General features: G+C 44.5%; 1 protein-coding gene across 3 annotated transcripts; it reads left to right on the forward strand.

Moving 5' to 3' along the window:
* Window positions 1–5,569: 5,569 nt before the first annotated feature.
* Window positions 5,570–51,486, forward strand: N4BP1 (NEDD4 binding protein 1). 3 transcript variants are annotated; one of them, XM_057711198.1, is made up of 7 exons: window positions 5,570–6,005; window positions 34,591–36,278; window positions 42,895–43,025; window positions 44,587–44,683; window positions 47,107–47,214; window positions 48,804–48,911; window positions 50,706–51,486. In XM_057711198.1, the coding sequence occupies exons 1-7, from the start codon at window positions 5,808–5,810 to the stop codon at window positions 51,061–51,063; spliced, it is 2,688 nt and encodes an 895-aa protein (XP_057567181.1). In that variant the 5' UTR covers window positions 5,570–5,807; the 3' UTR covers window positions 51,064–51,486. The 3 variants fall into 3 exon arrangements, with proteins under 3 accessions (XP_057567181.1, XP_057567182.1, XP_057567184.1); XM_057711199.1 differs by lacking the exon at window positions 47,107–47,214; XM_057711201.1 differs by lacking the exons at window positions 42,895–43,025; window positions 44,587–44,683; window positions 47,107–47,214.
* Window positions 51,487–71,603: the final 20,117 nt, after the last annotated feature.

Genomic DNA, 71,603 nt, shown 5'->3' on the forward strand with positions numbered 1-71,603 from the left:
GGACCTCAAATCAAAGGGAACTCAGGAAGCTTTCATTATACTCCATGCTTGTGTGTGTTTGTGTCCCACAGGGAGTATGCAAGAGGGAGGAGGAGAAGGAATCTGAATTCCCATTAGCTCGGCCCCAGGGACAGGGCTTTCCCTGAGCTTGTTGTGTAGATCAGTGGTTCTCATTGGGGGTAGCGGTGGGGGTTAGTCTCCCCACTTTCCCAGGGGATATTAGGGAATATCTGGAGACATTTTTGTCTCCAGAAGGTGCTACTGGCATCCAGTGAGTGAGGCCAGGGATGCTGCCAAACATATTATAATTCACAGGACAGGCCCCCACAACAAAGAAGTAGCTGCCCCAAATGTCGACCGTGCCATTGATGAGAAACCCTGCTGTAAAGAGTAATGGGAAAATATTGTGAATTAGGAGCATTTGGGAGCTGGCAGGCAGGCAATCTTTGTAGTAACATTTGGTCCAGAAATTGTGTTCTCACTTAAGATGACTGAGTTTTATAAATAACATCTCTCAATATTGTAGCAGTTGTAGCAGGCTGAATTAATGTTAGAGAAGTTTCAATAGCATGGATAATAAAAATGCAAAGGAGTTATAAAGGGAGAAAAATACATGATGAGAAGCAGCAGAAGCAGAAAGGTTTTTCTGCAGCAAAGAAAAAACAAGCCCCTTGCACTTTAATGTCCAGATTCTACCACCAAAATCCCTCTCAAATTCCCCCTCTGTCTCCACTCCACTGTCCTTCGTCCAAGCCACCATCATCTCCCTCCTGGACCAATATCTCCTAAGTGCTCTTCCCAGGTTCACCCTGCCCCCTTTCGCCCCTAGGCTTCTGCCCCCAGGGAAGGGGAAAAGATCTTGGAGCATAAAATAAATGGTGTGCACTTGCTGTTTAAAAACATGGGAAGACTTCCCACTGCACTTAAAATGAAACACAAAATCTGTAACTGGCCCACCAGGTTCTGGAGGATCCAACCCTATTTTGCCCGCAGGTGCCCCCCTGCCTCAGCACACTCTAGCCATGAAAGGTTGCTCTCCATTCCTGGAATACTTCTAGCTCAATCCAGTCTCAGATCACTGTTCCCATGGAGCTAAAGTTCTGATGACATCTGGAGATGGGCATGCACCAATCATACCACACAAGTGCATGTAAAACTGGCCATAGTGCTGTGAGTGAGAGGGCCACAGTGCCCCCCGAGCCTGGGACCAGGGGACCTGACTCATCAGAGAAACCAGCGAATGTTTTGTTTTGTTTTGTTTTGTTTTAATATCTTTATTGGAGTATAATTGCTTTACAGTGTTGTGATAGTTTCTGCTGTACAACAAAGTGAATCAGCTATATGTATACATATATCCACATATCTCCTCCCTCTTGAGCCTCCCTCCCACCCTCCCTATCCCACCCCTCTAGGTCTTCACAAGGGACTGAGCTTATCTCCCTGTGTATGCAGCAACTTCACACTAGCTGTCTATTTCACATTTGATAGTGTATATGTGTCAATGCTACTCTCACTATGTCCCAGCCTCCCCATCACCCCCGTGATCTCTGGTCTGTTCTCTACATCTGCGTCTTTATTCCTGCTCTGCCACTAGGTTCATCAGTATCATTTTTCTAGATTCCATATATATGAGTTCACATATGGTATTTGTTTCTCTCTTTCTGGCTTACTTCGTTCTGTATGACAGACCCTAGGTCCATCCACCTCACTACAAATAACTCAATTTCATTCTTTTTCATGGCTGAGTAATATTCCGTTGTATATATGTACCACACCTTCTTTATCCATTCATCTGGGGATGGACATTTAGGTTGTTTCCATGTCCTGGCTATTGTAAATAGTGCTCACATGAAAAGATGCTCAACATCATTAATCATTAGAGAAATGCAAATCAAAACCACAATGAGGTAGCACCTCACGCTGGTCAGAAAGGCCATCATCAAAAAGTCTAGGAACAATAAATGCTGGAGACGGTGTGGGAAAAAGGCAACCCTCTTGCACTGTTGGTGGGACTGTAAATTGGTACAGCCACTATGGAGAACTGTATGGAGATTCCTTAAAAAATTAAATATAGAACTACCATATGACCCAACAATGCCACTACTGGGCATGTACCCTGAGAAAACCATAATCCAAAAAGATATGTGTACCACAATCTTTATTGCAGCAAATGAATTCTTGAGCAAGTCACTTGGGAACGGACATCTGATGGGTGTGCAGGAGTTCACTCAGTGAAAAGAAAGCTGGGGGGAAGCTTGTGCAAATACCCTCAGGCAGTGTAAGCTAGGCCAGGTGGAAGGAGAAGAAGAAAGCAGCAGACAGATCTTGCAAGTGCTGCAGACCAAGGTAGAGAGTTTGAATTTTATTCTGAGCATAATGCAAAGCTCTTGTAAGGTCTTAAGCAAGAGATTAAGTGATGAAATTTGTAATTTGAGAAGATTACTCTGGCCACAGAGTAATTTCTCCCAATCTTATAGCAGGTATAGCTCCTGAAATTTACAGAGGCCAGGAAGAATGTGGAGGAGACCTCACAGTTGTCAAAGGGAGAGATGATGGTGACTTGGACTAGTGACAAGGGAGATACGAGACACTGAACAGTTTGCCAATGTATTAAAATTTCTGTGTGGCACAGTTGTTTTCCTGTTCCTTACTCTAAAGCCCTAGATGTTATTATAGCAAAAACAAAGAACACAGGAAAACACTCCATCTTAAGTCTATTTATCAGACTGGTTGGTAAGCCATGCAATATGACAGGTTCAAGTCTGTTTTTGAGAGTATCCCAAGGCAAGGAGTGTCCAAGCATTAGGGCTTAGTCATTAGAACATATTATTTCCTCTTGCTTTTGCACAAGGGCAAAAGGGGTTGGTTGCATTTATAACACCCAGTACAGAGTCAGACTGCCTGGATTCAAATGCCTATTCCTACCACTTCACTTACCAGCTCTGTGGAACATTCCAGACCCTCTCTATGCTTTTATCTTTAAAATAGGAATGATAAAAATAGCAACTACTGCTGGAGTTTTAGGGAGCCAATAAATACTCTTTATGCCCCTCCTGTGTTCAGGACTGAAAAATGAAAGCAGGTGTCAGACAGGTAGAGTGTCAAAGCTTTAGTGTTGACAGACCTGGAGAGGAGGATGTGGTTGAGGTGAGAATACATCACCCAGTCACTGACACAGTGGACAACCTCAGACAGCAGATAATAACACACCCTCTCTGGGGGAAGGGTGGCCCAACCTAGCCGGCACTGATCCTTCTCAGAAAGTCAGCTGTCGGTGGGGTCAGAGAAGTTCTTCTCCTGCCCTGGGGAAGAGTGGTTGAGGGGCACTGCATGTGTTCTTCCACAGTCATAGGAATCCTGCCCCCTCTCCACCCCCCATGAAAATATGACAAGGGGAAATAAGTGATTCCCTCAACACCCTCTCATGAGTTGTTAGGGAGATTAGAGAAAATGAGCAGGTACAGTATCCAGAATACAGACTCCATGAGTCTCATCCCTGGTGCCAATTGTCCTAGGTGGTGAGGCCAGCCAGGTAGGCAAGGCTGGCCAGCTGATAGAAGTGATGGTTCAGAAACTACAGGAAGCAAGGGAGTTTCTTAAAAGGGGATTTCTCTCTCTCCCTCCCTCTCCTTGTTCCCTACACTCAGGAAACCTTGAGAGTTCCCTAAAGGGAAATGCTGACGAGACGTGAATTGGCAAGTGTTCTAAACGGGGGGGGGGGGGGGGGGACTCCAAAGCTGTATTTCTGGTGATACACCAACCCAGTGACTTCTGAACATAGTCTAAAGGCCCAGTTTTCTTCTACAGTTGTGTGTATGTGCTATTTGTGTTGTTTTAGGGTGCGTTTCTGAGGGGAAGGGGAAGGGGAAGGGGAAGGAGCCTCTTCTCAGCCTTAATAATTAAGCGATTAAGACACACCAGCAGGGAAGTCACTGGGAGCAAACAGGAACCACCCTGGGGAAAGCCCTGTCCAATCACTGAACAATAGCAACTCCATTTAAGGTGAGTGCACCGAGAAGACAGGAAATAACATATTGTGTTGACTCCAGCTCTGGATGCAGTCTATCTTTGAGGCCATGCTCTCCACCTGACCTGCCTCAGCTGATCTCAGGTCATCCACCTGATGGAGGAGAGAAAGGCTGCTGGCTGTGTGGACACCCAGGGAAAAGCCCAGGGGAGCAGGAAGTTGTCAGTCTGTGGGCCTAATAGTTCTCTTCCCTGTGCTGAGTCATCTTTCGTTGGGGCACCAGGGAACCACACCTGTCTGAATTTCTGAGGCATATGGAAAACCCCAGCAGCCCGGATCCTTGAGAGGTTTTACCTTGGGTAATCCCTCTTACCAAGACCATTCCCCCTTGGCCTTTCCAACTGCAACATCTTTAGATCCCCTTCTTTCTCCTCAAGGGGGAATCTATACAGAGGGAGGGGGCTCCCAGGCCCATAAGTTCAGTATGGTTGCATAATCCACACAAAGCTTTTCTGTGAAAATGGAGCCTTAAATATATTGCTAATTTAACAATAAGAATAGATAATATTTAGTGAGCATTTACCCTTTCCAGGTACTATCTTAATTTTCACAATAATAGTGAGTACTATCTGTACACATGCACAGATGAGAAATTATGACTTAGACAAGTTAAGTAATATGCCCATGGTCCCTAACTATCTATTATACCCACAACATTTAGCACAGGAAAAGGAAACTACCTTAACTTCCACAATCTGTTTTCATGGACTCAGAGAAAGTAAGATCTGGAAAAGACTTTGGAGATAACTGGGGGCAACCCTTGAATTTACAGACAGGAAATTTTCTTAGATAATTTATATAATTCTTATCTAAATGTAGTACAGATAAGAAATTTTCCTATCTGAAAATCTACAGGTCTGCTTGGAGAGGGCTTAGGGTGTACTTGCCCAAGTCCCCCATTAAAATCAGGGAGAAGCCCCTAATCCTCCACTTCTTGTACCTCTCCTGTAGCACATCCTCCTCCTCCCCTCCCAGAAAAAAACCCTCTCTTGACTTTTACTTAACCGTTTCTTTGCTGTTCAATTCTCCATATACATTATTCACATTTTCTTTTCTTCCTGTTACCATTTTTACTGAAAGAACAAAGGCAAGGAAACGGGAGGGAGAGACAGAGACAGACAGAGAGAGGTGGGGAGGGGGGAGAGAGAGAGGGAGGAAGAGAAAAAAAACATCTATCAATTAATGAGAAGCTGGATAACTCAATTTGCTAGAGCCCTAGACTGGGCTTCAAGATGTCAGAAAGCAAGCCAAATGCCTTGTGTGACACTGAGTCAGTCCCGCCTGCTGGCTCGGAGCCTCAACTTCCCCATCTGTAAAACCTGAAATTCATCATCCACTAGGCCATCTGAAGGCACCGTCGCCTCACCAAAGGCCCCCCAGGCCCCTCTCCAGAGCCATCGTTGTGCCCTCAACAAACATGGCGACCGCGCGTGACGTAACTTCCGTCGCCTCCGCCCAACCCCCCCCCTTCCCCTCACCGTTCCAGGGGGCGGCGACTCTCAATGACGGCGGCGGGAGGGGCGCATGCGCGGCGGCGGGGCCCGGCCCGCGGCGGCGGCGGCGGCGGCGGCGACGAAGGGGCTCACTCCCCGCAGTTGCCCAGCTGCGGCGGCCGCGGCGGGATGGTGTAACCGGACCTCCGCCAAGCGGCGGGACGCGGGCTGGGGCAAAGCGCCCGGGAGGGCCGACGCCTCCTGACGGGCTCGGGTGCAGCGGCAGCACGCTGAGGGGGCGTCGCCGCCGCCGGCCCCCGGCGCCGCCGCGGGAGGCCGCGCCCGCCATGGCGGCCCGGGCGGTGCTGGACGAGTTCACGGCGCCCGCCGAGAAGGCGGCGCTGCTGGAGCGGAGCCGCGGCCGCATCGAAGGCCTGTTCGGCGTGAACCTGGCCGTGCTCGGCGCGCTCGGGACCGAGGAACCGCTGCCCGCGCGCATCTGGCTGCAGCTCCGCGGGGCGCAGGAGGCGGTGCACAGCGCCAAGGTGAGTGCGGCCGCCGCCCGGGCGCGATCGCCTGCCCCGGCCCGGCCCCCGCGCGCGCGCGGCCTCGGGTCGGCCGGGGTCCCTGAGCGCCCCCACCCCCTTCTTCCCCGCTCTTCCTGCGCGGACGCAGCCGAGCGCGGTGGTGAGAGCGCAGGCTCCGGAGCCTCCGCTCTAGAGCCATGTGACCTTGGGCTAGCGGTTTCATCCCGGGCGCCTCAGTTTCCCCGTTTGTAAAGTGGCACTGACGAAAGCACCTGACTCGGAGGCCTGTCGCGAGGGTCGAGTAGGTGATGTGCGCAGAGCTTGGAGCGAACGCGCTGAGAGTGTGGCCTGTTGTTATCTTGCCCCGGAGCCCTCGGGCTGGTGCGCAGGGCCCGATGGCTGGGCCCGCAGCCTCCTGGCCCACCAGCTCAGCCACTTACCTCTTCCCAGGTCTCCGCCACAGGGATTCTGAACCTTCTGGGGATGGCAGCCCCCTCTGAAAATCTGACAAAACCATCATAGCAGTACAATACTCGGAGAATATCAAGAAGAGATAGGAATTTTCATAATAGTGTTAAAAATAGCATTATTCCGTGTATTGATTTTGTGGACCACTAACATTAGTTAATAGCTCCTCAGACGTTATGTTCAATACTTCAGAGGGATTATCGAATGCAGCCCTTGAAAAATCCAGTGAGGTCGATTTTGTCTTCCTGTCTTTAACAGCTGGGGAAACTGAAACTTTCTAAGAGGTGACTCACCTTCTCTCTAAATCAGCATTTCAGACTTATACCTACTTCAGACACTTTCAGCTACTCCCTTCCCTCCCCAGGGTTTTCTCATCGAGTAAGTGGGAGAACCAGGATTCAGACCGAGGGAGTTTGTTTCCAGACACCTTGTTCTTGATACCTGTCTCCCAGATGATGAGCACGGGGTGGGGTGGGGGTGTCCTTTTTGGCATCCTACTTAAGAAGTTTCACAGTGCCCTAGAAGGATCTGATTAGCTGTAACTCTTGAGTTTCTTAGATTTAAAAAGAAGAAAAAAGAAAAAGCCTGGATGCTTGCTTTTACCGTGTTTAGAGGAGATAGGACTCTTAATTGTATGATTCTTCTCCACAACTTAACTTAAAGCACTGCAGATGTTGAATCAAGTTTGCTTTCCTATTCTTGATTTTTTTAAACCAGTTTTTGATTTGGTTTTTACCAGTTGTGAGACAACTGGTCTAACTCCTTCCCAGTCGCCTGCGTGTTTTCTCCCCAGCTACCCAATTTCTTCCCACTCCCCAGGGCCAAAAAGTTTGATATGAGTAAGTATATTATGGCTTCTGAAATCTCTTACGTGCGTTCATTCCTTTCTTTTCCATTACTTTTGCAGCAATAATGAGCTTCTTTCTTGGTATGCGCCTTCTCCCTTATATCATTGCCTTCCCTCCCTCCCCAGTACAACTTGCATTAGACTGATCCTCCCACAAAAAGTCATTCTCCTGCCCTGGGACCTATGAGGGCCTCCTATTGCCTATCTCATTCACTGTAAACTTTTCTGATTTACAAAACGCTTATTAATCCAACCCCACTTTATTTTCCCAATTCTCTGCCTCGGCAGCTCTCAGCTTAGATCTCCACTGTAGTCTGACTAGTCTCACTGCTTTTCTTGTGTGCTCTGCCTGCTCCCAGTTCAGCTGTACTCAAGACTCACTACAAGTATGGAAGGTGCTTCTTTTGCTCTACAGAAAAACCCTGCCAAACCTTCCCAACTCCAGTCCCCTTGCCTGTCCCTACCGTGCAGTTCAGCATAAGCTAATTGGAAAAGGTGTGTCTTACTGTATCTTGGTAGTATGTGTCACCTGCCCATTTATCTTTGTGATATGTGTTACTCATAATCCAACCCTCCCACTTGTAAGAAATCCTTTTTATTCCCCTGGAGATTCATGGATAAGAGTTGAATGCCATACTCAAGGGCTTTTTGTTCTTGTTAATTCGTTTTGGAGTTTGTTTTGCATTCTTTTGAGGAAGAGAAAACCATTAACTTGATTTTTAAAAGTTAAGAACAGGGAGGGAATTCCCTGGTGGTCCAGTGTTTAGGACTCCGTGCTTCCACTGTAGGGGCACGGGTTCAACCCCTGGTCAGGGAACTAAGATCCCGCATGTCGTGCAGTGCGGCCAAAAAAAAATTGAAAACAAGAAAACAAACTTCAACATCTACAATAAAGTTAAGCTGTGGAGGAGAAGAAAGTTTGGGGGAAGGAAGATTTAGAGTAAAGACTTTTTTCAGCCAGCTGATAGAGTCTCTGATTAGTGAGCAGCTTTCCAGGTCCCATCTAGTGGTTCATGTTGTTTTCTTGCTTTAAAAATGTTAATTCACTACCCTTTAGCAAATGCTTGAGTAAAGGGGAATATGGAGGTTTAGTTAGTTAGGGCTCCATTAGCTGGAGAGAGTGAGATGGGGCTACTGGTAGAAAGTGATAATGTCCTGGGAAGTTTTTTTTTAAACGACACATGCTCTAGGAGTGACTACTTTGTCAAAGGGGAAATTTGTTGGAGGAAGCAGCAACAAATTTGAGCTGGGCTTTGAAGAGCCAGGAGGAGCCCAGGTAGAGGTGGTTGCAAGCAAGGGCCTAGAAGCCAGAAAAACATGGAGTGTCTGGGTAGGAAGCGTCAAGGTGCCCTGTGAGAGATGAAGCCCCCAGGGACCCAAATGCCAGGGTAAGGCCATTGAGCCTTATCAGTAGCAAGTCAGTGAGGATTTGGGGAGAGGAAGCATTGCCTGAAACTGTATTTGAAGGCAGGGAGACCGAACTGTGGAAGGAACATTTTTTCCAATCTAGAACTGGACATGCGTGGGGTGACAAGGTTTTCACTGGGACTTAGCAACTAAGTGGTTGTAGGGATTGAGGGAGAGGCTTGAAGCTCTGGTGTCAGGAAGGATGGTGGATACGTTGTTTGACCTGTAGGTTGGTGGGACCAGGTGGCTGATACTTGAAAGAAAACTTCTGTGTCAGGAAGTGCACTAGCTGTTGCCTCTTGACCTCAAGGAACCGACAGCCTAGGAGGGGAGACAAAGTTGGAAACAACATTTAAGAGTTGAGGGACTTCCCTGGTGGTCCAGTGGGTAAGACTCCTCACGCTCCCAATGCAGGGGGCCCAAGTTTGATACCTGGTCAGGGAACTAGATCCTGCATGTGTGCTGCAACTAAGAGTCTGCATGCCTCAACCGAAATCCCACATATTGCAACTAAGACCTGGCGCAGCCAAAATAAGTAAATAAAAATTAAAAAAAAAAAAAGTTGACGTATGTGCAAGGTGTTACAGTAATATAGGAGAGGAAGGATTGCTTGCCCAATGGGGTGCTGGAGGGTAAGTGAGAGTTTTCCAGAGGGAAGAGCATGTGCAAAATCACAGGGGTATGAAGTAGTCCCATTTTTTCATGGATTCTGTAAGTGGAAGAGAAGAATGGGGGAAGGTGCCATCTCACAAAGTATGTGGGACCTGCTAAAGAACATGGATTTTACCAAGCAGGCAGTGGAGAGTCATGGTAGGGTTGTAAGAACACGAGTGATGCTGTCAGATTTACATTTCTAAGAAATGCCTCCATTGTCAATGTTTATACCTCTAGGCTTGTGCTACTTAGTATGGTCCATTGCTGGTTAGTGATGATATAAGTACAGAAATTGGGGATAAGTGTTTTGCAACTTTTAAAGCAACGCGACATTACTACAAGGGCTAGAGAAGCAATGTCCAAAAGTGAGAGGGAAACCAGAAGCAGGCATTTTCCATAGGGGCCTAGTAGGAGGGGACTGAAGTCCAAGGTGGCAGACATCATGGAAACAGAGGAGGCTGAGGGTTGAATTTCAGAGAGGAAGTGGAGGCACTGACTGTGAGCTGCCTCATTCATAAAGAAATTGAAGATGCAAAGCAGGGGTGGGATCCTTGGAGCCTGGCATTGGTGGGGAGAGATGAAGCTGAAGAGATCTCAGCCCTGGGGAGTTCGAAGAGTTAGAGCCTTCCTTTAGATCAAAGAGCCACTGGGACCAGGTGGGGAGACTGCATAGGGAAGTGGCTGGTTGGTAGGAAGGAACTGGTGAACCAAGGTGCTCGTGCCCCATGGGAGAGGGCAGATGCCCATGCTCAGTATTAGCTGGTTACACAGTATGGGCCTAGTGATGTCTGACCTTCTCACCTAAGGGAAGCCAGAAGTCTTCATTTCATCTGTTTTGTTTTGTTTTGTTTTAAGAGGCAACTGATTTATGTTTTGAAAACCATGCGTGGGGACTTCCCTGGTGGTCTGGTGGTTAAGAATCCACCTTCCAATGCAGGGTACTCGGGTTTGATCCCTGGTTGGGGAACTAAGATCCCACATACTGAGGGGCAGCTAAGCCTGCGTGCCACAACTACTGAGCCCACACACTCTGGAGCCCGTGTGCTCTGGCGCCCATTGCGTCACAACAGAGAGAAGCCCATGTACAGCAACTAAGATCTGACGCAGCCAAATAAATAAATAATTTTTTTAAAAAATGCGTGCTGTGAATTATATCTCAATAAAAGTTTTGCACTAATACATTCTTTTTAAAGTTCACATTCTGAAAAAAGAAAAATAGAAAGCAACCACACATGCCAAACAAAACATATCAGTAGACCAAATTCAGCTTTTGGACTACCTTTTTAGGACCTCTGCTTTAAATAGTAGGAGACAAGATGAGTGAAGATACACTTTTTTTTTCCAATTGGCGAAGAGGTCAATTGAAGGCCTTAATGGCCTATAGTACTGTCTTAGTAAAGTAAGATGCCAGTTTATGCCCAGAGAGCAAGGGTGAGAACTTGAAGACAGTACAGTGTGTCAGCAGAGATGCATTGGAGCTGTTGAAAGTGCATTGGAAAAGAATACAAAAGGACTGTGGACTTGAAATAAGCGCCAGGGAAGGTTAGGTGGTTTAAATTTATAGTATCACTAGATCCAGAAATTCTCAAGTAGGTGATGATTTCCCCCACTCAGGATGTTGGTGAGGCCAGCACATAAAGACTAAAGGAATCTCAGGTGCAATTGAGCAAGGCAGAATGGGGCCCAGGAAATGTTTCTGAATGGTCAGCCTTTTTTGGGCTAGGACAGTCCAAAAATATGCCAGACTTACCTTCTACTATCAGTGAACTAATAGCTTGAGAGGTTCAGACTGGAGAGGAGGCAGGTGAAGGCAGAAAGGGCATAGTAAACTGTAAGAATGAAGGAAGGGACAGGACCATAGACCATGTCCCTTCCTAGACTCAGGGAATCATGCAGGCAGAGACAAGTTCAATAAGTGTTGGAGAATTCTAGAGGTGGTAGTTAAGAGAGGCATTTCAAAGATCAGAATCTTGGATGTGGGGGAGTTCTGAGGATGATTCTGAGAACCAAAGGGTGGTGCCTCAGTGATCATGGGTGAAGTGGAAGCATTCCTTTTAGCCTCAGAAGTGAGGGGCTAAAAGATGGACGTGTGAGGCATCTAGAGATAATGCAGTGCTGAGGCCACTGAGGTCCATAGCAGGGGATCGGGGGCTAGAGTTAGTTGCTGAGCTAGGAGCCTGTCCTCGAGGTTAACAAACAAAAGAGGAGTAATTGGAAGTAAACAACAAGGCTACTTGTTGGTTTTGCCATGAACCTTTAGGGTACTGAATGTGCTACCTACGGCTACCCATCAGTTGGTGTTATTTCAGGTATTCATGACAGTGAATAGCCACCATGAAGCATAGCCAGTGACCTACCAAGAACACCAATGTAGAGCACTTACAAAGAGGGTAATTTGGATGACTCATCAATCTTAAACATTGAAATTATAATATACCTGAGAAACTGTGGTAAGTCAGACTAACATCCAGTCTGCTTTTAATTTGGGAGGAAAGGAAGACAGTCTTATGAAGATGATTGTCCTTTACCAGAGTTTTTGCTTGTGTATTTGTGGAGTAAGAGAGGAGGAAGAAAAGGGTAAAGAAAATGCAATTCCAGTAGAAGTGGCCTGTTACTTCACTGACTTCAGAGGGTTAAAATGGACCCTATATTGTTTCATTTCCTTTTCTGTTAGAAGAACGTGGTACCTGGTTTCATGAATGAATTCTTGAACAGTAGGTTTGTTCATGGAGGAAATAATTCATAGATGTAATACTGGGTAGTGACAGAGTTTTTTCTTTTGATTTTACCAGAAAGGAGGTTGGAGGCCTTTTGCATTTCTTCCTAGAATGATACTTTTTAACTCACTATGGTTGTGAAAATCATCTTCTTAAGAAACAGTGGTTTGTTCAGTCTCTTTTTATGGCTAATATTTTGGGGTTATACCAGAATGTTGAAATAAGGGATACTCACGCTGATTGTACTGGGGTCAGAGTGATTGCTCATGACTGTAGTTTCCTCTTCCCTATTTATTTACCAGCTAGTATTGTAGGGCTTTAATTAAATCAGGAACAATATCTTGTTCTGTGTTGACTTTTTGCTAAATTAATGTAATTGTATGAAGTTAGAAGTCTTGCATTTCAAAAACAAAATTATACAGTAATTAATTAAAGAACTGTTTTTAAAAAATAAGTTATATGGAAACAACATAGAAAATCCTTTTGTTTAAAGAAGCATGCCTTTTAATTGTTAATTTAAGAAGTTCTTTGAACTTAGAGAAAGTTTTGTTCAGTCTTAGTTCTGACAGAATTACTTACATTAATTGATGAATAAAAGCTGTGTGGATTCACATCTGAATTTTCTGTATAAACTTTGGTTGTGATTATGGCACCTTTTCATCAAAAATCCCTATCTACCTGTCATTTGGAATCTTTATCCATTCTTGAACCTATATGTTTAGTTCACAGTATGTTTCATTATTAACCCTAGTATTTTTTAAATGAAGATAATAAAATCATTACTTTGTTATAAGAGGTTAATGCAGATGATATCTCTAACAGGCTGATAGATTAGGATTTGGCTGTGGTGATAGAAACCTGTACAAAATGGTTTAGTTTTCTTTTACTCAGTAAGAAGTGTAAAGATAAACAACAGTTCAAGCCTGAGTAGCGGTTAGGAGCTGTTACGGTGAAGGTCTCTGCAGTTCTTTTGGCCTTTCCCTCATGGTCACAGAATACCTACTACAGCTCCAGCCATCCGGTTTTTATTTCAAGAATGAAGGAAGAAGCCGCAACACCTTTCTACAACACCCCAGCAGACTTTTCCTTATCTCTTGTTGACCAAAACTATGTCATATGGCCAATACTTGTAGGAAAGGGAGCTAGGAAATGTTCAGTTTTAACTAGATACATTGCTGCCCTGAACAAACTCTGGGTTCTGTTGTTAAAGAAGCAGAACATGGAGAAAAAAAAAAAAAAAAAAAAGCAGCAGCAGCAGAACATGAATATTGGTAGACAATAGGAAGGACTGCCATATCATATCATCTACTTCTTAAAATATGCCTTGAATCTCCACCATTTTTTTTAGTTTTGTTTTTGAAGACAGGAATTTTTTAAATGAGCACCTTCATTTCCTTTCTTTCTTTCTTTTTTCTAAAATTAAAATATACTTCCTAAAGATACAAAGTGAGCACATCGAACATTTATTTAAGTCATTTTGTCAGGGAATAAGCTGAATAGGAAAACTGATTCAAGGAACAGTAGAGGAAATGAATATAGGTACTGAAAAAGAAAGTTGAAATAAGACTGCTAGATTGGATATAAAACTTGTTCATGTCCTATAGGATAATGAAACCATAATTTTGGTGGTTATGACAAATCATCTGTGTCTTTACTGGACAAAAATCTGCAAGTTGATGTGTAATTTCACCGATTCTGGGCCTTTTTCAAAATAAATAGTACGTCAAACAAAAAATACATTCTCCTAGAGCATACATACATGGGCAGACTTTTTCTGTAAAGAGCCAGATAATAAATATTTTTAGACTTTGTGAACCGTACAGAATCTCTGTCTCATATTCTTCTTTGTTTTTGCTTTTTAACAACCCTTTAAAAGGTAAAAACAATTCTTAGGGTCCGTACAAAAATAGTTTGGAGGCTGGATTTACAGTGTCCAGTATGTAGCCACTACCACATGTGGCTGTTTAATTAAAATTCAGTGAAATTAAATATTCATTTCCTCAGTTGTATTTCAAGTGCTCAATGGCTGTCTATAGCTGTTGGATACCAATTTGGACAATGCAGATATAGAACATATGCCATTTCAGAAAGTTCTGTTGGACAGTGCTGCCCTAGCTAATTAAGTCATCCTTGGTTGGGCCTGCTAGACAGTATGACATTGAGAGAGCATGCAGCTATTCTTTTACCTTACTTCCAGAGTTTCTGTAATTTGTGTTAATTGTGCCCCTTGTCATCATAAATAACCTCAAGGATTACTCTTGATCACACACACACACGCACATGCATACAGACTAGCCTAATTGTATGTAGAGTATGGCAGGAAGTATTAGCAACTACTAAGACTAGAGAATTATCCTCTCTGGAAATTTCATAAGGAACCTTAGGTTGCCTTTTCAATAGCTGGGTGGTTTTCATTTGTTTTTGTTTTTAATTGCCTCTTTTGGCTCTTTTGTTTTAAAGCTAGGAAACAAACCTCCAAAAAAATCAAGAAAATCATCTTTACATATTTCACCTGTAGCATTTATACATTTGGATGAATTCTTCTCAAGATTCCCAAAACATGCTAAAATTTCTGGCCTGCCAGGAAGAGACTTCCTTTATACTCCTCTATGCCACAGAGTAGGTACCAGAGCAGTATCCTGAGTTGGTTCCATACATGAACTACAGTCCTTGTTTTTTAATAGTAACCTTGCCATACCTGATTAAATGAGATTTATTCTTAAATATGACATTCTGGTCATGGCTTGGGTTGTACAATGAATTTGTCTAATTTTGTCCTAGCAAAAAGGAAGACAGATTCTTAATCATCCTATGCAAGTAACTACATTGCCATGAAAAGTAAGGAGACTCAGTAAAAGTAGACCAACCTTCCCTTTTGATTTGACACAGTTAATAAGTGTTCATGGTTTAATAAATTCAGAGTAGCCCAAAGAAATTAATAGTTTTAGCATCCTTATAAGGTTAAAAACAAATCTTTGTGAGTGATTGCCTGAGGACCTTTGTGAAACATCAAAAATAGTTTAGGTGTAAAAGACATTCCGAGTGGTATACTATATAGTAATAGAAAAGAACAAATTACTGCAGTAACATAGATGAATCTCAAAAATATTATGCCAAGTGAAAAAAGCATTACACATAAGAGTGCACACTAATTCTGTATGTGTGACATACTAGGCAAGGCAATACTTAATTGTGTAATTTCGATGGGGAAAAAATCAGAATAATTAGAACAGAACAACTGGAAAAAGACATTAAATACAGACTGGGTGTTAGATGATACTAAGGAATTATTGTTCGTTTTGTTGGGTGCAATAATGACGTGGTTATGTTAAAAAGAAAATATGTGTAATGTGTGTGTTTAAACTATGCTTGGCATCTCTCACTTGGAAATTAGCCATGTTTGCAGAGAGTGTCCATTAGTTAACCATTTACTGTTAATCCAACCAAGGTCTTAAAGTTAACTAAGGATATTGGAAATTATGCTTAAGCTGACAACTGCTGAGTAACATATAACTTCTGATATCAAAAAATGTATGTCATATTTCAATTTAGTTAAACGTATACATTTTTATTTTTTGTAATCAGTCTCTCCATGAAAGAAAATTCTTAAGTTAAAAAAATCTTATGCATGTGTCATACTCTGCACTGATAAAATCAGAGAAAGGACATCTGTTTTAAAACTAGCATTAATATTATCAAATCAGATTGATTTGTCTAAGGATTTTTTTTGGTTTTTGGCCGTGCCTCAAGGACTGTGGAATCTTAGTTCCCTGACCAGGGGACCAGGGATTGGGACCAGGGATTGAACCCAGGCCACAGCAGTGAAAGCACCAAGTCTTAACCACTGGATTGCCAGGAAATTCCCTAAGAATTTTTTTTTTTTTTTAATATGTATTTATTTATTGGCTGCGTTGGGTCTTCGTTGCTGCACATGGGCTTTCTCTAGTTGTGGCGAGCAGGGGCTACTCTTTGTTGTGGTGCGTGGGCTTCCCACTGCGGTGGCCTCTCTTGTGGAGCCTGACCTCTAAGCACGAGGGCTTCAGTAATTGCGGCACGTGGGCTCAGTAGTTGTGGTGCACAGGCTTAGTTGCTCTGGGGCATGTGGGATCTTCCCGGCCCAGGGATTGAACCCATGTCTCGTGCACTGGCAGGCAGATTCTTAACCACTGCGCCACCAGGGAAGCCCCCTAAGAATTATTTTTATTACATGAATTTGGATTCTAAATACAAATGCCTTTGGAGTTTCAGCTTGTGCATTTTGGGTTGTTTTTGTTTTGTCCTTAAAAAGCTAACACATTATAAGTTGTTGGATGTTTAGTTTTCTTTATTTTCTAGGAGTTTAGGAATATAGACTTATGTAAAAACTTGTTCTCTATAAATCAATTCAAACAGAAGTTCTTTAAGAAGCTTTATTATCTACTTTATTAATAACCCCTGGAGATAGGAATATATTTCACAGTCACACCATGAAGAAATACAGATTTTTTCTCATTTGTAGACACAAGAACACAGAGAGAGCTTTCAGCTTTGGTTCCCTAATCTTAGTCACAGGTCGAAAATAATCCAAAAACACAAAACGGGTCCAGATTTCCTAAGAGCTATTCTTCTGTCAGTAGTCCTGAGACATGTTCTTGCGTAAACAGAAGAACAGAGAAGACTAAAACCAGATTTTCCTGTAGTCTCTCGTGCCACAGAAAGTGGATCCCTGTTATCTGCTGACAGATTGGCTCATGGTCAGACTGTAAAATCAGATTCCTGCAGACTAGATTCATATGTGAGACTGACCTGTAGTCTGTAGCCACTTGATTCCTCAGCCAGTATGGAAAGGGGCATGTGGCCAAGAACTGTTAAGTGAAAACACAAAATCAGAAGGGAAAAGAACAATAGGGCAATAGTACTAGTAAAATTCACTTCCTGTTTGGGATTCACTCTGGGAGCCAAAATGCTTGGGCTCCCAGAGCCAATGAGAAGCCCTTCTTGGGGCACTCAGTTTGCCCACTTGGACATCTCCATGGGTATTACAAGGCTGCCAAAGTGAAATTTTAAAAGTTATAATCATGACTTTCAGACAGTCAGGTATCTCATAAATGAGGGAACCAGCAGGAACATAAAATTGGTTCAAAGAGCTTTTGAGAATCTGAGTAGTTGAGGCTCTGAGTATCTGCACTAAAAAAAAAAGAATGGTGGAATAAAATTGCTTGTAGTTAAAAACTGACTAGTATCTTACAAAGCAGTGAAATTATAATTGGTGATATTTTCTACCAGATGGAGATAATTGGCATGTCTGCTGGACAAAAATCTACATTTTGACATGTAGTATCACAGTCCAGGCCCTAATCAATAATAAATGGTATGTAAGACAAAGGTAAATTTCCCAGAGAAGTAAATCATCTTTGGGTGGGCGAAAGAAAGTGTTCCATTGTGATGGAGAGGCCATCCTTTTGCCTTATTTAGAAGTATTTGTTAATTTTTATTAGTGTTATGCAAACTATTAAAATGAACAACACCCTTCCCAACTTTGTTGTCATTTGCCCACACTCTCTCTTAAACAGTTACCCACATCATTGATACTACTAGGCTGGATATCAGCCTTTGTTCCCAAACTTCCTTATTCTTGTTTTGACATGTATTTGTTAGACATTTATTGACTCAGATTTTCTCAACAGTGGCACTCTTGACATTTTGGTCAGCTAATACTTTGGTTGTAGGGGGCTGTACTGTACACTGTAGGATGTTTAGCAGCATCTCTGGCCTTTACCTCCAAGATGCCAGGAGCACCCCTTCAGTTGTGACAGCCAGAACTGTGTGCTGACATTGCTAGTGCCCCCAGGAAGAGCAGAATCACCCCTGGTTAAAACCAAGGTCAGTACCTACACTGTCTAGCAGAGTTATGATAACTGCTGTTGTTTAAATAATAAGATACTGTTGTGTGTGGAAAACAGATTAACACTCCCCACCCCATTTTTGCCAGTTCTTGAAGGAAAGGTTAAATTAGGCTCCAAAAAATAAAAGGACATGCTGAAGTCCAAACCACCAAGGACTTTGAGTATAATTCTGAGGATCTTGAGCATTAATCCTTTGCAGTGAGGAACTTTAGAAAGTGTTTGAGTAAGGAAGTGAAGGGTGTGTTTTCAGGCATAGCTTTGATATTATTACAAGGCAGTGGAGCGAGACAAAACTGGCAACAGAAAGAAGAGGTTAGTGTTGGTTGTAGTGTTCATATGCGACTAGATTTGTGAAGGATCACAAGTGATGGAGAAGGAAAGAAAGCTTTGAATCTAGACATCTGTGTTTCATAGAAAGGAACTTGGACCAAAGATGAAGTGGAGGGGAGCTGTGAGCTCTGATTCAGACCTGTCAAGTTTGAGGCACTTGTGGGATAGGTAGAAATGCCCAGGGGATGGTCTGCAGCCTAACAGTATTGAAGGTTAGAGATGGACATTTATCACCAGAGTTATCATCAGAGAAGTAAAAGTTATGGTTGGAACTTGAAGAGCCTATTAGAGCATAATTGCGGGAGAGAACCAAGACAGAACCTTACAGAATATCTGCATTTAAGGTACAGTAGGAAAAGGCAGCAAAGGATTTGGCGGAGATAGAAAGATAGACGGTAAAGACAGCTAGTGGTATCTCAGATGTGTGGAGAGGAAAGAATTGGGCAGGAAGTCGGTCAGCCGTCGATATTGTGCTACCTACCAAGTAGAGAGCCCAGGGAGGAGAGTACAGAGAAAAGGGCCTTTGAATTTGGAATTAGTTGTCATGCAGGGAAGTGATTTCATTTTGAATGGGGACAGAGTCCAGATTTCAAGGGGTTGACAGGGAAAGGGGTTTAGGCTACTTTTTCAAAAAGTGTGAAGGTGAAAAGACTGAGTGGTTTCATGCATAGGCAGTTGGGCTGAAGGAAGTGTTCTGTAGGATCAGGGAGACCCACACGTTTGTAGATAGCAGGGCAGGGGTGGGTGGGTAAAGGGGGAGTGATGGATCAAGGTCTGGGAAAATGGCATGGCTTTGAAGCAGACTGAAGGAGGAAAGAATTTGTGAAAGGTAGAATTTTTACATGAAAATGAGAGGCAGTCAAAGGAATTCATAGATGTTGACCTCCAGGCTCATGAAGTAACATCTTTTGCTAAGAGTGAGAAGAGTGACAGAAATGAATTCGGGGACCTGAAGACATTATTTGTGTAAGAGTGAAGATTAAATTGCTCAAGAGAGCTGAAAGTTTTGGACACTGTAGAATTTCAGAGATTTACGGATGTAAGGGAGGTGAGGTCTAGGGTAGAGTGCGGCACCTGGTCCTGTCTCCAGAAGTACACTCAAAATGAGCATGCAGGGAAGTCCCCATGGAGCAATTATGGTGCTCCTCCTGGGGGGAACTTGGTAGGCATTTTGGAAGTAAGATTGAGGAGAAAGATGGAACAGAAGGCAAATGTTGGGAATGCATTGGAAAAATGGCTAAAATGGTTATTTTAATTTTATAGCAATATTATTAATGTAGATGGCCAGATAGAGACGTTATCATAACAAGTGAAAATGAACCTGATACAGATCTGTAGGTAATGATATTAAGTTTGTTTTCTATGAAGCACTATGGTGCTTCTACTTTATATACATTCTGTAGGACTTGTGTCAGTGTCTAAAAGTCAAATTAATCCCCCTACTTTCTTTTCTCTTAGAGATAACATACAATACCATTTATGCAAGAGTATCCTAAGTTTTAAGAAATCTTTAGAATTCTGAAACGTGCAGTCAAAGTAGAGAAGTACTGGTCCGAACGATTTTAGAAATGTATCTGTAACGTATTAAGAGCTTCCTTGCCTGGGTAGTTTCTTCTTCCTGATTGATTTGTGGTCGACTTGAGTATCTTCTGTTATATTGTGCCAGGGTGCAGTTCTGTTCCTGGCAGCTGCCAGAGTGTGTCAGTTCTACATTCATGATAGATGATCTCAAGTTGCTATGTTTTTTAATGATTATGTCTTCTGTATTTTTGCACCTGTGCTGTCAATTATCATTTGCTGTTGCATGCTCTGCAGGTAGCACCCTATGCTGTTCCTTTTATACTTTCACTCAGCTGCTTTAAACCATACGTGATCTGGGAGATAAGCTGATAAAGTTCCTCAAGTATGTGCCCATGATAAGAGATGGTAGATGATAAACAGTGGTGCCAAGAACCCTTTTCCCCAGGTCAGACCTGCAGACTCTTGAATAGCCACTTTGATCCTTTCTGGTTTTAGCTATGTTCTGAATTGCAGAGGTTGCCAGGACCTTCTCTCTGATTCGTGAATTGTTATGATATAGTTGAGAAGAGCTGAATTTATAGAAAGTAGAATAATAGAAATTCGTTTTGCCATACAAAAGGGAAGTTATTATTGTATATAACTCCCCTCCCCCCTTTTTCCTTAAAATCCTAAGTAAAATAAACAATATGAACGCTGCAGGATAGGGGGAAACAATTTTTGACTAACATTCAAATGTTCGGACACCAAATACAGCCAAATGCAAATGATGACTGCTTAAATCCACAGAATCTTTCTTATCAATACAACTGGTGGCCAGACATCTAGAATGTAGTAACACTGTATGCCTGTATCCTTTATTGCTCACTCCTGAACTGCAGTATAAATATCAATTGTTGCTACTCAGTAATTTCCCAAGAGTAAATTATTAATGAGAAGATTCAGTCTGAATCTCAAGGGATAATCACTCATTCCTCTTGGGTATATGAAGGAGTGTGGGGTATGTGAAGCTATAGCAGCCTTTTAGCACAGCTCTTCCTCAAGTCTATGCAGTTTATCTTGCATAGTTTTGGTTATTTGGGGCATAATGTCAGACAGCTCTGCTTGTATTGGGCATTTCTCTGCCAGTCTTCCTAGTGCTAACACAACAGGAGCTCTCCTGAGGCCCTCTATAATCTTGTCATACAGTATCACAGCATGTTATGCATCCATTTTTTAAATTTTTTATTAAAATTAGGAAGTTGGGAGTGTAATATAATAATATATGCACATGGTTAAAACAAATCAAGTACTACTGAGAGAGTTTTTTTTTCAATGTTTGTTTATTTGTTTGTTTATTTATTTTGGCTGAGCCAGATCTTAGTTGCAGCATGCGAACTCTTAGTTGCGGCATGCATGTGAGATCTAGTTCCCCGACCAGGGATCAAACCCAGGCCCCCTGCATTGGGAGTGCAGAGTCTTCTCCACTGGACCACCAGGGACGTCCCCTACTGAGAGTTTTTATGGTGAACAATAGCAGTCTGTTTGCTTCTGTCCCACCCCAACTTCCTAAAAGTAACTACCTTTTCCTGTTTTTTAGCTATTTGTTCTGATGTTTACCTAAATAATTGTAAATAATATACTCCTATTTCTTATCTTACCCAGTCTGTGATATGTTACAGCAGCCCAAACAGGCTAAGATACCAACAGTTTTTTGTTTGTTTGCTTTGTTTCTTTAGTTAAAGCAAGAAACAAAGTTTATATAATTATGACATGAATATTACTCGTTGCAGGGTCAAGTACTGTATTATATTACATTATGTTCTCTTTCTGGTATAGCTTTTAATTTTTCCTGGGATTTTTATCTGCCCTTTTCTCGTCTACTTATACAATTTGCTTTAAACACATCCCTAATGTTTTACAAATATTCCTTTATATCAGCTATTCTTTCAGCCTCTTTTTCTGGGAGAACACCCCTGGCGCCCTCTTCCCTCCTCCAGTCAGCTGGTTGCTCAGCTTATCTGCTGCACAGCTGTAATCTGTGGACTTCTATTTGCCACTTTTGGATGGAATACTAATTACTTCATCTCCTATATTTTTGGTGGCCTTCATCTTAAAATAGTTTCTCAAGAAAAAAATCCATGGGAGTAATTTTCTCAGCCTTTAGCATGCTAGATATGTCTTTATTCTGCTTTATATCTGGCATGTAATGTGGATATTATAGAACTATACATTAAAAATCATTTTCCCTTAGAATTTGGAATGCATTGTTAACTTTTTCCCCCGATTATCCAGAATTGCTATTGAGAATTTGGCATTCTGATTGTCATTCTTTTATGTGTGCCCTGTTCCCACCCTACCTCCAGGATTTTTCTCTATTGGGCCTTTTAAAAGTTATCATGCTTGGATATTCTGTGGACTCTTTCAAGGTGGAACCTGGGTGCATTGGCTCCCAAACAAGATTTTTTCACTGATAATGCATGGGGTCTTATGTATTTTAGTTCCAGGAAATGATCTGTGTTATTTCCTTATTAAGTACCATTCTTTCTTTTTGCAATGCCATTTTTTTTGGATTTAGATATCCTAGATGGACCTTTAAAATTTCTTTTCTCTCATTTCTTTCTTTTTCTGATGCTTTTGGAGGAATTTCTTCCACTTTGTCTTTCTGTTCTTCTATTAACTCTGCTTTGGCCATCATATTTGTAATTTGCTAGTGCTCTTATTCTGATTATTTTTCCTTTTTTTTTTTTAGCGTTTTTTTTTCCTGTTTTATGAATTCATTATCATCTTACATCTGTTTGAAAGCACTAATTAAAATCTGTTGAAGTTTTCTACCCTACATTACCTACTTTCCTCCAGTTTTTCTCCATTTTGTGTTCTACCTCATTGGTTTCTGTCTTTCTTCATATTTACCAGACTCTCTTCTGACAGGGTTTTTTTGTTTGGTTGGTTGGTTGGTTTTTTTTAATGTTTCATACTAAATCTGAAAAGCCATTTAGAAGCTTTGTGTCTGGGCAGGATCTGTTGATAGCTAGCCTTTACCTTGAATCAGTTAGAGAATTAGCCCCTGTTTGAGAGGATATTTGTTTTGAAAGTCTGTTATCTGGAGAAGAAATCTCTTCTCTCCAGGTTGGCTCACTGTTGCTGGCATTCCACTGAGTGGCTGTAACCAACTTCTTCTTATCCTGTGGCTGCATAGTAGTCGCAGCAGTATTTGACTCCTGTGAATTCAACTCATACACTTACTTATGCTAAATAGGCAGCATCATTTATATTAGCAGGTAGCAAGGAACAGCTCCAGTTCTGAGTAAGACAGACTCCACCTTGCCACTCCTACTGAATATAGATAGAGATAAAACATGGACAGGAATGCATGGAACAGCTATTTGAGGACTCTGGAAACTAAACAGTAGTAGGCAGATTGGGAAAGAAGACCAGAATTCACAGTACCACCAAACCAGTGGTGAGTTTATTTTTTTTCCCCACTGTTATCCCTCAGTCTGAACTCAATACAGCCCAACCTGAAAGTGGAAATGGGCACTAGGGCACAAAAGGAGAAGCACGAGGAGAAGCCCTCTGGTTTTAACTCAGGGGCAGAAAATGGAGTATCTAATAGAGTGAGAAAATCCATTTTTTTTTTTCTTCATTCTGTCGCACACCAGTTTCCAAACAGTCCTGTGATGGTGGCAGTGGGAGCTCTCAGGAGTCAAAATTCTGAAGGAGGAGAACCTTCCCCTCTGATTGGTGGGGTTGTGGTCCCAAGAGGATGGGGCCAGTCTTGTTGCTCTCTCTCCCTCTCTGTCCTTTGGATGGACCAGGCACAGTTGCAGAAGTGCAAGGCAAAGTGGGGTAACCAAAGCCCCAGCTTTCTGACTGGAGGACTGAAAAGAAGAGCCCAGGGAACCAGAAAGCACTAGAAAGATGGCAGAAAGGGAGGAGCTTAGGAAAATGACTCCATAAAAGTTGGTTATGATCTCCTGGGTTCATCCCCAAGCTACACACATGCATGGATCTACTCCTTATCAGCACAACAAAAACTTTTGAGAACCGAACTAATAGAAAAACCGCCACCCGGGTTCCAGATTGGCCACTGGATATCGCACATGTGGGACAGATACAAATAGCACTGCAAAGGCTTTAAAAACTGAACTGAGGGCTTCCTAGGTGGCGCAGTGGTTAAGAATCCGCCTGCCAATGCAGAGGTCACGGGTTCAATCCCTGCTCTAGGAAGATCCCACATGCCGCGGAGCAACTAAGCCCGTGTGCCCAAAAAAAAAAAAAAAAAAAAAAAAAAAAAAAAAAAGTAAAAACTGAACTGATATTGGAACCACAGCTCACAGAAAACCAGGTACAGCTTGCAACCTGAATCTACTAGGTCGATCACCTGTTTGAACAGAAGTGTTGACATTCATCACGGATTTAAACAAGACCCAGAACTAATAATATTCAAAATGCATACAATACAGAATTACTTGGCATGTGAAGAACCAGGAAAATGTCAAATCTCATAAGAAAAGACAGTGGACAGCAATGCCAAGATGACACAAGTGTTGGAATTACCTAATAAAGAATTTAAAATGTGTTATAAAAATGCTCCAACAGGCAATCACAAGTACTCTTAAAGCTAATAGAAAAATAGAAAGTTACAGCAAAGAAATAGAAGCACATAAAGAAGAACCAGATGGAAAGGTTAGAACTGAAAACTACAATCACCTAAATAACACCTCTCTGGGTGAACTCAATTTATATTTTTATTTTTTTCATGTTTTTATGTATTTTATTTTTTTTCTACTTTGGGGGCATTTTTTAAGAACTTTTATTGAGATAGAATTGATATACAATAAACTGCATATATTTAAAGTGTACAATTTGATGTTTTTTTCTTATTAGTAATGTATATATGGCAATCCCAATCTCCCAATTCATCCCCCACCCCCCGCCCCCCACTTTCCCCACTTGGTGTCCATATGTTCCTTCTCTACATCTTTGTCTCTATTTCTGCCTTGCAGACCAGTTGGTCTGTAACATTTTTCTGTATTCTGCATTTGTGTGTTACTATACAATGTTTTTCTCTTTCTGACTTACTTCACTCTGTAGGACAGTCTCTAGGTCCATCCATGACTCTGCAAATGTCCCAGTTTCCTTCCTTTTTACGGCTGAGTGATATTCCAGTGTGTATATGTACCACATCTTCTTTATCCATTCATCTGCTGATGGACATTTAGGTTGCTTCCATGTCCTGGCTATTGTAAATAGTGCTGCGGTGAACATTGGGTTGCATGTGTCTTTTTGAATTATGGTGTTCTCAGGGTATATGCCCAGTAGTGGGATTGCTGGGTCATATGGTAACTCTATTTTTAGTTTTTCGAGGAACTTGCATACTGTTCTCCATAGTGGCTGTATCAATTTACATTCCCACCAGCAGTGCAAGAGGGTTCCCTTTTCTCCACAGCCTCTCCAGCATTTATTGTTTGTAGATTTTCTGATGATGCCCATTCTAACTGGTGTGAGGTGATATCTCATTGTAGTTTTGATTTCCATTTCTCTGAAAATTAGTGATGGTGAGCAGCTTTTCATGGGCCTCTTGGCCATCTGTCTGTCTTTGGAGAAACGCCTGTTTAGGTCTTCTGCCCATTTTTTGATTGGGTTGTTTGTCTTTTTGATATTGAGCTGCATAAACTGTTTATATATTTTGGAGATTAATCCTTTGTCTGTTGATTCGTTTGCAAATATTTTCTCGCATTCTGAAGGTTGTCTTTTCGTCTTGTTTATACTTTTCTTTGCTGTGCAAAAGCTTTGAAGTTTCATTAGGTCCCACTTATTTATTTTTGTTTTTATTTCCATTATGCTAGGAGGTGGGTCAGAAAAGATCTTGCTGTGATTTATGTCAAAGAGTGTTCTTCCTATGTTTTCCTCTAAGAGTTTTATAGTGTTGGACTGAGTTTTTAAATGGAGATGATCGAGGAGTCAGTGAACTTGAAGATAGAACAGTGGACATTATCTAATCTGAACAAGACAAATAGAGGAGAAAGTGTGGTGCTAAAAAAGGTATTTGGAGAAATAATAGCTGAAGACTTACGAAATTTGGCAGAAGATGTAAATCTAATGATTCATGAAGCTATGAACGCAAGTATAATAAACTCTCAAAGAATTCCACATACAAACGTGTCACAACCATATGCTGAAAACTGAAGACACGTTAAAAATCATGAAAGCATCAGCACAGAAACACAGTTCAGGAAACAACTACAGTGAGTACAGATTTGTCATCAGAAACCATGGAGGCCAGAGAAGTGGCACAGTATTATTTAAATGGTGAAAGAAAAGGACTATTAACCAAGAATTCTCTGTCCAGTGAAATTATGCTTTGAGAAGGAAAGTGAAATAAAGCATGATAAAGCATTCTTGGTTGAAGAAAAAACTAGAGAGGAATCATTGCCAGTAGCATGCTGCAAAAGAATTGCTAAAGGAAGTTCTTCAGACAGAAATGATATATACTATATCTAGGGTAAATATAATAGGTTATTTTCTCCTCTTGAGTTCTTTCAAGTGAGTCAGTGGTTGAAAGTAAAATTTATGACATTGATAGGATTTCAAATATATGTACATGTAATTTATGAGATAGCTATTATAACATACAAGAGAGAGCAGGGAGAGTAGGGACCAAGGTATAAAGGAACCCATATGATGGTGGTGGTCTTAAATTTATACCCATAAGAGTTTAAGTTATGGAGGTGACTGAGTGATGGCACAGAGATGTCAATGCCATTGAAAGAAGATTTGGATTACTTACATTTCCCAAGAGAAGAGGGCATGCCTCGCCTTGCAGGGCCATCAGGTTTTTGGCAGGAAGCAGAAGCAGGAGTAAGGGGAAAGGCATAGTAGGGCAGGGTAGAGTAAACAGTTTAGGACTGGGTAGTTTGGATAATTCCTGCCTGCTTTGGGGCATAGGGGCTGTCCTTAGTTGTTTGGTACCTGGCCCTGGCTTGATACAGGGCTTGGTGTGTGAATTAGATAAAGAGAATGGATGGGGGCACAGCACTGTACTTGAAAGGCATGCTCTAGGTAGATTGGCCACAACTCCTAGGAATTAGCTAGCCCTGGGAGAGCAAGTCTCTCCCCAGATCTGAAGGGCCTCCCAAGATGTCAAAACATCATAAGATATAGAAAATAAAAAACATGAATAGCATGGGTGGTAAGGTTTATGCATTCCTCTTGAAATGATAGAGTGTTTATTTTAAGTGGACTGTGAAAATTAAGTATGTATATTGTAATTGATAGCATGACTACTTTAAAAACTGCATAAAGAGATATAGTAAAAAATGCAATGAATTAGGGACTTCCTAGGCGGCACAGTGGTTAAGAATCTGCTTGCCAACACAGGGGACATGGGTTCAATCCCTGCTCCAGGAAGATCCCACATGCCGCAGAGCAACTAAGCCTGTGCGCCACTAAGCCTGTGTGCCACAGCTATTGAGCCTGCGCTCTGGAGCCGGTGAGAAACCGCCGTAATGAGGAGCCCACGCACCCCAATGAAGAATAGCCCCCGCTTGCCACAACTAGAGAAAGCCCGTGTGCAGCAATGAAGACCCAACACAGCCAATAAATAAATAAATATTTTAAAAATGCAATAAATTAAAGTGTAATACTAAAAAATGTTTGTATAATGCACAAGAAGGCCAGATAGGGGAAAAAAGGAACAAGCAGAAAAGAAACTAATGGTAGACTTAAATCCAAACTTACCAATAGTTTCATTAAAATTAAATAGTCTAAACCCACCAATTTCATCAGAATGGATTGAAAAACAACCATTGTGGTGTCTTCAAGAAACTTATTTCAAATATAATGATATAGGTAAGTTTAAAAGGAGGGGGAAATAGACTGTGTAAACAATAATCAAAAGAAAGCTGGAGTGGGGACTTTCCCTGGTGGTGCAGTAGATGAGAATCCGCTTGCCAGTGTAGGGGACACGAGTTCGATCCCTGGTCTGGGAAGATCCCACATGCTGTGGAGCAACAAAGCCCCGTGTGCCACAGTTACTGACCCTGCATGCTCGAGGGCCCATGTGCCGCAACTACTGAGCCCGCGTGCTTAGAGCCCGTGCTTTGCAGCAAGAGAAGTCACCGCAGTGAGAAGCCTGCACACCACATTGAAGAGCAGACCCCGCTCACCGCAACTAGAGAAAGCCCGAAGCCTGTGTGCACCAACAAAGACCCAATGTGGCCAGGGGAAAAAAAAAGAAGAAAACAGAAAGTTGGAGTGGCAGTATTACTGTCAGACAAAATAGGCTTTAGAGTGAAGAGACGGTTAATTCACTGAGAAGACATAACATTGCTAAATGTGTATATTTCTGAAACCAAGTGGGGCCCCGTGGGACTCCCAGGCACTGAAACAAGTGGGGCCTGAGCTCAGAGGCCTCCTTTTGTCCACCATTTTTTATAGGCAAGACTCCAGCCTCCATGACCTTCCCTGGGTTCCCAAGGGTGGGTTTGAACAGTTACTGATCAAGGGAGGAGCAGTCAAGAAACCACCTGAGACAGATTAAGGGAGTGCAAGTGCTGCTCACACCCTAATCTTGTCAGAGACCCCACTTTTGAACCACTTATAAAACCCTTCATCAAATCCTCTGGGGTTGAGACACATAGATTTTCAAGGCAGAAGCCCGCTGTGTTCCCCTTTGCCTGGCAGAGCAATAAAGCTATCCTTTTCTACCTCACTCAAAACTCTGTCACCGGGATTTGATTCAGCACCAGCGTACAGAGAGGCTGAGCTTTCGGTAACGTTCCTAATAATAGAGCTGCAAAACAGATAAAACAAAAACTGGTAGACCTAACGGAGAAATTGATATTTCCACAGTTACAGTTTGGAGGCTTCAACACGTTTCTCAGCAATTGATAGAACCATTAGACAGAAAATCAGCAGCGATATAGAACTCAACACCATCAACCAACCAGGTTGTAATTGATATTTATAGAACATTGCCCAGCAACAGCAGAATACACATTCATTTCACTGCCCACGGAACATATATCAAGATAGACCATAACCTGGGCATAAAACAAATCTCAACAAATTTGAAAGAACTGAAATCACATAGATTATGTTCTTTGGCCACAAAGTAATCAAACTAGAAATCAGCAACAGAAGGATGACAAGAAAATATCCAAATACTTGGAAACTCAGCAACAGATTTCTTGAAGAGAAATTTGAAGAGAAATTTTAAAATGCATCGAACTGAAGGAAAATGAAAATATATATCAAAATTTGTGAGATGTGGCTAAAAAAGTGCTGAAAGAGGAATTTATAACACATATTACGTTAGTAAAGAAAAGTCTCAAATCAGTAATCTAAGCTTTCACCTCTAGGAGCTAGAAAAAGACAAGTAAAATAAACCAAAAGTAAGCAAAAGGAAGGCGATAAGGAGCAAAGATCAATGAAGTTGAAAATACAGAAATAATAGATAAACTCAAAACAACAAGCTTGTTCTTTGGGGGGAAAAAAATCAATGAAATTTGACAAACTTCAGCAACACTGAAGAAGACATAAATTACTAATATCGGGATATCAACTGACCCTGCAGACATCAAAAAGATAAGGAAACCCTACAACTTTACACACATTAAAGAGTTAACACCAATTTTACACAATCTCTTCCAGAAAATACAAGGGAAGAGAACACTCCTATATTCATTCGTAATCAGTATTTTCCCAATGCTAAAGGCAGAAAAGGCAGTACAGACTAAGGCAGTACAAAATATAGCAAATAGAACCTGCCAGTTTGTAAAGGAATTATACATCATGACCAAGTGGTAATTAGTCCAGGGATACAAGGCTGGTTCAATATTGAAAAAGCAGGTGATGTAATAATCTATCATACTAATAATAGGCTGAAGAAGTAAAATCATGACATGATTACATCATTTGATTTAATAAAGCATTTAACAACTATTTTTCATGTTCATGCTCCTAGAAAAGTAGGAATATAGGATAACTTCCTTAATGTGACAAGTAGTAAATACAAAAAATATAAATAATGGTGAAAGACTGAATGTTTTCTCCATAGATTGTGAACAAAAGCAAGCACGTCAGCTCTCACCACTGCTCTTCAGCACAGTGTTGGAAGTTCTAGCTAGTTCAGTAAAACAAGAGAGTAAAAGGCATATAGATAAGAAAAATAGTAAACGATGTAATTATTTGCATAGAATATCCCAGGGAATCTAGAAGAAAAAGAATCCTAGAATTAGAAGTAGGGTCAGCAGGGTCACAAGGTATATGATCAATATACAAAAATCTTATATTTCTATTTGTTAGTGATGAATGCATAGGAACCAAAATTAAAATGCAGTGCCCATGTTCACTTGCTCAAAAAAAAATGAGATACTTGGGTATAAACCTCACAGAACGTGTATAGGACTTGAAACGTAGATATGCTCAAAACTATAAAACAGTAATGAAAGAAAGCAAAGATCTAGAGAAATGGAGAGACATGCCATGTTCATGCATCAGAAGAGTGAGCAGATATCATTTATCCTCAAATCAATGTGAAAGTTTAACAATTGCTAAATGAGATGGAAAGGCAAAGGAGCTACAATAGCTAAAAATAATATTTTAAAAGAAGAATAAAGTGGGAGTAGTCACTATCCAATTCTAAGACATTATATAATTACAGTAGTCAAGACTATGTGGTATTGGAGAAGGGATAAATTCATAAGTTGATGGAAGAGAATCGGGAACCCAGAAATAGCCCCACACAAGTTTGGCCAACTGATTTTTGACAAACACGCAAAAGCAATTCAATAGAGAAAAGATAGTCTTTTCAGGAGATGATGCTAGAACAGCTAAATATCCATAAGCAAAAACATGAACCTTGACTGAAACCTCATATTTGATACAGAAATCAACTCAGAATGGATTATAGATTTAAATGTAAAACTTTTATTTTTTAATTTTTTAAAATATTTATTTATTTATTGGCTGTGTTGGGTCTTCATTGCTGCACACGGGCTTTCTCTAGTTGTGGCGAGCAGGGGCTACTCTTCATTGCAGTGCGCAGGCTTCTCATTGTGGTGGCTTCTCTTGTTTCGGAACAAGGGCTTTAGGCATGCAGGCTTCAGTAGTTGTGGCACATGGGCTCAGTAGTTGTGGCTCGAGGGCTCTAGAGCTCAGGCTCAGTAGTTGTGCACGGGCTTAGTTGCTTCGTGGCATGTGGGATCTTTCAGGACCACGGATCGAACCCGTGTCCCTGCATTGGCAGGCAGATTCTTAACCACTGCGCCACCAGGGAAGTCCCTAAATGTGAAACTTTTAGATGCTAACACAAGAGAAGTCTTTGGAACGTAAGGCTTGGTGAAAAAAAGAAAAAAACAACAATAAATGGACTTCCTTAAAATTGAAAACTTTTTCTCTCACAAAAGACCCTGAAGAGGATGAAAAGAAAAACTTTAGATTAGGAGAAGATATTTGCAAGCCACTTAACTTGACAAAAGGATTTGTGTCTGGAATACATAAAGAACTCTCAGAACTCAACAGTAAAAGCCACACAATCCAATTAGAAAATGGACTAAAAAAATGAGCAAGCACTTCATGAAAGAGGGACTGTAGATGGTAAATAGAACATGCGCAGATGTTCACTATCACTTGCCATTAGGGAAATGTAAACAAAGACCATAATGAAATATACTACACTCTTATTAGAATTTCTAAAATAAAAACTAGTGCCAAAACCAAATGCTAGCAAGAAATTGGATCTTTCATACGTCGCTAATGGGAATGTAAAATAGTATAGCCATCCTGGAATATAGTTTGGCAGTTCCTTAAAAAACTAAACATGTACTTATCATACCACCCAGCAATTGCACTCCTGGGCATTTATCTCAGAGAAATGAAAACGCCAAGTCCACATGAAAACCTGTACATGATTGTTCATAGCACCTTTATTTGTAATAGCCCCAAAAAGGAGCAACCAAATTGTCCCTCAGTAGACAGATGATTAAAATACTATAGTTTATTCATATCATAGAATAGTATTAGTGGTAACAGGGAATGAACTATTGATACATGCAACAACTTGGATAGATTTTAAAGCATTATGTTGAGTGAAAAAAGCCAGTCTCAAAAGTCACCTACTGTATAAGTCTGTTTATATAACATTCTTGAAATCACAGAATTATAGGGACAAAAACAGATTAGTGATTGACAGGGGTAGGGATGGTAGGTGGAAGTGGAGTAAAAATGCAACTATAAATGGATAGCATGAGGGAACTCTTTGTGGTGATAGAATAATTCTGTGTCTAGACTGAAAAGGTATTTTCATGAATCTACACATGTGGTAAAATGGTATAGAACTAAATACACTCACCATATCAATGTATGTGTCCTGGTTTTGATTTTGTACTACAATTATGTGTGATGTAAGGTTGGAGGAAACTGGGTAAAGAGCACACCGAACCTTTATGTACTATCTTTGCAACTTCATGCGAACCTGTAATTATTTCAAAATAAAAATAAAAAACAACTTCAAACCACAATCTAAATACAGCATAAGTTCAAACAAGTGGTAATAAAATGTTGCCCATGTGGAGGTCTTAAAGGATGCTTACATCAGTATTTAATACTGCTTGCACTTCTAGGAAAAAAGGACAGTTACTGTTTTTTTGTGTTTAACACCATTGCCATGTTACAAAAGTAGCTCTAATAAACTGCTGTTTAAAAAATAAAAAAAGCTCCTCTGTCCAGCACCAGTCATCTCTATTCTTTTTTTTTTTTTTAGTGGCACTAACTGGTACTTTTTTAAAAAATTAATTACTGTATTTTTTATTTATTGGCTGCATGGGGTCTTGGTTGCTGCGCGTGGGCTTTCTGTAGTTGCAGAGAGCGGGGGCTACTCTTCATTGCGGTTTGTGGGCTTCTTGTTGCAGTGGCTTCTCTTGTTGCAGAGCATGGGCTCTAGGCGCCCAAGCTTCAGTAGTTGCGGCTCAAGGGCTCTAGAGCCTGGGCTTAGTAGTTGTGGCACACAGGCTTAGTTGCGCTGTGGCATGTGGGATCTTCGTGGACCAGGGCTTGAACCTGTGTCACCTGCATTGGCAGGCAGATTCTTAACCACTGAGCCACAAGGGAAGCCCCAGTTATCTCTATTCTATACCACCAAGCCCACAGAAATTCCAGGTTTATCCGAAAGAACATAAGGAAGTATAGAACTCATGACTGTACATTATACTGCTTGGGTTGAGCTTTTCCCCTTGATGTTTTCCTTGTATTTCTGGTGTTTCATCTCCTCATAGGAACTTTGTAGTTCTAAATGTGTAAACAAGGAATATGTACACATTTATATATAAATTCTAATGGGAGATATGTGGCCATTATAATAACAAGTATACATACACAGTAGATGCAAGTTTGTAAAGCCTCATTGTAACTGGTGCTGCACAGGTTGAATTTTTTTTTTTTTTTTTTTTTTTGGCTGCACTGGGTCTTAGTTGTGGCACATGGGATCTTTAGTTGTGGCATGTGGACTTCTTAGTTGTGGCATGTGAACTCTTAGTTGCAGCATGCATGTGGGATATAGTTCCCCAAACAGGGATCGAACCCAGGCCCCCTGCATTGGGAGTGTGCAGAGTCTTCCCCACTGGACCACCAGGGAATCCCCCAGGTTGAACTTTTAAACAGCACCGTTTTGGATAACACTATTTTGATTTTAGTTTGAAGTATAGATCAGGTATCGCCAGGCTCATTTCTTACAGATGTCTGTCCAGAAAGCTTTCACTGATAATTTAAAGTAAGTGTTTTTATTATTTAGTAAGCACTTGCAAGACACTATTGTTGGAACTTTATGTTCATTATTTCATTGAATTTCCTCAGAACACCTGAGATTGCACTAGCCTCTATTTCACAGTTGCAGAAACTGGGCTCAGAAGTGTTAGGTATCTTGAGCAAGGTCACCAGTTGTATGGCTGGAATTTGAGCCCAGGAACTTACTCAAGTGCCCAAGTTACTAACAAGTATGTTCCACTGTTGGTGTGAGTGCTCGCATGTTTACTTGATTCACACTTCTGCCTCCAGTGGCAACCTAATTGCTCAAGAACCCAGTTCCCCTTCTTACCTCCTTCATGCCTCTTTCAATACTAAATTTCACTGGAAACCGTAGCTTTATATCTGAGAATGGCAGTACTGTATAGCATTCTCTGGTTCTTTACGTTTAGATCTACTTTTAAATAGTCTAGTCTTTCTTAGAAAACAGACATAAAATTATACAGGGTATACATTGTTCCAGCCAGCTAGAAAAATTGTTTTGTTAAACTGATCTTGTTTTTAAATGCCTTCAAGAAAAAATCAGCCTATTTCATGTGGAAACAACAGTAGCAAAACAAAAGTCAAGGTTTGTTCTGGAATACATTGTTTGACTTGATTATCTTCTCTCTTAATTATGTCATAGTAGTAATAAATGACTAGTAGTAAGCAAAAATGTTCATTCTTTATAGGCATAAATAAGTCCAGTCTTGTCATTATCCATTGTGCAGCTGGGCAAACTCCTAAGATCACATTGCAAGATACACTATTGAAAATGTTAGAGATAACCACCTTTCAGTCTTAGATGCAAAGTTTTCAGTTCCTCTGAAAACAATTAAGTGACTTATATCTGTTATTTTACATATTTTAGTTAAAACGTGGTATTTTTTCCAAAGGTTTTAGCATGCTTTTGACTTTTGTGCAGCTTGATATTTGTAATTTCATGTGTAACATGATACATGCTGTTAAGGAGCTTTTGTAAATTGATCTAATTTCTTATCTTCTCCTTACAGGAATATATTAAAGGAATCTGTGAACCTGAACTAGAAGAAAGAGAATGTTACCCCAAGGCCATGCACTGCATTTTTGTTGGGGCACAGAGCCTATTTCTGAAGAGCTTGATTCAGGACACCTGTGCCGATCTCTGTATTCTGGACATTGGTCTTCTTGGCATCAGAGGAAGTGCCGAAGCTGTGGTCATGGCTAGGAGTCACATTCAGCAGTTTGTAAAGCTCTTTGAGAATAATGAGAACCTACCCAACAGCCAAAAAGAATCAGAGGTGAAAAGGGAATTTAAACAATTTGTTGAAGCTCACGCAGACAGTTACACAATGGACTTGTTGATTTTACCCACTTCCTTGAAAAAAGAACTTCTGGCACTCACCCAAGGTGAGGAGCATCTATTTGAAACAGGAGATGATGATGTTATTGAAATTAGAGATTCTAAACAAACAGAGTTTACAGAGAATGCTGCCACAGGGCTGAATATTTCCAGAGATGAAATTGTTTTGCAGGAAGATGCAAGAAATAAAGCTGGGACTCCTGTTTCTGAGCTTACAAAACAAATGGACACAGTCTTTTCTAGTTCACAGGATGTACTTTTTGTTCCAATAAATGGTGTAACCCCAGATGAAGAGGCGCTTTCCAAAGACAGGGTTTGTCATAAAAGAAGGTTTTCTGATTCTGAAGAAAGGCATACCAAGAAACAGTTTTCTTTGGAAAATGTTCAAGAGGGAGAGCTTTTACACGATGGTAAGACTGGAAGTATAATCATAGACCTGTCTGATTCTTCTACTGATGCCGAAAATTTAAGTCCAGATGTAAAAGACACTACTGAGGAAATGGAATACAACATCCTTGTAAACTTTTTTAAAACCATGGGCTATTCTCAAGAAATTGTCGAAAAGGTCATCAGGGAGTATGGGCCATCTACTGAACCATTATTGCTCTTGGAGGAAATTGAAAAAGAAAATAAAAGATTCCAAGAAGGCAAAGAAGTTTCACCTAGTACTGTGTATCCAGAGACTAACAGAACCAAAAATAAAGGTGTTTGTAGCAGCATAAATGAGCTTACAACAGATTCCACTCCAAAGAAAACACAAACTCACACACAGCAAAACGTGGTGGAAAATTTTTCTCAGTTACCATTCAAAGTAGAATCGAAACCATGTACCTCAAATTGCAAAATTAATACTTTCAGAACAGTGCCAATAGAACAGAAACAAGAAATCTGGAGTTCAAATCAGAACTACATTTGTAACACAGACCTTGAAACTGATGGCCTTTTACCGGCTGTTGCCCCTTCAAGTCCCAAAGAAGTTGTCAGTTTTGTTTCAAGAGGAGCTTCAAGTCACCAGCCCAGAATTCCAGTTTTTCCTGAAAATGGTTTGCAGAAGCAGGCAGAACCCTCGCTTCCGAATAATACAAAGTCTGCCTGTGAAAACCGCTCAAGGTGTTGTAGCTCTTCTCAATCTAAGCCAAACTGTCCACCCCTTTCTCCACCGATGCCACTGCCTCAGCTGTTACCTCCAGTTACTGATGCAAGGTTGGCCGGACCTTCTGAGCATATTGATTCCTCAGTTACGGGGGTTCAAAGATTTCGAGATACTCTGAAAGTGCCCTACAAGCTGGAATTAAAAAATGAGCCAGGGAGGACGGATTTGAAGCACATTGTTATAGATGGGAGCAATGTTGCAATTACGTAAGTCCATTCTCTTCTAATTATAGTTTTCAGTAGGGCTCTTAGCCATGTCTCAGAATTGCATGTGTTTATAAGAACTATCCTGTCGTCTGTGTAGTTGGCCTATAGCCTTACCTGACAAAAAGAAAGAAAAAAAACAGTCGATTGGGAAAGTTTTGTTATTCCATCCTCTGGGGTTGTAGACTCTGTCTTCACTCTGCTGAACCTGTATTTCTGGGGGCAAGGAATGATAGAAAACTTGTCTTTTCACATTGCATTTCCCAGTGATAAGAAGTATAGCCTTAAATCCTTAGATTCTTATGCCGTGAACACCAGTAGGTTCTGAATACGAGGACGAAGCATAAGACAAAAAAGAGACTTTTCTTTTTATGTACAACATGTCAGGTCTTTAGCGAGTATGTGCAGTGATAATAGGTGTGATGCACTTGTGTTATACTTTTGTTGATAGAGTGATAACAATTTTCCTTTCTAAGGAAATTCTTCAGTTTGAGCTTCTTTATGGGCCTCTAATCTTACTAAAAGTTTGTATATTTGTTTTTAGTAAAAGGAGTTAAATGATCGTTTCTCTTTAGCCTATCTTGGAACCCTCTTAGGGTTCTGATTTTATATTTCCAGTATGGGATTGGATTTCTTAAGGGGTGGTTTGATATAGTGACTAAGGAGAGTGTGGGGGTCAGAGTCAGAGTCTCCGCCCCACTGAGGACCAGCTGTTTAACCTCGCGCGAGTTTCGGCCTGCTGAGTTTCACTTGCTGCGGCCTTTTGCCCTGTCCTAAAGGACATGTTTATCATGCCATTTCAACAATTGCTAGGTAATCTCCCTCCGGTTTTCAAAACCAGTCACTCCATTGATTTTGAAGAAGTCTTCAAGGTTTAGCATTTTAAGTAGCTGCAATTCAAGAAAAGGGGCACCTGGACATGGAATGAGGAGAGGTTGAAATACAGTTGGCCTTTTAATGATGTGGGATTCGGGGGCACTGACCCTCTGCACAGTCAAAATAACTTTACAGTCGGCCCTCCATAAAGCTGTACTGCTGTGTCCTTGGATCATATAGTACTGTAGTATTTGCTACTGAAAAAATCAGCCACGTTTAAGTGACCCTTGAAGTTCAAACTTGTGTTGTTCAAGGGTCAACTGTACTTTTCTGAATTGCTGGATGTTTCTGTGACCTGTTGCCTAGGAGTTCTAAAAAGATCAGTTAATCCCCTAATTTTTTTAGGAATACTTGATAAAATTGAAAAATAAAATGAATTTTATTATTAAAATATGCATTTACTATATATTTATTTTTTGTTTTGTTGATTTTTTTGTTAGCATTTTCAAAAAAATTCATAAGAAGATAATATGATGAATTCCATGTTAGTTTCACTTGGGATTCCCTTGTGCCTACCACCTAACTTCAGTAATTATCAACTAACTCCTGGTCTGTCTTGTTTCATTTCAAACATTGTTTCATCTGTACCTCCTTTCACCCATTTTGAAGGAATTCTCAGATATCTCATTTCCATCTATAAATATTTTAGTATATTTTTTTAAATATGATTCTTTTGATTTTTATTTTTTGAATGGTGCTGTACTTTGCTGTCAGAAAAAGAAAAGAAAATGCCAGCATTTCACATGTTAAAATTTGAATATAGGCAGTAAAAATATGTAATATACTTGTCTTCATTTCCAAATAATACTGTTTATTGTCATTTCACTTTTATTTTTGGCAGTTCTTTTGGGGGAAACCCAGCAAATGGCCCACAGCTGCATAGCATTATCTAAGTAAAAATGTAAAGTGCAATTTCACTCACTTACAGTCCAAGCCCCACAGCAGTTCCTCATTGTTAACATTTCTTGAGCCAGATAATGATACAAAATTGAGGTCACGATTGTAATATTAATCCTCTTTCATTTTTCTGTATGTGGAGAGATTTCCCAAATTGGTGTTCAAAGACTAAGAAATGCAAATTAAGATAGAATGAGCAGCGATTTAGAATGACGCTTTTAAAAAACCTTTTTGTAGTAACTAGTGTATTTCTCAAAGGGGTCACTATTGCAATTCAGAGTTGTGCTGGCTATCCAGGACAGGAGGTTTTGCATCTCTGGTCCCTCCTACTTTGCCCATAATGCCCCCCAGCCATAGTGACACCCCAGAACACAGTCACATATTTCCTCACACCCTTCAGTACAGTACCATTTCTTTTAAAAACCACTAAATTAGTGCACTAAGGGAAATCACAAGCTGATTATTTGAGAGAGGATTTCAGTATTCTTTGAATTCACAGATGTCTCAATTTAAAAGCAACTCTTTTACAAAGGATGTGTTATCCTAAGAAGACAGACGTATACTTAATTTGATGTAGATTGATCTGAAAATATCAGTAATTAAAATTAAGTCTTATTCTGGGAAGAAGCTGTTTAATGGGTACAGGGTTTTATTTTGGAGTGATGGAAATGTTTTGGAACAAGATATAAATGGTGGTTGCACAACATTGTGAATGTACTAAATGCCACTGACTTGTTCGATTTAAAATGATTATGTTGTGAATTTCCCTTTAACTTTTTTTAAGTCAGAAAAAAAATTAATCATTCTAAGTCAACTGCTTTGATATTAGATGTGAATTATAGACTATAAATTCCATGAAGGAAGCGATTCATGTCTGTTCTGTTCACTGAACTACTCCCAAGGTCCATGGTGCTTGGCACATAGTAGCCCATCAGTGTTGATGTGTTGAATGAATGAATGAATGAAAGACTTAAGAAAGAAAGGATTGTTTAAATGACTCTTCACCACCCATTTATAGCTTGCTCTTCCAATTGCTATTCTAATAATCAATTTGGATTACATTTCAACAAATATTTGGAATCTTAAAACGGAAGCACTTGTTATGTGTCAGGTACTGTATCTTTATCTTTTAAAATATAATCTTCACACCAGTTGTGTGAGGTAAAAGTTATCTGTAATGTACATAACATGAAATGGCTTAAAACTGTTGTCCAGAATTGTGCAGATATGAGATTTGGGCCCATGATATTGCTCTCCAGAGCCATTGTACACCTTGCCTCTTCCCACAGAAATTGAGGTTGAATTTTTAGGGCTTGGCAACGTTGGATACATAAGTCTTGAGTTGCTTAGGCATTGCTGGGTTAACCTCACTACCTTGACTCAGCTAATTGAGGTAGTAGTTAAAAAGGAAATTTGGGTCCTTAAGCATTAGGTTTGAACCCCACCTTAAAGCCACTCAGGCCCACCCATCCCTGGGTTTCTGCAAAGCCTTTGTTTATTTGCCTCCAGAGTGATGTCTGCAGTTATAACACACCGTGAGAAATTCCGAAATACCCTACTTAATGCTGCTGATTATGCATATCTCTACTTGGTTTTTCCCCTTTGTCACCATGAATGAGTCAAACGATGAGTAAATGGAAATTGTTTGCGGTGTATGGCTAGACATCACCGTGGTGGCCAGATAACACTCAGTCTCTGTCAGTCTGAAACTTCAGCATAAGAGCACCTGACTTATCTGGATAGATAATTTTCCATGTAGGTGAGGTTTGCCTCTTAACTTGCCTATGTATTTTAACTATTGTTCGTGCTAGTCTTTCTGTATCAGGGTTCCATGGCTATTTTCATTAAGTAGAAGCTATAGAAAGGAATTCTTCTTTCCTGGGTAACTCAGAAAGGTTTTTCACTCTTTACCCATATTGCCCTGTCTGGTTCTGACAGCCGTGAGTTTTTATCAGGTCTTTATCACCCATCTCCTCTCTGCTTTGGACCCTCTTCTTTCTAGTTGACTGTCTGCTACAATATGGAAAACAACCAGATGATATAACTTGTTTCCAAGCATATGGAAACAGGAGTTTAAATCTCCCTTGAGAGCCTGCACACCTGGCTTCTCAGGCTTAGTATCTGTTAATTCTACATTTGGATCTGGGAACCCCAGAGCTTTGGCCTTCACAGAGATAGAGAGGTTTTGTATGTATACCCTCTGTCTCTGAGTCAAAAGAGACCGTTGGTCTGAGATTACCTGTCAGCAGGTTGCTCTGGGTTGATTGCAGGGAGGGCTAGGAGACAGCACACATTTTTTTTTGTCTGGTCAGGATGTGAGAGTAAAAGTAGGAAGGGTCAAGGACCCTTCTTATTATTTTAAGGTCACTAGTTTGGCTCCACTTGATTTTGTTTCTGTTGGTTTGTTTTCTGGATTAGTCCATATATTCTCTACCAGAATTTAGAACTGTTATTTATTCCTAAAACAGCTCTAGAGATTTTTCAGGGTATTAAAAATGATTTGCTCTTATCACTGAGGATAACAAACCCTTTGGAAATTTGTTTTAGCGCTAATGTTTCTAGAAACTCCACTTTCCCCCTCTAGGCTTGGGAGGAGTCCGGGGCAGCAGAATTTTATCTACTGTCACTTCCCTGCTTTTCCTTAGTGACGCAGTGTAATGGACTAGGGCCTTTATTTGCACCCAGTTTCTACTGCTGCCATCAACAGAAGCGTTTAAGGAAAAGAGGAAAAAGAGTTCAAACACATTTGTGTCTGATGAATAAGCTAAGAAGGCACTTTATAAAGCTTTTTTAGTGCATTTCTCTCAAGGGTAAGACCCCCTGTACAAACACTCCCCCTCCCCCAGCGTCTTTTCCAGTAACAAATGTCATATTACCATTCTTGCCATATTTAAATGCTTTTAGATGAACAAACCACTGCTAAGTTATTTCATTGAGTGGGTTTGTTTACTTGCATATGTTTTCTGGGGTATAGCTGATGCTTGTGTAGTCTCTTCTTTATGGTTCATAGAGGAGAAGGTGGGCTTTAGCCTTTAAAAGGCATTTTTGAGCCACTCTTCTGGATGTTAGATGTTTGTTACAGGTCCAGTCCATTCCTGCTCCATGAGAATGTAGATTTAGTTGGGGACAGAACCACAGGGGGGTAGTGGGTAGTTCAAAGGGCACTGGCCCAGGAGTGAGGAAACATCAGTCTAATCCTAGCTTATCCAACTTCTGGCAGAGCAGGCTGAGCAAGTGGCTCTGTCTCTCAAGAGGTGTTTCATTCTTTTTATCTCTAACATGAATCTAAATGCATTCCTAAATTCTGTGGTTCTGGTGTGCAGTACAAGATAGCAAGTCAGAGAAAAGGAGAGGGATAGTTGAGGACCTGTGTCTAGAGACAGCTTCATAGAAGAAGAGAGATTGGACGTGGATCCTGAGGGCATTTGGGGAGGAGATTTAAGAGATAAGAAAAAGCTCAGAGCCCAGGAGGAGTCAGATGGCAAGACCACCCGGTCAAAACCCACAGTATGATATTGGTGGCAACAGAAAGTGCTCTTTGGCCAGATCTCACCTGCCTAGTCAGGTGTGGAGGTGCCCTCAAAGCCAGGCACTGGATTTGTCTGGAAGGATAATGCTGTAGAAGGGCTTGAGCAGAATCAGAGACTGCATGGGTGCATTTCAGGGTCAGTCTAACTAGAGTTTGCAAGGGTGGGTTAGAATTAGCAGAGCCTGGGGACACTTAGTGCCTGAGGAGGCAGAACTCCAAGTGAAGGAAGTATCCACTAGTGATTTTGACATGTGAGAAGACAGGACTGAAGATGCAGAATTTACTGTTATTGCATCGTAGATGATCATTGACGCAGTGAAGACAGATTTTGCGAATCTCAACTGTAACATCACAGGGATTTCTCCTTTCTTTCTTTCTTTCTGATACTCATGGGTAGACAAAAGGATTATCACCTGCAGATTTTCAGACTTTTAAAAAAACTTTTTAAATAAAACCTCTACTTTTATTTAATTGCTGGAAAATAAATTTTAAATTTTTTTCTTTGTTTATTTTGAAATTTAGCAGGTTTTGGGGTAAGGAACAATTTTTAATCCTCTATACCAGGGGTTACAAATTAGGGGCTGAATCTGGCCACCACCTGTTTTTGTAAACATGGAACTTAGGCACACCCCTTCACTTACAGTTGACAGTTCCATGGCACAGCAGACATTGTCTGGCCCTTTGCAGAAAAATTGTACTCACTCAATGTTCAGTACTATCCCTTCTTTACTTTCCCCCTGCCTTTCTGCTTCCTTGAACAACATCATGTGCACTCATAGTTTCATTTGAGTCTTGCCCTCAACTTGTTTCCTGGAAGCTGTAAACTGAGTCAGTTTCACAGTTCTCCAGAAAGGGGATGCAGCCCTCCCTCCTGATGGCAGAGGCATTCGAAGCCTTTGAAAATTGTGGTGGTGAGGACCATGTCATGGAATAATTCTGATCGAAGCTGCTTCTGCTTCAGCAACAAATTCCTTCATGAAACTCATAAAAGATTCTCAGAAGCAGGTGGACTAGGACTGTCTAGAATGGGCTTGTGATAAACAAGTAATGCCCTGAAGCTCTAACTGCGTTCTGCCACAAAAGCACAGTCAATTAAATCAATTGAATAAAATATAACAGAAATCACAAAGCTATTAGGAGTCACATTTCCTATCATGATTTCTCTCTTGGCTTTGCAGAGCAGCAAACTATCAAAGGAAATTTTGTTCTAATTGTTTTTGTTGTATGTGGATTTTACCTTTTCACCTTATCATGATGAAACTTAACATACATTAAACATGCTTTAAACTGAAATAAATTTTACTTATTTTCATATAGCCATGGTCTGAAAAAGTTCTTTTCTTGTCGTGGAATTGCAATTGCTGTTGAATATTTTTGGAAGCTTGGCAACAGAAACATCACTGTATTTGTCCCACAGTGGAGAACAAGGCGTGATCCTAATGTCACAGGTGAGGCAAACTGATTTTCCCAGATTACTAATTAGGCATTTAATGAGTTGGCTTGTGATTGCAACACAGACTGCTTAGAATAGTGCCATGTGCCATAGGCAGCAGCTTTAAAAACAAAACTGTAAATTTATTGCACCCAGCTTAAAAAAGAAAACAAACCAATTGCAGAGAGTGTTATAAGGAATAACTGGGGGAAGGATGGAAAGTTAAATAGCTGTTTATATAGAAAGTTACATTAGACTTCATTATATATCACAAAAACTTTCTCTGACTTTTTAAAAAGTTGACTAAATATGTCTTTCAAGTAGACTGGGTTTCTTCCTCTTTTAAATAGTATTTTTGAAAACGGTTATTTGATAAATTTGGAGCCCTGAAATAGAATGTCTTTTGAATAGTCTGTTTAATAGCTTGATAGAAGTCATTTATGTTAATTGCATGGTACTACATGGCCAACCTGCAGGCCACACACAAAAGGTTTGAACTTATTATGGATCCTTAAATATTCCAGAGAAACTTAAAGTTCTTTGTTTCTTGGGTCTTAATAGGAAGACCAGTAAAAGGGCTATTATGCCAGGCAGTTTGACACATCCGATTACCTGGAAATAAAAGGTAGTTTGGGAGGAGGAAGGGTGAGGACAGGATTCACCCAACACATTTACAACAGGCAGTAAAACTTAGTCACTGTTGAGGTGGAAATGGTAAAACCACATTTCCCAAGTGTCCCAGCTTCCCTTACTTGGGGGAATGTATTTGTCCTAACAGAAGGTACTTGAGAAATAAGGCGGATCCAGTCATTTCAGTTATTTTTGCAGTAGCATCCCTGAGCCTCGTAAGCCTTATGTGCTGTACATTTCTAGAACCATAGAGACTGTGGGCATTTCAGCTTGTCATTGGTGAGTACCATTGTAGGGAATGCAGGTGTGGGAATCTTAGATTCTGAGCTTCCAGCTTCTTTTTTGCCCATTACTTGTTTGTGGCTTTGGCCCTTCTTTATCCCCTGTCATGACCCAGTCCCGTGAAATCAGTAAATATTTGTACAGATAACAGAGAGAGGTTAGATAGGCTGCCAGCCAGAGGGAGATTTGACAAACCCTTGGAATAGGACCAAGCAGACCTTACTTGGGACGAGGACAGAGCAGTTTGTCTGCCTCTACTGCCATCACTCTTCCTGTTCCCACCCCCACCCTCTCTCAGAGACTCTTGCCCTCATTCTCTTTGTCCTCTACTGCTTGTAATGTGGCTGCAAAAAAGTTCTTAAAAATAAGATCCATTAAATATAGATTGATGGTTTCCCTTCTTAATTTAAGAAGCAAATGAGTTGAACATTTTTAAGTTTATGAGCTAAAGTCAGTTTTTACATTATATTTGTCTTAGTATATGTCTTGCTTGATTTTTTATATTTTTCTTCCCAGTAAGTTAGTGAAATTGAGTCTTCTTGAGTCAGTAGAAAAAAGGTTTCCCACAACTCTCCAAGTGAAACATTTGGGAGTGCTTTCATTTATTTAAAGATCTGGGAAAATAGCCTTTTTCTGAATATGTATTCAACTTATTCCATGAACAGAACAACACTTCTTAACCCAGCTCCAGGAGCTCGGAATATTATCTTTAACTCCTGCACGGATGGTCTTTGGAGAAAGAATTGCTTCTCATGATGACAGGTATGAAAGGCCGTTTTCCTTTCTGAAGTGGGTGTGGGGTGGTGAGGAGCCAGCCACCTGCTCCACCAGACGGTTCATCAGGCACCTGGACCCACAATCTTAAAGGACACACTTGACTCGGGTTTGAGAATTTTAACATTTATGGTCATTAAGGTTATACATTCAGTGGTCTTTGCTGTGTGGTTTAGGGACATTACCAAAGAAGCTTTTGAGTTAGAATTTTTTTTAAAATAAAACATGACTGAGAATCTGTAAGTAAAAGTAGATATTGAGTTGTAGTCTTTTTTGATACTTCCTAAAAGTAGCTTTTGTCTTGCCTTAGTGTGGCAGCCTCAAGAGTGGTTTCCAGACATTCTCTGTCTCCTCCTGGTTATATTTGGCCAGTGACTTAGTCTGTCATTGTAGTGGCCTGAACCCTCAATATTTCTTTCACATAATAGAAGACAGTCTCAGCTGACACTCGTGTTATAGAAATAAGCTGCATTTCTTAGGTTGGTACTCAGAGAGCAGGTGCTAAAACAACAAGCTTTACTCTGCACCTTTTTTTTTTTTTTTTTTTCTAAACACCTTGCTGAGCACCAGCCAAGTCCAGTGTGCAGAGCCGAACTCCTGGAACACACATGATTCAGATGCGCTTCCTGCCCTAATGAGTTTTTGATCTGGGGGAGAAGGCACACAAATAAGTAATAGAGGGGAGTTCTGCTGTGGTTGAATAAGAGAAGGTTCTAGACATGACCAGTGGCATTAAAACCAGTTTTCAAACCCTCCTGTTGTGATACAAAGTTAGTAGTAGTGAACCTACAAGTGGCTGGGAAGCTAAGCGTTGGCCGCCTGTGCTTTCCTCTCCTGCACTCACCCTCTTTCTCTCACTCTGGCTTCTAGCACATAAGCCCCTGGTGGTTTTGTCTCAGTGTTCTACCACAGTGCTCCCTCACACTGAAGACAGTGCTTAGCTTGTAACCCAAGGTAGTGAGTGATGGTCAGATGGGTAAGAGATGAAAAGAGGGGCTTAGCAGGGGAAGGGGACTTGGGGTAACAGCAGACATTCAGCAAAACATCCAAAGGGCCTTCTCACTGACAGCCGCTTACCCTTCATACCCTGGTATGAGAGACCAGATCTGATGGGGAGAATCAGAGGTGGCCTGAAAGAAGAGTGTGGGAGGAAGCACCTTGGGGCGGGAGCATAGGTGAGAAAGTACTGAGAGACTGAGATGGAGGGACTGCTCTTGCTCCAGCTCTGAGATGCTGGATAGGGACCCTGGAGTGCTCAGGTGAAAAGGCAAGTTGGACTGCTGGGCTCATGAAGAGCCTTCAGATGCTCTAACGCTGCAGTTTCATTCTCACACCAGCAGAATTTAAATGCATGTGCAAGTATATAGGCTAGGCTTTTGCTTAATTTATATGGCTCTCTGGGTTTTTAAGAGATGTAAATATATGTCCTGATTCATAGTACATGCACAGAAGCCTTACTACCTATTTTTGTTACTACCTCCGGGCAAACATTTCCACGTGCAGTTCATGCCAGTTAGAAATAATTTAAGATACTTATTAATAAATCCAAAATGCTAAATCATATTTACTTACCAAGGTTTCCTAAGATTTCTGAAACTGATAAGGCTTGTTTTTTAATCTCTTTTTAAGTACTCGCTACTGTTAATAAAAGCAGTTTGCACCTTTAATTCTAATGCTTCTCTTAATTTATTGTCTCATTATCTTTGTCTTCATTGCCTCAGGCAAATGTGGTCATCCTGGCTAGGGGATAAAACTCACATTATCCTCACAACTCTCTGATTAAGAAGATTTGAACATTACAGTCTCCAACAATGAAATAGAATTCTCCTTAATATTTAATTCTTACCCTGTCTGATTACCGTGTATCTTTTCATAATTTGCATTTGACTGGATCTATAACTTGGACGAAACTGAATGGCAATTCTAAACATCTCTTCTCAAGTCAGAGCAGAAAATGTGAATTTAGGCATTAAAAAAAAATTGCAAGGCTGACTGTGCCAGGCAACTAATCTTAGAACCAAAGTACCGTAGCTTAGCAACTAAAAACCGAATAGTGATTCACGGGCTTGTCAACTGTAATTCATTCTCTACTCTAGTCCTCACACATTATCTTATCACCCTTTATTGATAATACAACTTCTCTAGAAAAATGTGTAAATATGGTTGAGATTATTTTAAAAAGATTGTATGAAAACCAGATCTTCATTTATAATCATTCTAGTAATTTCAGATGTTCAGTATTTCAGATTGATCTTGAGTTGACAGGGGCTTAACTTTTCTCCTTCCCAGCCTTGGTTAAATCTTTGGTGATTTTCCTGTGGAAAGTAAATCCTTTTGTTTTCTTGTAACACAGCTTCTCTGAGCCAGACATGCCTAGCTTGCTCTTTGTAACTACTCTTATGTTACCATAGGTTTCTGCTACACCTAGCGGACAAAACTGGTGGCATAATTGTAACAAATGATAACTTCAGAGAATTTGTGACTGAGTCAGCTTCTTGGAGGGAAATAATTACAAAAAGGTAATAGTTTCTTCTTTGTCTTTGGTCAGAGATGGTTTTTGTTGTTTGTTTTGTGTCCACCTTGGAAGCAGTGTAGGGTACCAAAAGTCTAAGACTGTTGCTCCCAGTCCACAGGATGGCTGGCCCCTCTCAGTAAGTGGGAGGACTCAACACAGAGCAGCAGTCAGCAGGTAATGTGTGAGCATGCTCTAGTGTCTTCTGTAGATCAGTTTTCTCTGGCAGGAGGCAAGAGGCACATCGTTGTGGCACAGTTAACACTCTGTGATGGAGCAGAAATGGCCACCTAACTTGACCTTGCCCTGATGCCGAGAGACACGTAAGCAAGTCATTGGGCCTCCTGACTTTACTCAACTATGAAATATGAATGTTGGGCTTAGTAACGACTGTAATTTCAGCAAGAGGATAGGATCAAAATTAATATGCTGATTGGGTTTTCACTTTGGGGAGAGGAGAGAGTATTTCTGCTTTTTAACATCTGATGCTTTTCTTAAGCATGTTCCCATCAAAATTTAGCCATCTTTATTGAAAACATGTTGAATATCATCCAAAATAACAAACTCAAGTCAGGAGTTTGCCATCACTACTGTAAGTTTTTTGTTTGCAGTGACACTCTGAATGTGTTCACCTGCATTAAGATCAGTGAACACAGGCTTCCAGGACTTTCCATTAACAAGCAGCATCTGACAAGTTACTTAACAAAAAGCAATAGTCTTGTGGTAGTGCCACGGATGAGTCATAAATGCCACAGATCTAGAAAACATACCTCAAGGTTGTGTATATCTAGTATAACTAGTATATAACCCGTGTAACTGCGTACTTACCTCTCTAGGGGTTTCACAGTTGCCCCTTGTCTGATATTTATATTTTGTTGAATCATTAGAGGATTTTAGAAAATGATTCCTTGCTGCATCATTTTAGAAAATGATGCCCAGGTGAAAGTTAGTCACTATATGCATTTTGACTATTAAAAAACTGCACAGTTAACAAGCCATTAATCTTCTAGGATATGTTTCTGTTGGATCTGTGCCCTGGGCTCATTGTCAGTATCTGTTGGACACTCATCTGTGTACGCATGGAAGGTTCAAATGCAATCAGGACTTCACACACCAGTGCACTGCCTTCAGAATTAGTAAAACAAGGCAGAAACCAAAGTCCAGGCAACAGACCAGGCATTTGGACTTTTTTAAACATTTTTCTAGACTTGATCTGACCTTCAGTATTCTTTCTTCGTATACTGTTTCCCTTTTTTAAAAGAACAGCAGTGGGTTTGCTTATGGACTCATTTATTCAAAAATTAAACCTTTGTTGAGCACCTGTTGTATCCTAAGCTGACAGTCTTTCAATCCTATTTTTCAAAGTTACATTGAAAGTTATGTTAGGAGAAGCAGCTGCTTCCCAGGCCCAGGTAAAAATCTGGAAGTCTTGATAAGAAATGTGAGAGCCAGTGGGTAAAAGTTTCTTATTCTATTGTATTTGTATCCCAAAGAGAAATTAAAATGGTTTAACTGGTATGTATTTGTTTTTTGCTGTAGGCAGTGAGCAGTCTTGTAATTTTTCTCTCTAGCCTGTAACTGTTCTCCATGTCGTAGATTGCTGCAGTACACCTTCGTGGGGGACATATTCATGGTTCCCGATGATCCTCTGGGAAGAAGTGGACCTCGTTTAGAAGAATTTCTTCGGAAGGAAGTCTTCCTTAGGTATTTCCCTTTTCAGATTGCCTTGTATTTACAGGTTTGTTTCAGTTCTTTATGCTTCAGTGCCAGTGCTCTCTCTCTCTAAAGATTAAAAATAGTTTTATTTTAAAAAAAATAGCCTTAGACTTAGTGCTGATGAAATATACATGGAATGTCTCCCAAAGACCAGATCTTCATTTGTGGTCCTTTTGGTTTTAATCCCAGGAGAGGATGGGGAGCCAAACTTTCTGTAGGTCTAGAAGACAAAGCAGATTTTGCTAGTGGTCTCTTATTAGTGAATGCAACTTCGATTCATTGTGTGTCTCTGAATATCTTTTTTAAGTTCATTTTCCCATGTCATTTGCTTTGAATATTTTATGCTTATATTAATTTATTTGCTATTCAGGAATCAGTACCTGTGGAAGTGTTACTTTCTACCTCCCTGAATGGAGAAGCCAGTATTCTTTATTTATGCAAAATTGATAGTTTAGGTTTTCTTTGTTGTAGATTAGGGTTTTTTGTTTGTGTTTAAAGACATGTGCTAGTGGTTGTTTCTGTTTACAGGATTCTAAAGTAAAGGACATTGTTAACTAAAGTGTCCTGCGTGCCTGAGTGACAGATTGTGTTCCCCAGTGATAGGCCTTTTCTCTTTTTTAAAAGTAAAATAGGCTACATTTCTGCGTGTTTCTCAGCAGATATTTGCACAGGGATGTTATGTTGTCTAAACTGAAAGGAATCAGATGCATAGCTCCCCCAGCTTTCTAAGGCAGTGAGACTTTATAGCTGATCCTTTCCATTTATAACAAGATCCTTTGGGGGACGGGTGGTTCACACAGAGCTATCTTCTGCACCCGAGACCCACATGATTTCCGCTTCCAGGTCTTGTGAATCATTTCTCTTTTGATCCTTTGGATTTTATTACACAGATGAGGACTTAGCTCCCAAAGGTCTACACCAAGAGAATGGCAGCCATTTTTAACACCTGCTTGATGTCCGTACGTCTCATTTTTCTTCCGGAAGTCTTAACTTGGAAATCCACCACTAGGCTTTAAGACCTGAGGCCTGTGTGTACACATCAAGGCCCGCGGGTCAAACAGTGGAAGAAGAGTTCTGGCTCCTTCTACAACCTCAGCAGCCTGGCAGCAGGGTCAGTCCTGCCTGCTCACCTAATGGCTCTTTACAAAAATGTTAACTAATTGAATGAGAAGTTAATAATAGCTCCCCCCACAGAGGGACTGAGCTCCTGAAGTTGGGAAAAGTGTTCATTCAGCCCCATTTCTCAGCTGCAAGCCAGAGCCAAGTGGGAGGCTTTCTAATGGTACAGATGCCCTATACACACTCATGTCCATTCAAGTCGTGGACACCAACATCTGACTCAGACCTGGGGGGCTGGGGAGGCAACCTCTGCTTTAAGTGGGTTCCTTTTTCTGAGCCCCATCAGCCAGGCCCCGCAGAATCAGAATCAGCAGGAGAGTAGGGCCCTGTTTCCAGACCTTTTGAACACTTCCAGGTGGTTCTGATACACCCTGGTTCAGAGCCAAGCAGCTGGATGGGGTCAGTCCTCACAGCAGCAGGCCAGGGAGGTGGAGTCGCTCACGAAGAGCCAGCATTCCCTGCCACGACTGGTCTGGAGTTGGTGTCAGTCCCCGTGGGCCCATCCATGGGCGGCAGCCATCCCTGCCTTGGCTACAGTCTTCTATCTTGCCTTCAGAGGCCAGGGAGCAGCTCCTTGAGCTTTGAGGTCAGCAGCAGATATTTTTAGACAGATTTCTTGTATATCTCATAACCCAGCTCACCAGGACTTGCTTCCATTCACAGAGACATGCAGCCCCTACTCAACGCCCTGCCAAATGTGGGCATGTTTGACCCCAGCTTCAGAGTCCCTGGCGCCCAGGCAGCCAGCACCAGCCACCAGCCTTCGGCCCGGATTCAGGGCACCCCACCCAGCCACTGGCTTCCTCAGCAGCCTCGCTTCCCACTGTTGCCAAGCCTTCCCAACATGCAGCAGAAGCTTCCCATGCCAGCACAGAGATCTCCTGTAGAAACCAGTGAGCTGAGGGAAGCCCTTCTGAAGATCTTCCCTGACTCAGAGCAAAGACTGAAAATCGACCAGATCTTGGCGGCTCATCCATACATGAAAGACCTGAACGCGCTCTCCGCCATGGTGTTAGACTGAAGGCCATCGGGAGCTGGGGCTCTGGGCTGAAGATGCACCCAAGCTGGTATCTGCACGTGTCAGCGGGAAGTGACATAATGTGAAGAAACCCATTTCCCAGTGGAAATGCTGTTGTTGTATATAGGAAAAAAAAAAAAAAAAAAAAAACATGTTTTGTGTATAAAAAAAATCTGGGTTTTCAAAACCAGCTTTTTTCTATATATAAATTATGCTGCTATTACAGATTTAACATTTTCTGTAAAAGGAAAGTCTACATTTTCTGCCTGTTCAGAACTGTTTAATAGCAGTTACTCTTGAGTGTACCTACATTTTTATGTTTTTTAAACTATTTTCCTTAATGCTGAAAATATTGACAAATGGAAATAATTAGCCTTTCTAAATAAAAAAAGAGTTGCTTTCTTAGGGAAAGCAAGACCTCTTAAAGTATATTTTCTTGAGATGACTATGTCACGTCCACTAACATAAAGTGTGCTCACCCTTTCCAGCCTCCTCTGCCCTCACCCCTGGAATGAGAGTCCATAAGAGTTAGTTTTGCTCCTCTGGGGTCTTTCGTTGGAGCCATTTGTGAGAGTGGACAAGTGGTGCCACTAGATGGCACCTTGTGCCTAAGCCATTGGTAATGACCAGGGCAAAGTGAGACGCACTCAATATCCAGGCTGGAAGAAACTTGAGAGCCCATGTAGTCCAGCCCTTCCTCCCCTCCCACCCTGCAGAAGAGGGAACGGGGGCTCAGAGGGCCCTCTTGTCTGGACACACCCAGGTCCACAACTGCAGACCAGATTCCCCGTCCAGGGCTTAGACACATTCACCAGTCAGCCCTGACTGACTCTAGAAGTCACATCTTAGCTTCTGAAGATTCTAGCGGGATGTGAGGAAGTTTAGTGAAGACCCTCATCATTATAGTAATTTTGTGTCCACAACCTTGGGAGACCCCCATGTGAAGTTTGTGCAGCTTTGCCAAAAAAATGATTTTCTATTCTCAAGAAAGACCCAAGCCAATAAATAGCATTAGTAGCTTCTGTGGGGGCCCAGAGCCCCATATTTATTTTTCCTGTGTTTGTTTCTTTAGTGTCCTCCTAAGCTGCTTTTCCTGTGAGTATTTCTCAGAACTGATATCTTAGTATTGTGTTTTCAGTGTTGCCTAAATTCTGTGTCAGTGAAATTCTTTTTCTGGATAATTAATTCCTAACATCTTTATTGTTCTCTGGACCTTCAAAGGGCTTTGTGTTTTATACCTGTTCTCTCTCCAGGCTGCTTGCGGTCAGTTTCACGTCTGCCTTGTAGATCTCTCCCGGCCCCCAGAAATAGCTGCCGAGGACTCGGTGCTGGTTTGTTCTTCATGGTGAAGGGACTTAGTTGGCCATGAGCAAACCCGGGTGGCTCCCCACTGTGCTCCCTGCAGGCGTGTCTGACCCCTGCATCCCTTGGGGGTTGAGTCCAGAGTCCTCCAGGTGGCGAAATTCGTACTTTAATCATGTTTTCTCTTTAAGATGCATCCTACCTTGGAGCTGGTTGTCAGCCGGGGAACAGGTTGCCCAAATCACCCAGCCATGCATGTGAAGGTAGAAGCCTTCAGGCAGGTCAGAAGGCAACTTCAGTCCCAGCCCCCGTGCCTAAGCTTCACAACTGATGATTTTAAAAACAACAGCAGAGGTGTGAGGGCTGCGTCCGTCTCGCACTGACTCTGATCTTCCAGGTCAAGGTTTGGTCCAGCAGCCTTGCCGATCCAGCACGTCTCTTGTTTCAGAGAAGCACCCAGGGGCCGTGCCTCAATTGCCAGGGCTTAGCCACAGGTCTTCCTGGAAGGGGGCTGAGCCTCCACCAATGCCAGGTAGGGCTGGTTAGGCCTAGAGGTCGGGAGTTTTCTGGGCTCTAGCAGTGACCTGACCTTTGACCTTTGGATTCTGTGTGCCTCTGTGGTCTTAGTATTGTTTCTGAGAGCTCTACCTGCCCCTTTCCTCTTCCTCTGGTGCGGGAAGGAAGAACGCAGAAGACCAAGAGGGAGGAGTTTCAGAAAAGCATTACTGACTGAGCTTGGTAAGTTATGAGTCAGAATTCGCAGTTCTTTCTGAAATCTGTCAAGTTTAGTTAAGTTTAATATTTTAAAACTCAGTTTCCAAGCCGTTATTTTTAAAAAGTCATTACTTGTTCTCAGACTCCTCTTAATACTAGGCTCAGTGTTGATGCTATAAAATATGTCTTGATGGTCTAACTTCCATGGTAGATTTCTAAACTACATTGGGGGTGTCAGCAGCAGTGCTTCCTCTAACTCCTTCAGGCTGCTGTGCACGGTGGCTGTGCCTCCCGTATTCCATGGCATTCCTGTGAAGTAGGTGACAGGGCAGAGGACACCACCCTCATTCAGTAGACTGGTGTCTGGTGCTCAGAGAGGATGTCCAGAATTAAAGAATAAGTAGGTGGTGATGATTCCTGGGCCTACATTCTTCCCCAGGCCCCAGGCTGCCGCCTCTGGGAGAAGAAAGACTGGTTTGACCTTTCTGTCAAGTAGCCGACGTCTCAAACCCTGTAGGCTGCCAGCTAGAAAAGCAGTAAGAAGACCTCTCAGCCATCCTGGATGAAGGGCCAGCAGCATTCTGGCAGGCTCAGTGGGGCATGGCTGTGTTGCCAGGGACTCTGTCGGCCTGTTACAGCTTTTGGTGTCAGTGAGAGGAGGGATAGTCTTGCTTTATTGCTTAGGCTTATTGTGGCACTTGTGGAATGTGATCCACACGTAGAAACCCATGATGCTCTGAGCGAACCCCCACCCCTACCAGGTCTCGTGCCCCTCCCCCCACCACGGGAAATGGCCCCAGGCACTGGGCCCCCTGGAATTGGGCCTTGGCACCACTCCCACCTCAGGCCCAGTCTGCCTCCCACACATCTCTGAGACGTGGCCTTCCTTTGGGAACGCTTCCCCACTTCCACCTCCCCACCAGCCCTTCCGTGTACCCACCTGTCCTTCCTCCTTCCTTCCTGTGTCCCTGGGCCCGTCTCTTCTCATCTCCCAACTGTAGTTTTGTTCGGTTAGTTACTCTGGCTCCATTTCTTCATTATCTGCCTCTCCATTATTTCCCCCATATTTCAGATCCTTGAGATTAAAATAACCCAGTTCCCCTAAGGATCTCCATTTGTTGCTGCTTTCCCTCCCCTTCTCACTCCCCAGTCTGCAGACTTGGCCTCCACCCCACTGCGTGGAAATAGGCTAGGGAAGTCATCGGAGACCACCCAGTTGCCAAATTCAGAGGTCTTTTCCCAGTCCTTCATCTCCATGTCCACATTCAGTGACCGTAGCATGACACTGTTGACCTTATTTCCCCTATTTTCTGAAACTTCCCTCCTAAACAGTCTTCATTCTTTTTCCTTCTTTTACCTACAGGCCAGTTCAGTAAGTGGTTCTCAAACCTTGGACCAGCTATGGGACTTAGGCTGGGGAGGGCAGCTCTTAGTAAAAACGCAGATTACTGGGCACTACGGCCAGAGATGTTTATTCAGGAGCTCCGGAGTAGAGCCTGGAAATATGCAACTGCAGCAAGCTCCCTGGATGGTTTCCACACACGTGGTCCATGTACCACATTTTGAGAAGCTCTCACCCTTAGGGATCAGCATGCTTCCCTGATTCCAACTGCCACCTCTTTGCGGTGACTTCCAGTCCCAGCTTCAGCCCCACTCCATAGGAGTGCATTTCTAGCTCTACCTAGAAGCCCTGGGACACCTTCAGACCCACTGCCCCCCAGACCCTTGGCCTGCATCTGTTCCTTGCTGTCCTTTCCCACCTGCCCTGCCACCAGGTCCCCTCATCCACCCTTGTCCCTTTTTGGCCATTGCCCCTCAGTCATGCTCTCATGGCCTCCCTGTGGGTGTCAGCCTCTGACCAGTCAGCCCACCTCTCAGCTTTCCCCCCTCTCCCGGAGTCCACAACTGCTAGATTTATCTTCTAATAACACATTTCTGCACACCCCTCTTGTTCAGTGATCAGTGGCTCCCTTGACCAGCGTGTCAAGTTTAGACCTTCCTAAGCTTAGTATCCATCTCCCAGTCGTACTTGATGGCCCACTTTGTATAGCCCACCTCCCCACTCACTGCAGCCACACAATTTCCTCAGTTACCTGTGGGCGCCTGCCTCCGAGTGCTCTCTTCTCTGCTAGAAATGCCCTTTCTCCCAAATGGCTTCCCCCCTCAAAGGCCCAGCCCTGCATCTTTTGTACCGTTGCCTGAAGCTTCTGACCAGAAGCAGCCTCGTGGTGTTCTGTGACCCCACAGCACTGTGTCTTGCTTTCAGCGCTTGCCCCTCCGGCTGGTGTCCCTGCAGCTGATTGTGTACTGTGTCTTACCTCCCTTTCTAGACTGTGAGCTCCTCGTGGGCAGGGCTGTCTGTGTTCACTCTCTGTATTTCCCACAGCACCTAGCACAGTGCCTTGCACTTAATAGGTGCTCAATAAAGTCTGCTCAATTGAACTGAAGGATGGTGCCTTCTTGACGGCGGCATCTAGCAGCCAGCAAGGCCTTCAGAAATCAGATTCTCAGCAGTTGCACCCCAAAACCCACTGCTCTCCGTGTTCCCTTCTCATCAAGGCTCTGACACAACCTGGTCCAGGGATGGACACCTGCTCCAGGCCAAGCCAAGCAGTGTGCTCTGACTTCCTGCCCACAGGTGGCCAGGGCAGACACCTGGCCACACCAGGCCAGTCAGAGCTACTCCTTGGGATTGTACCCTCTGGTGGTGGGGGAGCGGCTAAGGAGTGTCATACCCAGATCTGTTGGAAGCTGTTTCCTGCCCTGAGGGGAGGGAGGAGCTGGTCTATGGTGGGAGAGAAGCAGAAGATGCCAGTGTGATTCCTGGTTGCACAAGTTGCAAGTTCCTGTTGTCATGGAAACCTTACGGCACTCATGCCCTTCCTCAGGCGTCGAGGTGCCTATTATCCTGACACACTTAACTTTTTCCTTAAGTTTTCTTTACATCCCTGGAAATCAGGAGTCTTGAGTGAAGTACGTATCACTGTCCTTACACTTGGCGGATTAAATGAGGGAGACTCGTCATATCTTTAGGAAGATCCCAAAGACCAGTGCATTAGCACTGTGGGAGTGTCCCCTCAGTCGGTTTCTAAGTAACCTCAGGAGGCTTCACCCCCACCCTCACACAAGCTGGTTCCTCCCTGGCATCCCCCACCCTCTCGAGGTTTTCTTACAAATGCCCTAATGTGAATTTCCTTGCTCTGTTCCCTAGCTGGGTGGAGACCAGGCCTGCTTCTTCAGAATTAGACCTTCCATACCCTTCTATGTCCTCACTGGTAAGACAGCCATGATGGGATCATCCTTCCTAGTCCAGGGCTGTCGTGAGGAATATATGGGCCTAGAACAGTGCCTGACACAAAACCCGCTCAGTGACAGTGGTGACCCGCTCTGCCCAGAAGCCCTGTAGACACTTATGTAACTGTTCACACCCTTACAGATCATCCCGAAGTTAGAGATCTTATTTCCAAAAGCCAGCGACCTCATCTTCCAAATTCTGAATGATCTCCTCTGTCCCTGCCAACTCACCCAGAGTGTGAGATCCAGACCCTCCTCAGAACCTCAGCAGGACCGCAGAGAGGTCCTGCTATGACCTGGAGAGGACACTGCTCCTCTGAGACGCTCGGCGCTCAGGAAAGTCTCTTGGTATCATGGCAGAGAGGGAACCAGAGGGATGCCAGTACGGTCCCTGCTTGACCACAAGATGCGCGGGAAAGCTGATTGCCGGCTGACACAGGCCAGGCTCGGTCTTGCCTCATCTGCCTCTCATGCCGCTCTTTGAGGTCTCCATCTTGCAGAAGAGATGAGGCCCGGGATGCTGGGACTTGCACTTCAGCAAGCCTGTGTGTCCAGGATGCAGGATTTGAATTCCCTCCGGCCGTTCCACTTCCCCAAGAGGCAGGCTCCGCCAGGGTGACTTGGCAGCCAGAATGGCGCCCGAGGTGGACTCCTCCCCGACCCAGTGAACAGAATGGCAGGCTCGTGAGCCGGGTCAAGGTTGTCAGCCTGCTGGACAGAGGCAGGCTGTGGAAGGAAGCTGCCTCCCACTCCCACCTTCCTGAGGAGTGGGCCTTGTCCAGCCCTGTGCCTGTGGGAGGACGCCAGGAACACGTTATTTTTTTAAGTAGACCAGCACTGCAGAAGCACCGTCCGGAGGACGCCTGTGTGTGCGTCATACCCGCCTTCCTCTTCATTTAGGGGGACACGGAGCAGTGAAATGACCTTTGATGGTTTTGGAAAACTGAAAGAAGCCTTCTTTACAGCTCAGGTTCCAGTCTGGTGACATCTATGGTTCCAGGGCTGGTGACAGACCTCAGAGAAACTGAGGCCAGGCACGCAGGGATTTACCCAGAAACTGAGCCTCAGTGCCCACAGCCAGCACTGGAGCTGCAGCCCAGCAGTGCCAGGGCTTCTGGGATCACCCCCTGCCACCTCCTCCCAGAGGCCTCCCAGCCACAGACTACGGCCTTTGGGGCTTTCCTTCCCACCCCACCCCACAGGTCCCCAGGGAGCCCTACGTGGCCCCACAGCCTGAAACCCAGTCTGGGGTCAGGCCTGGGCAGGCCCTGCCTTCCCCCCTCCCAGCTCCCAGAGCAAGGAGGAGGGGGCCTCCCCTGAAAAGAATGTGCTTGTCTGCCCGCCTGTCTGGCTCCAGGATCAGTCTAGAGTTTCAGCCACCAAAAAAGGGTCCAGGAAGGAGAGGGCCTCCCGCAGCTGGCCTCCACGAGCTGCAGACGCCGCTTTGCTCACACGACCTCCCCAGACCAGAGGGTCTCTCAGCCACAGCAGTGCCCTCTCCCCTGGCCAGCCCCTCATGAAGGCACGGCATGCGCCCTCTCCCCGACAAGATGGGCAGGGCGCTGGTGCTTCTTCCCATTTTGAGGCGAAGGAAGCTGAGGCCGCGTGGTAAGTGGTGGGCGTGGGCCGGAGCGCCGGCACCCGCATCCCCGGCATGCCTTGCTTGCCAGCCCCTCTGTGATGCCTCCCTCTCCCGCATCCCCCAGCTGTCCCCGAGCAGCTGCTGTGTGCCTGGGACAGTGCCGGGGGAGGGGAGAACCAGCCAGAAGGGCCCTTTCCACAGGACCCTGTGCTCCCCCAGTCCCGGCAGTGAGGGTGTGGGCCCTGCGCTGGCACTTCTTGCTGTGTGACCTTGAGGAAGTTACTCCACCTCTCAGAGAAGGCCCGTCCCCTCACCTGTGAATGGCACGGAGGATGCTGCCCTCACAGGTGGTGACTGCGCATCAGAGCCACCTGGAGGAAGGGCTGTAAACATCCGCGTGCCCAGGCCTCATCCCAGACGGGGGAGATCAGTGTCTGGAACCTCCGGGGATCCCGGTGTGCCCTCAACACACCGACACTCTGTGAAGAGTTGTTGCCACCGGGGTGAAATCCTAAGACAAGGGCCTGGTGCCTGTGAGTCCCTCGCTTTCCTGACACCTACCTTCAGTCCCCCACGTGGCTCCAGTAAGGGCTCCTCCTCAAGGCTTCATCTGACCTTCACTGTTTTCCAAATCCCAGGCCCCACAGAGGCGAGACGGGGGTGCAGGAGGAGTGCAGAGCTGGGAAGCTAGGGGGGCCCCTCTCTCCTGTGTCAAGTGGCTGGGGCTGGCGTGGTCTCCCCACCCCCAGCCCAGCTGTATGTCCTCGCTTCCTGGCAGAAGCTGGCTCTAGTTACACCTGGGACGTTTCTGAAGGAGGACAGAGGGAGGGGAGTGCTTGGCGCCCACCAAGCACGCAGGCTTCTTTCCACCAAACCAGGGTCTTCCTACTGCCCATCGCTTGCCCAGCAGACCCCAGTCCCTGCTCTGCATGGCACTGACAGGGCCTGGGAGCCCAGCGGGGTCTGCACACGCTGTCGAGGACAGAAGAGTCCACCACGCCAAGACCTCCTATTTTAGCAGGCAGAGGCCAGCTGGCTTGGGCTCTGGCCACCATCAGCCGTTAGGTGAGGCAAGGCTTGCGTCCAGATCTCATCCGCTGCCTCCCTGGGAGATGCGGTGTCTCCCCTCAGCGTGTTTCCAGCTGTCTGACACCTCCAGCTTTCTCACCCCAGACCAGGAACGTGGCCGTTGAGGACCAGCCTGAGCATCGCGCACAGAGGGAGGTTGGGCTGAGTGGGGCAGTGGAGGGTGACCGGCTGAGATGGCACAGCTGGTGGGAAGAGGCCCTTGTCCTCCGCAGAGCTGGCAGCCGCAGAGGGGCTGCCTACCTCAGACGTCCCAGCACCCGGCTTGGGGCCATCTGCTGCTGCCGTGTGAGGCTTGTCGGAACCGTTGTCCCAGCCTAACCCACCCTGGGGACTCTCCATCCCCATCACTGTCATGGTGACCCCCAGGAAAGTCTGCGGCCTGGGGCTGGGCCTGAGAACACTCCCAACAGGAAGTGACTTCATGACATGAGCCTCGACCCCCTCCCTTCCCCACAGCCTCCTCCAGACTGAACCCAGACCCCATCTGTTTGATCTTTCCAGGCATCCTTCAGTCCCGGCCACAGCTGCTCCCCATCGTCCTACTTGGGTGGGTCTCTACAGCTGCCCAGTGGGGAAGGCAAGAATGATTCCGCCACCCTACAGGTACGGAAACTGAGGCAGGCCCATCCTGTGACCGGCAGAGCCAAGACTTGACTCCAGGTGTCCACACTCCGTCAGCCACTGAATGACTCAGGAAACCACAGCTGGGTGTCCAGGCGTCCATTCATTGATGTTACTCTCTAGTCCCTTCTGAGTACTGCATTTCTGCCGGGATGGGCAACGGTGGGGAACTGATGGCCTACTTGGGTGAGGAGACCAGAGACAGAAGTGCGAATGAGGTAAGTGGGTTAGCCAGGCAGAGAGGGTGGCGCTGTGGATGGAAAAGCGTTCCTGGCAAAGGAACAACAGATGGAGAAGAAGGCCACAGAGGAGGAGGCTGGACAGGTCAGGGAAGAAGGTTTGCTGCGTCCTAAGGGATGTGTTCTGCCTTCTCTCCCTGAGCTGGGGGACCGTGGGGGCTAGCCGGGATTCACGCCCTGCTCTTTGGAAAAGCGCTCGCAGACAGCCCTTGCTTCAGCTCTCCCTGACTCTTGGAATGGGAACGTGGCCTAAGTTTCCAGCTAACCCAGCTCCATTCCTATGGTATGTAAAGGTGTGGCGGGAGGGTACCACCTGAGGAATCCCTGCTGAGCTCCCCAGCGTGTCTCTTAGGAGGCCCCCTCCTCTCAGCGGCATGTGGTGGCCTGTCACCAAATGGTCATGACTAGATCTTTCCCAAGACTGAGCTGGGTCTCCTGTGCAGCAATGCCTCTGTCACTCCCTTTGTCCCCTCCCTGAAGAGCCAGGACCAAGGGGGTGATTCCATCCTGCTGCCTGTGACCACAGAGTTCCAGGACTTTCCCTGGTATCAGGGAGACCCATTGGCTCCTCTTTGGGAAAAGGGCAAGTTGGCTTTTCTAGGGGCAGAGATTCATTCCTAATTATGACAGTGTACGGCCTCCTTAACTCCTCTGCGCCTCAGTTTCCCCTATCGTACACTCGGTCACCCCTTTTGGCAAGATAATGCCTGCTGTCGGCCCCGTTTTAATCAAGTGGGCTTAGTTCCTTTGTCCTTTTTTCAACTTTTTTGAAGTGTGGTTGACATATAGAGGAGCAAATAAATCATAAAATAGGCAGCTCACTAACTGTTCCCAAACCCATCATACCGTGTCACCAGCATCCAGATGGAAAAATGGAACACGTGAGCCCCCGAGAGCCCCCTGTGCCGTCCCCAGCCCACAAGGTAACCACGACCTTGACTTCCTATGGGCTTTAAGAAGGCTTCATCCTCCTCTTTCTGTACAGGGCAGACCAGGACCCTTATAAAAAGGGAGAGAGAAAGAGCAGAAAGGTCAGCTTCTGGCACTCCTGTGCACACCTGAGCCCTGGAGCTGGGTGGGGCCCCCTGTGCCCCGGGGTTTTACCAGCCAGCCCTGCCCAGGGGAACCCAGGAGGCACCTCTGGAGAGCAAAGCACTTGTCCATTGCTTTGCAAGAAAAGGAGCACTTTTTTCTTATCTTTAAAAATTGTATGACGTCTTCAGAATCACATGCCCAATTGGTGGATGGGAGAAAAGTAGCAAAGTTTCATTTTTTTAAAGCGGGAACGTTTGAGGAAGAGCCATCGAGCTAGCCTGCATGCCAGGGCCTTTTTTCAGCGCCCTGCCTGCCTTAGCGCCTCTCTGGAGGCAGGGCGCCCCTCGCCTGCCTGTCTTCCTGCACTTGGTAATTGCAACCAGCTCTCCAGAGCGGAAACTCTTGCTTCCAGGTGCATGCAGGCTGCTCTCTGGGTGGCTGTGAGGGCAGAAGTCCCCCACCCCTGCCGCCCCCAAGCCCATCTCCTCTCAAGTCAAGGACCCCCCAGTCCTGGTCCCAGCTCTGCTGTGAACTCTCTCGGGCTTATTCCTTTCCCTGTCAGGGTGTCAGTGTCCCAATATGTAAAACGAGTGAGTCCCCACAGTGCTACTGGACTGGCCCGCTGTGAGACTGACCCATGGAAGTAAGATCACTGTGAGATTTGGGAGGGATCGTTCTCCAGACATCAGCTCCAAGCCTACTCTTCCAGGAAGTCTCCCAGGAAGGCCTCCGGCCCCTCAGCAGGCACATCAGCCTCTGGCAGCTGGTACCGTCCATTCACGCAGCAGCTTCAGTGTGTGGCACCGGGAACACACAGCTGTGAGCATGGCGGCGTGGCCTCTGCCCTGGGGGAGCCATGGCCTGGGCCCCTTGCTCGGCTGGCACCTCCTCTTATCCCTTCTGGGGCGAGTGTGTGTGAGTAGTAAGCCGGGGCAGGAGCCTGCACTTCTCTCATATGTTTCTGTCAAGAAACTTGGTTATAAGGACAGACACCCTCTCAACCTGGCTGAAGCCAGGAGCAAGCTTCTCAGGAGCCACCAGTCCCAGTCCTGGCTCTTCCAGGCCTCACAGGGGTCCCTTGAACAAACTTCACCCCTCCCCAGGCCCAGGTCCCCATTTCAGGATGAGGGGTGGGGCGCTGACCTCTGAAAACTTGTACACCTCCAATCTTTACTGATTCTTGGAATCTCTTTTGCTCATCCAGAGAAAAGGAGGCCAAGAGCAGGAAGAACAAACGGAGACTTCCTTAGAAAACAAGTAGAAGTTTCTTACAAAGTTAGAAGCGTATCTACCCTATGGCCCAGCAGTTCCATTCCTAGGTGTTTACTGAAGAGAATGAAGACATATGTCCACAAAAAGGACTTGTACAAGACTATAGAGCCTTATTCCTAATTGCCGAGACTGGAAGCAACCCAAGTGTCCAGGAGGTGAAAGGATAAACTAATTGTGGAACTCCATATGATGGAATATTACTCAGCAGACAGACAATACTATTCTAGCTGTGCAGATGATGCGACAGGAAGGCTGAATCCCACAGTCATTATGTTGAGTGAGAAAAGCCAGACGAAGAGGACAGGCTGCATGAATCGTGTATAGGAAGTTCTAGGACAGGCAAAACCGTTCTATGGAAACAGCAATCAGAAAGTGGTGGTGACAAGCAGCTCATGCAGCTCAATATCAAAAAAGCAAACAACCCCATCCACAAATGGGCAGAAGACCTAAATAGACATCTCTCCAAAGAAGACATACAGATGGCCAACAACACATGAAAAGATGCTCAACATCACTAATCATCAGAGAAATGCAAGTCAAAGCCACAATGAGGTATCACCTCACACCAGTCAGAATGGCCATCATCAAAACATCTAGAAACAATAAATGTTGGAGAGGGTGTGGAGAAAAGGGAACCCTCCTGCACTGTTGGTGAGAATGTAAATTGATACAGCCACTATGGAAAACAGTTGGGAGGTTCCTTAAAAAACTAAAAATAGAACTACCATATGACCCAGCAGTTGCACTACTGGGCATATACCCTGAGAAAACCATAATCCAAAAAGAAACATGTACCACAATGTTAACTGGAGCACTATTTACAATAGCCAGGACATGGAAACAACCTAAATGCGCATCAACAGATGAATGGATAAAGAAGATGTGGCACATGTATACAATGGAATATTACTCAGCCATAAAAAGGAATGAAATTGAGTTAATTTGTAGTGAGGTGGATGGCCCTAGGGTCTGTCATACAGAATGAAGTAAGCCAGAAAGAGAAAAACAAATACTGTGTGCTAACTCATATATTTGGAATCTAAAAAAATGGTACCAATGAACCCAGTGACAGGGCAAGAATAAAGATGCAGATGCAGAGAACGGACTTGAGGACACAGGGTGGGGGGTGTAGGGGAAGCTGAAACGAAGTGAGAGAGTAGCACTGACATATATACACTACCAAATGTAAAATAGATAGCTAGTGGGAAGCTGCTGCATAACACAGGGAGCTCAACTCAATGACTGGTGGTGACTTAGAGGGGTGATAGGGAGGGTGGGAAGAAGTCGCGGGAGGAAGAGGATATGGGGATATATGTATAAATACAGCTGATTCACTTTGTTGTACAGCAGAAACTGGCACAACAGTGTAAAGCAATTATACTCCAATAAAGAGCTTTAAAAAAAGTGGTGAGGGGAGGCCCTGAGGGAACTTTCTGGAGCGATGGAACTGTCTTATATCTTGTTTTGAGTGGTAGGTACATGAGTGTATACAATTGTCAAAACGTTGACTGAACAGTTACGATCTGTGAGTTTTAATGTACATAAATAATGCCTTAATTTAAAAAAAAAAAGGAATTAAAACTAAAAAAGAAAAAAGAAATCAGCCAAAGCCCTCAGGCCAGGCAGGGAGGCTGCAGGCTAGGAGTCCAGTGAGGCCTGCCGCACACTCTGAGGAGCTTGTTTGTCTTGTTAGAAGTTAGCGGTTTGCAGGGCTGGGACGTGAGGGTCCTCGTTGGCCATTTTCACAGTCATGACGTCATCAAGTGAGGAGACCAAGAGGGTGCGGGTGTGGAAGGAGCGGGGACACAAGGAGCAGCTTAAAGGTTCATCAGCTCCAGTCCAGGAGGAGGGCTCCTCTGTCCTTGGACTGGACATTCATTGAGCCTCTCCCCTGTACCAGACACTGTCGCGGCACTGGAGATACAGCAGTAACCAAAAGATGTGGTCCCTGCCCTCCTGGAGCTCTCTGGGCGAGAGATTCATTGAACAACACGAATCACACCAACACCACCTCTTCTCTGGACTGAGGGCGGAGAGGAAGCACAGGGCGCTCCCAGATCACCAGCCTGGAGTCCTCCCCTTGCTCGGGTCCAGAAAAGCCACTCAGGAACCCCGAGTTCAGAGCTGAGTTCTGAACAACTGCAAGATATTAACCAGGTGAAGAGTATGAGAGAGAGCATCCTGCCCCCAAAGCCAGAACCTAACGCAGGAATCACAAACCCCAGGGCCGAAGGGACCAGGCAGGCAACAGCGCTGGTGAAGGAGCAGAGCGTGGGCACAAGAGTCAGGTCAGTGTAGGGGCACCTAGAAGGATGAGCAAGGGAGACTGTTGCCCTGCAGCAATTGTTGCAGGCCTGGTGTGATCCCATCTTCCCATTTTTTTCAAGAAAACCTAGAAATCTGGAGTTTTTCAATGTAAGCTCAAATCAGTTTTCAGATCTTGAGTCAAATTTTTAAATCGCTTCTGTAGATTCAGAGCAGTTCCAATCAAAATTCCAGCAGGATTTTTTGGTAAAAGTTTGCAAACTGATTCTAAAACTTATGTTGAAAAGCAAAAGAACCTAGAATATCCAAAAACAATCTTGAGAAAGAACAACAAAGTTGGAGGAATCATTCTACCTGATTTCCAGATTTAGTGGAAAGCTACAGAATCAGGACATTATGTTTCTGCCAAAAGGATAGGCACATAGATCAATGGAATAGAAGAGTGTCCAGAAATAGACTCACACAAATATAATCAATTGATTTTTTAAAATATTTATTTATTTATTTATTTATTTATTTATTGGCAGCATTGGGTTTTCGTTGCTGGACGTGGGCTTTCTCTAGTTACAGTGAGCGAGAGCAACTCTTCATTGTGGTGCGCAAGGCTTCTTATTGTGGGGGCTTCTCTTGTTGCAGGACATGGGCTCTAGGCACTCGGGCTTCAGTAGTTGTGGCACGTGGGCTCAATAGTTGTGGCTTGCGGGCTCTAGAGCACAGGCACAGTAGTTGTGGCGCACGGACTTAGTTGCTCCGAGGCATGTGGGATCTTCCTGGACCAGGGATCAAACCCACGTCCCCTGCATTGGCAGGCGGATTCTTAATCACTGCACCACCAGGGACGTCCCTAGTCAATTGATTTTTGACAAAAGTGCAAAGGCAAGTCAATGAAGAAAGGATGGTCTTTTCGTGAAATGGTGTGTCCGTGTGACAGACCGGCTCTTAGGTGGCCCCTCATGACCTTGCCTCCTGGCGTTCACACCTTTGTGTAAATCCGTGCTCTTGAGTGTGGGTGGGACTTGCTTCTAACCAATGGAACATGGCAATGTGATGGGATGTGATTCCCAGGATTATGTCATGTGGTACGAGACTCCATCCTGCTAGCCATTTGCTCTGGAGACTCTCCCTGCTGGCTTGATGGAGTCAGCAGCTGTGTTTGGAAAGCCCACGTGACAAAGAACTTCAGGAGACCTCTAGGAACTGGGTGGCCTCTAGGAGCTGAAAGTCACCAGCAAGAAGCCAAGGCCCTCAGTCCTACAGCTGCAAAGAAATGAATTCTACCAACAACTTGAATGAGCTTGGAAGCAGCTTCTTTCCAGTCAAGCCTTCAGCTGAGAACATAGCCCAGCCAACACCCTGATTTGCAGCCCAGTGAGACCCTAAGATGACCCAGCTAACCTGTGCTCAGACTCCTGACCCACAGAAACTGTGAGATTATAAATGTGTTATTTTAAGCCACTAAGTTTTTGATAATTTGTGATGCAACATAGAAAATCCATAAGCCAAAAAATAAAAGCCCTACCTATATCTCATATCATATACAAAAGTTAACTCAAAATGGGTGGATCATAAGTCTCAATGTGAAACCATAAAACTTACAGAAAAAAACAAAAACACTGAACACAGGTATATTTGGACAGACAGTGGCCAAGGTAGGAGCCATGGGGCAGGGTGGGGCAGTGATGGAGAGAAGCACAGTTGTGACCCATTAGGACTTGGGGTCCAGAGCTGCCCAAGGTGGCATGGGAACAGCAGCAGCCTCGGCCTCGGCATCTCTCAGGTGGTATCTCTGGTCCCCTCTGGTCTCCTCTTGCTCCCAACTGCCCAGTCCTTCTGTATTCTCTAATCCGGTCCAAATCTGATTGGTTTAGCTAACACCACCCCCATCAGTCAGAGTTCTTTGCCCCAGGCCCCTTCGTGGGTCAGTGGCCACCCTAGTTCTTAATCAGTTTCCACCCCTGAGCACAGCCAACCACTGCCATCTCGCAGTGGGGCCACAGGAGGGACACTGGATGATACAGGTGCTGTGACTAACACATCAGAAAGGCACATCTCTGTGCCTCGGCTTCTCTGCTGCCCACCAAGGAGCTAAGTCCCTTTTGTGCCCATGTTCTGAGATTCCCTGGAGAGGGACATGCCACAGGCCAGGGATCCCGTGGTCCTCTGGTGCCTCCCATGCCCTCGCTGCTGCTGGGCTGCAAGCTCAGGCAAGCTGCCGCTGCCCGGCAGCCCCATCTGAGAAGGCTGGGAGGCAACTCTACAAAGACAGGTGTTAGAAGTTGGGGCGGGGGTGGGGGGGTGGGGGGAGAGGTGGGTGGGGCGGGTAGAGAAAGCTACCTGGAAAGTGCAGGGCCCATCCCTTTCTAAGAAGACGACACTCTGGGGAAATAGGCAGCACAGCCCTGAGTCACCACGGCTGACTGGCGCCAAGGGGCCTCCCGGAGGAGAAGATTCACCAGCGCTTCTGTGTGCCGCAGCGATGCAGGGACCAGGAGACCGACCGGAAGACTCTCAAGTAGCTGAACAGAAAGCCCTGAGAACCAAGCAAGTGTCAGCATTTGTGGAGGGAGGAGCCAAGGGGTCCTACAAAACCAGAATGAGGAGGAGGTGCTGGGCCCCCGGATTAAAGTGGGGCTCAGGTTAACGCTGCCTTGGCTGATCCCCCATCAGTCCCTGACACAGACCCCCAGCAACCCCCTCCTGTGTTTTCTCCTTCATGGACAGAGCCACTAGGGTTCTCAGAACACTCTGCCTTCCTCTCTCCCAGCCTGGTCCATAGGATTCAGTCATGTCTGTATAAACACAGCCTCGGCAGAACGCAACAGGAGGATTAGCTGGCCTCCCAACCAGCAGTGGGTGGGAGCAGGGTGGGCTGGGCACCGTGACTCCTAGAGTGTCCAAAGGCCACAAAAGCTTTTCAAGGGTCACAAGAAGTAAATCTCTGTTCATTTCTTCCTGTGGCCTTATAAAGCCACCAGCAAATTCATCAAGCTAGAAAATTGGAAGAAAGAAAACAGGGACTATGCAAGAGAAGGGGTCACTGGGCTCTCCCTGACCCAAAACAATGGGCCAAGCAGGCATCCAAATAGTTCACCATGTGAGGAGAAGACCTAGGAGGTGAGAGACAGGGGAAAACCTCCAAGGACAGGTGGAGGCAAAGGCCTGTGACTCGTGTGCCTCCTGAGATGCCTCTGTTGCTTATTGTGAGATGCAGGTCGCCATGGTGATGGGTACAGGAAAGGTCCAACTGAGGAGATTGGGAGAAGGTCTCAAGGGAACACGTTGGGGGGAGGCTATTTGCTTGTTCTGTTGCCTACCCCGTAAGTCTTTGTCAACATATTCATCTGAGGTGGTCTGAGGACTTTACACGCCTCCTCCTAGTACTGACCAGGGGCCACCGGGTGCACGAACCCTCCTGTGACAGGTGACAAGAGTGATCCAAGATATAAGGGGCTCCATCCTGGGAGGCTTCCTGGAGGAGACACACGTGGGTCTGATAGGCTCTAACAGCGCTGGACTGTGGGAGCGTGCAAAGGGACAGAGCCCCCCGGGTGGTGGGAGGCACCAAGGCCCCTGCAGAAATTAGCAAGTTGTGGCCAATGGCCTGGGAAGAGACCAAAGCATCCTCAGCCAGGAGGAAGAGCTGCCAAGTGGACCAGAGTGTGAAGTTCATCAGTTCCAGTGGCTGTCAGGGTCTGCTGTCTGCTGCCACCCACCCAGTCCCTGGCCATCCTGTTGCACCTCCTCACGCCCTGTCACCTGCCGGTGCCCAAGAGGTTCCTGGAGGCATCGCAATTCTGCCCTGAGGTTGCTGGAGTAGGCCCCTGCCACTCACCAGCTCCATTCAAGCCTGGTGTTTTGAACACAGAGCCAGGCTCTGTGCTCACTGCCGGGACAAAACAGACACAGCAGACAGGGTTCTGGCCCTCGTAGAGCTTATGTCTCAGTGGGGAAATGAAACATTACTCACATAAACATGCAGATAGACATAAAGACAGTGGTGATAAATGCGAAGAAGAAATGTACAGGGTGCTGTACCTGTATGACAAGGGGGAGGACAGAGGCAGGGAGTTGTTGGACAATGTATCTGTTACTACGTAACAAATTCCCCCCAAATGCAGTGGCTTAAACAACAATAATCTTTTACTATCTCTCATGGTTTCTGAGGATCAGAAATGAAGGAAGGACCCAGTGGGGATGGCCTGTCTCTACTCTATGATGCCTAGGGACTTAGCCGGAGGACTTGAAGGCTGGGTGCTGGAACCATCTGAAAGCTCATTCCCTCCCACATGAGCCTGTCTTGTCAGTAGGACACTCCTGTGGCCTCTCTCTGAGGCCCTGGTTTCCTCACAACACGGTACCTACGTTCAAAGAACAAGCGGCCCAAGAGAGAAAGAGCAGGGAGGAAGCCGCATCGCTTTGTAAGGGCTTCAGAGATCATACGGTGTCAATTCCACATTTTCTATTGGTCGAAGCAGTTATAAGGACGGAGCCAGGTCCAAGTGTAGGAAACAGACACTCTACCTCTTGGAAGAGGAGCATCAATGCCATCTTGTAAGAGCCTGAGAGATGGGAGATATATATGTGCAGATATATACATACGTGCAGATATATATATATATAGGTGCAGCCATCTTTGGAAAATAGCGAATATATCCCAGAAGCAAGCCTTGCAGGATGCTCTGGAGTTAGCCAGGTTCCAGCAAGGAGCATTCCAGGCAGAGGGAGAGCATATGGTCCACTCTGAAATGGGAAGGAGTCGGGCACATGTGAGCACGGAAGAACAAAGCCCTGTGCTCCTAGAATGAGGCTGTGCGGGAACAGAAAGTGAGGCTGGAAAGGTGGGCGGGGCCAGAGAGCACGGGACTCGGGGGGCTGTGGGTGGGTTTAGGTTTTCAGCCCGAGGGCTCCGTGAAGCCAGGAAGTGCTCTGATCAAACAGGTGTTCTAAAACGCTTCATCTGCTGCTGAGTGGAGATAAGTTGAATGGGGTGAGAATGGATGAATGGAGACAGAAGCATCAGTGCCCCCTGGATCTGAGAACCACCAGCCTGGGGGCAGAGGATTGAGGACTAATCCCATTCAGGGGCGTGAAAAAGGCCCCCAGAGGAGGTGGGTGGGACTGGCAGGGTGGTGCCAGGGAAAGAGGGAGAGGCATCCCATCCCGGAAGGGGACCCGAGGCAATGTGAGCTAAGAACTGCCCTGAGAAACCCCCTGACCTGCTGACGAACCTTGTAAAATCTTATGACAGATACAAGTTTGTCCGAGGCACCCCAGGCAAAAGCAATGCTGTACTTCTTGGCACTTCTCGATGACATTTCTTGGTCTTTCTAAATAAAATGAAATCCTTTTGGCACCCCTATTTGCCAAGGTTGTGAAGACCAGATACCTGCCACGTTTCAGGGCTTCTTCCGCTTCCTGGGGTTGTGTGAATACTCAAAACGTTGCCATCTGGATCCGTGGGGCAAGGCCCTGCTGCTCAGCTGGGGTGTCCGCTGGTGGAGCCCCTCGTTTAGGATGGTGAGGCCCATTCGAAGACAGACATCTCTAAACCCAGGTCTGCCACAGGGGTGTGGCTGAGACTGCCAGAGACAAGGACAACCCCACACCACAGCCACCCGAGGACCAGCTGCTTCCTGGAGCCAGGTCTCCAAGCAGGGAAAACACCATCCTCCAGGAGTCCAGCTTCCTGTTTTGGGCCCCTCGCTCTTCTTCCTTCAAAGCCCACAGCCCATATCCTCCCCACCTCGGCCATCCGGTGTGGTCCTGCCAGTGAGCCTCCCTGTTCATCAACAAAGCCTCTCTAAGGGGTTTTGCCTGGAAACCTGACAGGCCACTCATTTCCTCGCCCAGGCTTCAGGTGAGTCACAGGCCTGACTTCCACATTCTGGGGATGCTTGAACATCTTACAGTGTTGACAGCAGTGAAGAGTAGATCCCATTGCCCTTGGGTGACACCATAGTGCAGCCTTGGTTTCCCAGCAGTGGAGGGAAGGCTTGGCCCAACTGATCTTGGAGGGCCCCTCCAGCCCTGCTGTTCTGAGATTTGGGGTGAAGAGAGCCAAGGACAGCTGCTGGCATCAGAGGGAGCCCCTCCCCCCAGGCCTGCTGGGCAGGGCCTGACAGGCAGCCCCGCCAGACAACCGCCGCCCAGGGAGAGCTCACCTCCCGAATGCTGCCTTTTCTTGTCTTCCCGCATGCGATCCAAAGCAAAGCCCAACACGCTCTTCCCGGCCACCTTGTTGCCCCTGCGCGTCACCGGCACGGATGCAAGATGAGGCTGCCTTTCCTGGAGTCCTTAGGGATCCCAGCAGACCTGAATCCAGCCAGGAGCCAAGGGCTGCTCTGGAGCTGGGAGCCAGGGCGCGGGTGCTCCGTGTCACCGTCAGGGCTCCAACCTGGTGGGAGTCAGGCCAGCAGATGGCATCCCTGAAGCTGGGTGAGGTTTGGTGGCAAGGCCACCTGGCTGTTTCCCAGGGTGGGAAAGATGGGGGCAGCCCAGTCTAGAGTCAGGAGCTGGGGGCTTCCTTCCCAGGGCAGGGTCTGTCTTCTGCATGGCGGGCCCTGAGCGAGAGGTCCGCCCTGGACTCCTAGCCAAGCCTCACTGCTGGGACGGATTCCCAGGGCCCTGAGCCTGCGCTGAGGTTCTGCGCAGTCTTGACATTTAGAGCCCAAAGCTCCTCTCTCCTCTTGAGCTTTTAGTTGTCCTCGTCACCTCCTCCTCACTGGACTGCTTGCCCCCATATGTGGGGCATTCCACCCTCAACCCCAAATCATTGCCACGCAGTGCTGCTGCCTGGGCCCTGGGGTCTTTCCACGGGGGGGCCTTGTAAGTGCTCCTGGTTTTCCGGGCGATGCCAACACGCTCAGACCCTCTCCTGGGACGAAGTAACAGCTCCCCACTCATCAGGTGCCTGCCGTGTGTCTGGTGATCAACAAAGTGATGACCGCATATGTCTTATGGATCCTCGTTTCATCAGGGAGGAAACCCAGGCTCGGGGGGTTAAGCGTTTCACCCAGGAAGACACAGTCAGTGTTCAGCTCAGGCCTGTCTGACCTCAAAGGCCACGCACTGTCTCTACGGCACACCCTTCCCTAACTTCCCACCCACCGCTGAGCCTCAGCTGCGTCATA

The sequence above is a fragment of the Hippopotamus amphibius genome, chromosome 16, assembly GCF_030028045.1.
Source record: "Hippopotamus amphibius kiboko isolate mHipAmp2 chromosome 16, mHipAmp2.hap2, whole genome shotgun sequence".
Lineage (NCBI taxonomy): Eukaryota > Metazoa > Chordata > Mammalia > Artiodactyla > Hippopotamidae > Hippopotamus > Hippopotamus amphibius.

What these genes read in the sequence shown, in the direction of transcription:
- N4BP1 (XM_057711198.1), top strand. Translation starts at nt 5,808, where the DNA reads ATGGCGGCCCGGGCGGTGCTGGACGAGTTCACGGCGCCCGCCGAGAAG. An exon ending in GGGAGCAATGTTGCAATTAC is followed by an intron (nt 36,279 to 42,894) that starts GTAAGTCCATTC and finishes ATTTTCATATAG; the next exon opens with CCATGGTCTGAAAAAGTTCT. An exon ending in CGGAAGGAAGTCTTCCTTAG is followed by an intron (nt 48,912 to 50,705) that starts GTATTTCCCTTT and finishes TTCCATTCACAG; the next exon opens with AGACATGCAGCCCCTACTCA.